Here is a 72089-nt window from a genome sequence, read left to right on the forward strand (position 1 = left end):
TTTGGTAGACTTCCCCAGGAAATCCGTCTGGCCTTGGGCTCTTGTTTTTTGGGAGGTTTCTGATCACTGCTTCAACCTTATTACTAGATATTGATCTATTCAGGCTGTCAATTTCTTCCTGTTTCAGTCTTGGAAGATTGTAGTTTTCTAGGAATGCATCCATTTCGTCTAGGTTGCTTAACTTATTGGCATATAACTGTTGATAATAATTTCTGATGATTGTTTTTATTTCCCTGGTGTTAGTTGTGATCTCTCCCTTTTCATTCACAATTTTTATTAATTTGGGTCTTCTCTCTTTTCTTTTGGATTAGTTGGCCAATGGTTTGTTGATCTTATTAATTCTTTCAAAAAACCAGCTTCTAGTTTCATTGATGCATTCTACTGTACCTCTAGTTTCTGTCTCATTGATCTCTACTCTAATCTTGATTATTTCCCTTCTTGTGTGTGGGGTTGGCTTAATTTGTTGTTGATTCTCCAGTTCTTTAAGGTGTAAAGACAGCTGGTGTATTCTGGATTTTTAATTTTTTTTTTTTTTTTTTTTTTTTTTGAGTGAGGCTTGGATGGCTATGTATTTCCCCCTTAAGACTGCCTTTGCTGTATCCCATAGGTTTTGGGCCAAAGTGTCTGCATTATCATTGGTTTCCATGAATTGTTTAAGTTCTTCTTTGATTTCCTGGTTGATCCAAGCATTCTTTAGCAAGATGTTCTTTAGCTTCCAGGTGTATGAACTCCTTCTGAACTTTTTCTTGTGGTTGAGCTTCAGTTTCAAAGCATTGTGATCTGAGAATATGCGTGGAAAAATCTCAATCTTTAGGTATCAACTGAGCCCTGATTTGTGACCCCGTATGTAATCTATTCTGGGGAAAGTTCCATGTGCACTCGAGAAGAATGAGTATTCTGTTGTTTTAGGGTGGAATGTTCTGTATATATCTATGAGGTCCAACTGGTCCTATGTGTCATTCAATGCTCTTGTTTCTTTATTGATTTTCTGCTTGAATGATCTGTCTATTACTGAGAGTGGCTTGTTAATATCCCCTACTATTAATGTATTCATATCAATATGATTCTTTATCTTGATTAATAGTTGTCTTTTATATAGTTGGCTGCTCCTGTATTGGTGGCATAAATATTTACAATTGTTAGATCTCCTTGGTGGATAGACCATTTAAGAAGATGTAGTGTCCTTCTGTATCTGTGACTACAGTCTTTAGTTTAAAATCTAATTTATCTGATATGAGAATCACTACCCCTGCCTTCTTTTGAGGCCCATTGGCATGAAAGATGGTTCTCCATCCCTTCACTTTCAGTCTGGATGTATCCTCAGGTTCTAAATGGGTCTTTTGTAGACCATATTGATGGGTCCTATTGTTATATCCAATGTGCAACCCTGTGCCGTTTTATGGGCGCATTTAGGCCATTCACATTGAGAGTGACTATTGAGAGATACGTTTTTATTGACATCGTGTTACCTATGAAGTCCTTGTTTCTATGGATTGTCTCCATAAATTTCTGTTCTATGATTTTCTTGGGTTTTTTCCTCTTGTATAGAACCCCCCTTAATATTTCTTGTAGTGCTGGCTTGGTGGTCCCATACTCTTTTAAACCTTGCCGGTCTATCTCTCCATCCATTTTGAATATCAGTCTTGCTGGATAAAGTATTCTTGGCTACATGTTCTTTTCATTTAGTGCCCCGAATATATCTTTCCAGCCCTTTCTGGCTTGCCAGTTTTCATGGACAGGTTGACATTATTCTGTTGGGCCTTCTTCTGTACATAAGGAATCTCTTCCCCCTGGCTGCTTTCAAGAGCTTCTGTCTAAAATTATGATTCATCATTTTCACAGTCAGGTGTCTCAAGGTCTTTCTAGATTCTATGATCTTGGGGAGAGGCCTTTCTGCCTCTAAAACATGAATGCTGGTTCCATTCCCCAGATTGGGAACATTTTCATTAAGGATTTGTTCGACTATATCCTCTAGTCTTCTTTCTTTCTCCTCCCCTTCAGGGATTCCAGTAATTCTGATGTTGGAATGTTTCATGGCATCATTTATTTCCCTAATTCTGTTTTCCTGGTTTCTAAGCTATTTTTTCCAGGCCTCCTCCTGATTCTTTTTCTCTATCAGTTTGTCCTCTAGATCACTAATTCTATCTTCTATCTTCCTAGCTTTTAGAGAATTTAGATTAGATTGGAATTCATTGATAGCATTGTTAACATCTTCCCTGGTGGCTTTCCCTCCTGTCCTAATCAATCATTTTGTCATTAATGGCTTTTTCCAACCTAGCCATTGCCTGGATAATTTTTAGCCTGAATTCCCTTTCCGACATACTGTTTATGTCCATATCCAATAGCTCTGAGGGAGAGGGCACAGTCTCTGAATTTTTCCTCTGTTGGGTATTCCTCCTCCTAGCCATTTTGGTGAGAGATGGCTGAGGGGATGTGTAGCCGAATGTATAAACTGTGATCCAGGCAAGGTGCACCCTGGAACGCTTCTGAACAATCAGGAGTCCCCACCAAAAAGAATAAAAAAAGAAAAAAAGAGGGAGAGAGAGAGACAGGAAAAAAAGAAAAAAAGAAAAGAGAAGACCCGGCCTGAATGGGCCCCAAAGGTAAGATTTATAAAGTATTCAAACAAAAACAGACAAATGAAAAGACCGACAAAAGTAAATGACAAGGAAAGAAAAAAAAAAAAAAAAAAAAAAAAAGAACCCAGCCATGATGGACCCCAAATATAAGATTTATATACTACCAGAACAAAAACAAATACACAGAAACACTGCAGAAGAAAAAGGTGGGAGGGTGGTTATAAATTCTCAGTGTGGGTGAGGAAGGTTATTTTGATTCTTTCTGGGTGTATCTTGATATCTTTGTTAAAGGACTCAACTTCCCCGAGATAAAGGGAGATTAAAACTGGTTTATATATAGGGGTAGTATTGATTAAAAAAAAGTGATTACCTTGAAGCTTATCTCCATATTAATATAAAAAAATAGGATAGTAAAAGAAAAACACAGGTATATATATATAAAAAGTTCAAGTTAAAAGGTTATTGTGGAATTGGTTGTACTGAACCTCTCATTGTGATGGTAAATAGGTTAAAAGTTATAAAAAAAATTTTAAAAGAATGAGAATAGTGGGAACGAATTAAAAATAAAAGTTGTATCTTTGAAGTTTACAGGCTTTAGGGCAATATCAGGAGATTAATAATATCTTCTTTTTCTCTGATATTGGGGTTTTACAGTTTTATGCGGACCCTGTGGTGTTTGTCCTCTTTTTTTTTTGTTTGTTTGGGGTTTTTTGGCTGGCTTTCTGGGGGAGGGGCCTGCCCCATGATTTTTCAGGCCGTCTTGCTAGATTTGAGTCCTTCTGCACTGTATGAAGGGTTTGGGCTCTGAGGAAACCGGTTTTTCAGGCTTTTGTTCTCTGGAGGGTTTGTTTTTTGTTTTTTTTTTTTGTTTTGTTTTTCTTTTTCCTCCCTTTGGGTGGCTGTTAGAAGTTCTTTGGAGGTTTAGAGGAAAACAAACTGCACCCAGATCTCCGTCTCAGAGAGAAGCCTCATTTTATTTTCCTATGTGTGCTCCAGAGCACATAAACTCCCCCCTGCCACCTCCCACTGGCAGAGCACGACCCTAGCCACAGTCTCAGGGGCGCAGGAGCTCCCACTTGTACCCTGGTGCTACCAAAACCATGAGAAGTACTAGTCCAGAGAGCTGGGTTTCAGTGGCTGCCTCCGCCGAGGCTGTCGGGAAGGTGCGGACTGCCAGAGATGTCCCAACCGGAGACTGCACACTGAGATTTTCATGCTGTCCTGGGGTCGAGCAGCGCACTTGCAGAGTGCAAAAGGCTGTGGTTCTAGAGAGCAACAGCTGGCATCCACACCAGACTCTCTCATGCCCACCACCACCCAGACGCTCTCACGCACACCTGACAGAGGCTCAGGGACTAAGGCCTGGCTTCTCTCCCCCCCCCCGCACTCTCTCTGGCACAGTGCCAGTGGTAATTGTCCTGGGTCCCTGGGCTTAAGCCCATGTCCCTAACCACCCAATTCCACTAATTTCCCCCTATGATCTTTTGCTCTTTTTGAGTGCCTTTAACCAGACTCCAAGTTAATGCTGGTTCCCAATCACAGAGCACTCTCATATTGGAGTAGTACTTTCCAATGGGTCACTTCTGGTGGCTCCCTCCCCCTTTTGTTTATCTTCTGATATTGTCTGATGTTCCCACTCTGCTTTACCTGTCCACTGGAGTCCTCTGCCCCAGTAGAGATCCAGAGTGTATAATTCTAATCTCAGCTGATTTCAGGGTGATCAGGGTGATTTGGTAGATAATCAGCTTACTTTTAGGGGATGGGTTGAAACAGCGCCTCCTACTTCTCTGCCATCTTGCCCCCCTCCCAGAAAGGGAAAGGTTTTAAAGGCAGAACAAGAAAGTCATAAACAGAAAAAAAGATTATTTCTGATGAGGTCCTCTTTCCTTGGGGGAAAAAAAAGTGTCTTATTAGGTAGATTACCTTATCTTGGCAGATGGATACATGACTGATTGCCTTATTATTGATGGTGACTAGAAAATTCTGGATTGACCACTTCAGACTACATTTCTGGGGAAGTTTGAAACTGCAATAAGGTAAGGTATTAAGCCCTGCTTTGGTGACTTGGTCAAGCATAAGTGGCTCCATTTTGGGCCTGTGGTTTTCTTTGTAAAAGCAGACAACCACAAAGGACCTGAAGATGTACCAGGGAAACATACCTAGCACCCAACAGCCCTACCCAGTATTGAGGAAAACTGAATTATCTATCCAGACAACTGTGTGTTTAAAAGCCAATTCATAAAATCTACAAATGTTTTATTGTATTTTTTTTTTGTTGTGTTGTTTTTGTTACTGCTGCCCACTTCATGTTTCTCCCACTAAGCTCTGACATAGGATTGTCACATGGATAATTCCATATTCACAGTAGCTATTGATGAATGTGTGTGTTATGGAAAGCAGTGAGTTATGGCAGAAAGAGTGTGGGGCTAGAATCCAAATCCTATATACCCCCCATGTCATAACTTTCTGCAAGTAATTATCCCTCCCAAATCATTTCCCATCTATAAAAAGGGGATGAAAATATCTACCTTATATGGTGGGTGAAGTGAAATAATATTTATAAGGTTAATCTCTGGACAGGCTATGTATTCAATAAATGGCAGCTACTATTAAGCATCTCTCTATTATTTCAAGAAATTTCTTGAAAGAAGGAGCCATACTTTCATTCATTTTTAAACCCATTCAACTAATTTTTGACATATGCATGCTATTAAATTTTTTTTCAAATTCACTTGTTTGTCTTCATCTACTTTTTTACCATTATTTTCTTTGATATGGGCTTTTAAAGAGTAAATTGTCTGGTAGAACTTGCCTGTTTCTCCTTGGTGTGATTTAACTATTCCTTATGACCCAGAAGTCAGATAGCATATGATTAGAATAAGCTTTTTTTTTTTTTTTTTGGACAAAAATACTTCATAGGTGATGCTGTGTACTTCCTTTTGCATGATAACAGGAGGCATGTATCAAATAGTCCAATTAGTAATGATGCTCAGTTTGATTAGTTTGTTGAAATTATCATAACTAGATCTTCCTTTGTAAAGATACTTTTCTCTTTTTGCAATTAGTAAGTAATCGGAGGTGTGATATTTTGCTACCTTTTGACTATCCTGGTTCCCAGTAAACAAATTCATTATTATAGAATCCCATTGATGATCCCTATCTCAATTAAGAATTTATTGGGTGTTGTGAAAGTGTCAATTCCCCAATTACACCATGTCTTCTGTATTTATTAGCTAGCATTTTTGTTTTTTTGTTTTTTTTAAGGAGATTTTCTATATTAACATAGGAAGAATTACATTTCCATCTAAAAAGACAAGTATATGTTTTCTTTTTTAAAATTTTATTTATTAGAGAGAGAGAGAGAGAAAGAGTGCATATGCAGGCAGGAGGAAGGACAGGGGGAGAGGAAGAGAGAGAATCTCAAGCAAACTCCTTATTGAGCATGGAGCTCAATGCAGGCTCCACATGGAGTTCAATTTCATGACCCTGAGATCATGACCTGAACTGAAACCAAGACTCGGATGCTCAACCAACTGAGCCACTCAGGCACCCTAGACAAGTATATGTTTATTTTTTTCCCCTTTAATTACCAATTTTCAGAGTAAGGAGTAAATAGTATCTAGTAACCTCTAATGGTAACGCATATTTTTTTCCCTTTCTCTCTCTCTTTTATATTTTATAAAATCAAGGCTTTTTATCAACATTACACAATTAAGTTATTCTCTTTGATGAGCAAAATATCACCAATTTGAGGGGTGCCTGGGTGGCTCAGTGGGTTAAGCCTCTGCTTTCGGCTTGGGTCATTGTTTTGGGGCCCTGGGATTGAGCCCTGCATCAGGCTCTCTGCTCAGTGGGGAACCTGCTTATCCCCCCCCTGCCTGCCTCTCTGCCTACTTGTGATTTCTCTCTCTATGTCAAATACATAAATAAAATCTGAAAAATAAATCACCAATTTGAACCATGACTATCCCTTCAAACTACTTTCTGTAGCCCCTTGATATGCTTGACCAGAGGTAGAATCAGCCATTTCTCTAACAACCTCTTGTCCATTTCAATGAACAATGGTATTTAGGAATTAAGGATTGAAAATTAAATATACTTGTTGCTATTGGGATAGAATTGTTCCAATACCCTCTCAGAGGAAAGTGAAAAAGTACATATAATTTTGATATATGTTTATTCATTTAACTATAATATACATAACTTTATTTTTACCCATGTGAGTATATACTTTATTATATATATTTAAAAATATATATTAAAAATAATTTCAAACTTGTTAGAAAGTGGCAAAAATACAAAGACCTTCTATATCTTTTTTCCAAATTCCCCAATACTTAACATGTCAAACACTTTCCTTACTTTTTCCTTCCTTCCTTCCTTCCTTCCTTCCTTCCTTCCTTCTTTTCCTCCTTCCTTCTTTCCTCATTTCCTTTCTTCTTTCCTTCTTCCCCCCTTCTTTCCTTCCTTTTAGTTTTTCCTAACCCATTTGAAAGTACATTGAATATAATGCTCATTATATTTAATACTTCTAAAAACAAGGACATTTTATTGAAAAATCAATATGCAACCATCAAAATTAGAAAATCATCATTGATAAAGTGCCATCATCCATTACATATGTTGATACACCAGATTGAGATTTAATATTTCTTTTTTTTAATTTTGATAATTGAGGCTTGCTTTATGAATCAATCTAAAAAATTTTTATTTTTAATAATTGAATTAACCTCATTGGTGCTTTTTTTCCCATGACATATCTTTGGTCTCACATCTCTCATATTATTTCTGGTTAATTTTATTTAGATATTATGTTCTATTTATTATGTGATTTACACTATGTGGTGTATTTTTTCTTTATTTTATTTTTAAAATTAATTAATTAATTTGACAGAGAGATAGAGCTAGAGAGCATAAGCAGCGGGGTCGGGGGAGGTGGAAGAATGGTAGAGGGAGAAGGAGAAGCAGGCTCCTCGCTGAGCAGGGAGCTCAATGGGGTGCTCAATGCCAGGACCAGAAATAAAGGCAGATGTTTAACTGACTGAGCTACCCAGGTGCCCCGTCCTTTTTTTTTTTTTTTAATTATTTTTAAATTCCGGTATAATTAACATATAATGTTACATTAGTTCAAGTGTACAATATAGTGATTCAACAATTATATACATTACTCAGTGCTCATTATACTAAATATACTCTTCTTAAACCCCTTCACTTATTTTACCCATCCCCCTACTCACCTCCTTTCTGCTAACCACCAGTTTGTTCCTTATATTTGAGTCTGGTTTTTTGGTTTGTCTCTTATTTACTTTGTTCACTTGTTTCTTCAATTCCATACATGATTGAAGTTATATGGTATTTCTTTCTCTGACTGACTTATTTCATCTGGCATTATACGCCTAGTATAATGTTAGTGCATATGTTATATGTTAGTATATGTTAGTATACTGTATATGTTAGTGCAAATAGATAGATTTCATTCTTCTTTATGGCTGAGTAATATGCCACTGAATGAATGTGTGTGTGTATATTTATATATACACACACGTATATATATGTATATATGTATATATATGTGTGTATATATACGTGTGTGTATGTGTGTATATCCCTTATCTTCTTTATGTCTTCTTTTATCTTCTTATATATATGAGATATATCCCATATATATATATCTATATGGATATATATGTATATGTATATATATTCCTTATCTTTATCTACTCATCTATTGATGGACATGTGGGTTACTTCTATATCTTCTATCTCTTGGCTATTATAAATAATGCTGCAATAAACATAGAGGTACATGTACCTTTTTGAATTAGTATGTTTGTATGTTTGTTACTATTTTTGAATTAGTATGTTTGTATTCTTTGGATAAATCCCAGTAGTGGGATTAATGGATTACACGGTATTTCTATTTTTAATTTTTTGAGGAACCTCCATAGTGTTTAATACACTGGCTGCACCAGTTTGCATTCCCACTAACTGTGGATGGGTGTTTCTTTTCCTCCACATTTGCCAATACTTGTTGGTTCTTGTGAGCCATTCTGAGAAGTGTATAGTGATATCTCATTTTGATTTTGCTTTACATTTGCCTGATGATAAGTGATGTTGAGCATCTTTTAATGTGTCTGTTGGTCATCTCTACATCTTTGGAGAAATGTCTGTTCTTGTCTTCCATCATTTTTAAACTGGATTATTTGGGGTTTTTTTGTTTGTTTGTTTTTGTTTTTTTGTTTGTTTTGTTTCTTTTTTTGTTTTGTTTTGTTTTTGTTTTTTGGTGTTGAGTTGTATACGTTCTCAATATATTTTGGGTATTAACCACTTACCAGATATATCATTTGCAAATATCTCTCCCATTCAGTAGGTTGTCTTTTAGTTATCTTGTTTCCTTTGCTGTGCAGAGGTTTTTATTTTGATGTAGTTCCATTAGTTTATTTTTGCTTTTGTTTCCCTTGCCTCAGGAGACAAATCTAGAAACAGTTGCTATAGTTGATGTCAGAGAAGTTACTGCCTGGCTTTCTTCTAGGATTTTTATGGTTTCGGGTCATATTTAAGTCATAATCCATTTTAAGTTTATTCTTTTGTGTATGGTGTAAGAAAGTGGTCCAGTTTCATTCTTTTTCATGTAACCGGTTTTCCTAACACCATTTGCTGAAGAGACTTTTGTTTTGTTTTGTTTAGTTTTTTGTTTTTTTTCCCATTGCATAATTTTTGTCTCCTTTCTTACACATTACTTGACCATAAAATTGAGGGTTTGTTTCTGGGCTTTCTGTCCTAGTCTGTTGATCTATGTGTCTATTTTTGTGCCAACACCATACTATTTTTATTATTACAGTTTTGTAGTATAACTTGAAATCTGGAATTGTGCTACTCTAGCTTTGCTTTTCTTTTTCAATTGTGCTTTGACTAGGAGTGCCTGGATGGCTCAGTTTTTAAGCATCTGACTTTGGCTCAGTTCATGATCCCACAGTCCTGGGATCAAGCTCCACATCAGGCTCATGCTCAGCGGGAAGACTTTTCCCTCTCCCACTCCTCCCTGTTTGTGTTTCCTCTCTCACTGTGTCTCTCTCTGACAAATAAACACAATTTGGGGGAAAAAAAAAAAAGATTGCTTTGGCTGTTCAGCATCTTTTATGGTTCCATACAAATTTTACAATTGTTTGTTCTCGGCCTGTGAAAAATGTTATTCATGTTTTGATAGGGATTACAATAAACATGTAGATTGCTTTGGGTAGTATGGACATTTAACAATATTTGTTCTTCTATTCCATGACATGAAATATCCTTCCACTGGTTTGTGTCATCTTCAATTTTTTTTAGCTGCATTTTATAGTTTTCAAAGTACAGGTCTTTAGTCCCTTTGGTTAAGTTTATTCCTAGGTATTTTATTATTTTTGGTGTAATTGTAAATGGGATTATTTTCTTAATTTCTCTTTATGCTACTTTGTTATTACAGAAATATAAATTATTTCTATATATTTATTTTGTGTCTTACCAGTTTATTAAATTCATTTATGAATTTGAGTAGTTTTTTTGGTGGAGTCTTTAGGTTTTTCTTTATATAGTATCATGTCATCTGCAAATAGTGACAGTTTTACTTCATTGTTACCAATTTGGATGCCTTTTACATCTTTGTGTTGTCTTACTGCCATGGCAAGGAATTCCAGTACTGTTGAATAGGGGGTGATGAGGATTGAACATTCTTATTTTGTTCCTGATGTTAGGGGAAAAGCTGTTTTTTCACCACTATGTATGAAGTTCCCTGTAGGTTTTTCATATATGGTATTCATTATATTGAGATATGTTCCCTCTAAACCTGCTATGTTGAGGGGTTTTATTGTGAATGGATGTTGTACATTATCATTTTTTGCATCTATTGAAGTGATCATTCGGTTTTTATCCTTTCTCTTGTTGATGACCTGTATCAAGTTGATTGATTTGCAAATATTGAACCACTCTTGCATTCCAGGAATAAATCCCAGTTGATTGTGGTAAATGATTTTTTTTTCATGTATTGTTGGATTCAGTTTGCTAATATTTTGTTGAATATTATTGCATCTACATTAATCAGAGATATTGGCCTGTAGTTTCTCTCTCTCTCTCTCTCTTTGTAATGTGTTTACCTGGTTTTGGTATCAAGGTAATGCTGGTCTCATGGAATGAATTTGGAAGCTTTCCTTCCTCTTCTATGTTTTGGAATTGTTTGAGAAGAATAGGTATTAACTTTTCTTTAAATGTTTGCTGAAATTCACCTGTGAAGCCATCTGGTCCTAGACTGCCATCGTGCACTGAAATAAAGTTATCAGACACCAATCTCAGTGGCCATGCAGGGCTGCCTCTGCAAAGGAGGGCAGCAGCAGCTGAATCCCACACATAACTTTTATTTCTTTGTTTGTTTGTTTGTTTTTAAATCAAAAAAGCAAGGACATATGACTTCAAGCATGGGAAATGAATACAAAGGGATGGCAAATATCTTGAAGAAGGTTTGCATTTTCCCCTTTGAGTAGGCATGTAGGGAGTCGGTCATGGGATAAGGGAGGAGCAGGATGTTTGGGCTGGCAATCACTACGTGCAGAAAGGGGGACTAAGGGTTCCATTTTTCACAGGTCCTAACTTATTTCTTGCTTCTGGGGATTGTGGGATCCTGCTCCTACCTGGCCATTGTGTTCAACAGCCCTGAGGACAGGAATGCAGCTGACATTTCAGCTGCTTCCATACATACTCCTTGGGGTTTACAATATATTTTCTAAGAATAATTCCACACTAGACTTGTTTGTTGGGAGTTTTTTGATTACTGATTTTATTTTATTGCTGGCAAGCACTGTGTTCAAATTTTCTGTTTCTTCTTGATTCAACTTTGGGAGGTTATATGTTTCTAGGAGTAGAACGTTGTATTTTTCTAGGAATAGAATGTTATATGTTTCTAGGAATGTTTCTCCTAGGTTGTCCAAATTGTTGACAAATAATTTTTATAATCTTCTTTTATAATCCTTTCTATTTCCATGATGTCAGCTGTTATTTTTCCTCTTTCATTTGTGATTTTGTTTATTTGAGTCCTCTCTCTTTTTAAATTTTTTTTTTTTTTTTTTGATGAGTTTGGCTAAAGGTCTATCAGTTTTGTTCATCTTTTCAAAAGAACAAGCTCCTGGTTTCATTGATCTGTTCTACTGAATTTTTTTTTTTTTTGCTTTGTTTTGCTTTTATTTCTATTTCATTTATTTCTGCTCTAATCTTTGTTATTTCCTTCTTTCTAGTTTTTTGTTTTATTCTTCTTTTTCTAGCTCCTTTAGGTATAAGTTTAGGATATTTACTTGAGATTTTTCTTGCTTCTTGAGGTAGGCCTGTATTACTATAACATTTTCCCTTAGACTAGCTTTTCCTGCATCCCCAAAATTTGGGACCATTGTGTTTTAATTTTTATTTTTCTATCTATCTATCTATCTATCTATACATATTTCATTTCCTCTTTGATCTCTTTGTTGAGTTGTTCATAGTTTAGTAGCATGTTATTTAATATACAGCTATTTGTTCTATGTTCTATCCATGTTTTTTCTTCTGGTTGATTTCTAGTGTTATAGCATTGTAGTTAAAAAAGGTGCAGGATACGACCTTAATCTTTTTGAATTTGTTGAGATTTGTTACATGGCCTAACATGTGATCTATTCTGGAGAATGTTCCATGTGCACTTCAAAAGAATGTGTATCCTCCTGCTTTAGGGTGGAATGTTCTGAATTCATCTTCTGGATCTATCTGGTCCAATGTATTATGCAAAGTCACTATTTCCTTACCAATTTTCTGTTAGGATGGTCTGTTCATTGATGGGAGTGGGTGTTAAAGTCCCCTACTATTGTTGTATCACTCTTGATTACTTTCTTTATGTTAGTTAATAGCTGTGTTATGCATTTTGGTGCCTTCATGTTGGGTGTATAAATATTGAAAATTGTTATATCTTCTTGATTGATTGTTCACTTTACTTCTATACGTGTTCTTTATCTTTTGCTACATTATTTGTTTTAAAACCCATTTATGGGAGGAGAAGCAAGATGGGGGAGAAGTAGACCCTATTTCAACTGATCCCTTGACTTGAGCTAAATATCTATCAGAACACTCTGAACACTCATGAAATCAGCATGAGATGTAAGATTATACACTTCTGATTCTCTATGAGGGCAGAAGACAATAGTGGATAGGTAAAGTGGAGTGAGAATGCTTGGACTGTCATTGGAGGATAAACAGAAGGTGGAGGGAGCCACCAGAAGTGACCCATTGTAAGGTAATATCCCAATATGAAAGTGCCGTATGCTTGGGGATGAGCATTAACTTGGAGTCTGGTTAAAAGCACTTAAAAAGAACAAAGGGTCTTAGGCAGTGAGTGGCAGAATTGCGCGGCCACAGCGATGGACCTAAGCCCACAGTCCCAGGGTGGTCACAGCAGGTGCCCATCTATGCCTGAGAGAGCCCAGCAGGGTCTCCTGTTAGTGGTCCCTGAGCCTGTGGCTTTCTGCTGCGTATGCCCCTGGGTGCACCTGAAAGGGCCTGGTGCAGGCTCCTGCCCAAGGTCCCTGGGTCTGCAGTATTCTGCAACCTGCATCACCGCCTTCCTTGACCTGTCCCAGGGCCAGGTCTGAACACATCCAACATGGGCATGATCTCCAGACAGCAGTCCCAGCAACTCTTCTGGACCAATATAACTTGAGGATTTTTTTGACACGGGAGTTGGGGGGATGCATAGAGACAAGCGGGGGCCCCGGGCTACCACTGAGACAGTGACTGGGAGTGTGCACCACCTGTGGGAGATTGCAGAGGGGGAGTCTGTGTGTTCTGGACCATCCAGCTGGGAGCAGACTGAGGCTTCTCTCTAAGGCGGAAGTCTGGATGCAGACAGTTTACTTTGCACTAACCCTCAGAAAAGCTGTAAAACCCACCAAAGAACAAAAACCTCCAGAGAACAAAAGCCTGAGAAACTGGTTTCCACAGAGCCCAGCCCCTTGATAGAGGGCAGGGTGACTCAGTCCAGGCAAGACTGACTGAAAAACAAGGTGGCAGGCCCATCTCCCAGAAGACAAGCCAAAAGAACAAGAGGACAATAACCACAAGGTCCCCGTAAAAATGTAAAACCCCAACATCAGGGGAAAACAATATATTAAGCTCCTGGTATTGCTCCAAAACCTGTATATTTCATAGATACAACTTTCAAAAAAATTCATTCTCATGATTCTTCTTTTTTTAACCTACTTACCATTACAAATAGATGTCTAATACAAAATATTCCCTATGACCCTGCAATTGTACTACTGGGTATTTACCCCAAAGATACTGATGTAGTGAAAAGAAGGGCCATCTGTACCCCAATGTTCAGAGCAGCAATGGCCACAGTCGCCAAATTGTGGGAAGAACCAAGATGCCCTTCAACAGACAAATGGACAAGGAAGATGTGGTCCATTTATACTATGGGGTATTATGCCTCCATCAGAAAGGATGAATACCCAACTTTTGTATCAATATGGATGGGACTGGAAGAGATTATGCTGAGTGAAATAAGTCAAGCAGAGAGAGTCAATTATCATATGGTTTCGCTTATTTGTGGAGCATAGGGAATAACATGGAGGACATGGGAAGCTGTAGAGGAGAAGGGAGTTTGGGGAAATTGGATGGGGAGATGAATCATGAGAGACTGGACTCTGAGGAATAAACTCAGGGTTTTGGAAGGGAGGTGTGGGGATGGGTGAGTCTGGTGGTGGGTGTTAAGGAGGGCACATATTACATGGAGCACTGGGAATGGTGCATAAACAATGAATCTTTGAACATTGAAAAAAAAAAGTCCATTTTGTCCAATATAAATATGGCTACTGCATCTTACTTTTCACTGTCATTTGTATAACAAATATTTCTCCATCCTTTCATTCTCAATATGTATGTGTCTTCAGTCTGAAATGACTCCTGTTGGCAGCATGTAGATGGATCTTGCATTTTCATCCATTCCACCATCCTATGTCTTTTGATTGGAGTTTTTAATTCCATTTACATTCAATGTAATTATTAGTGTATGTACTTACTGCCATTTTATTACTTGTTTCATGGTTGCTTTTGTAGTTCTTCTCTATTCCTTTCTTTTCTTGCTCTCTTCTGTTGTGGTTTGATGGCTTTCTTTGGTGATATAGTTGGGCTCCCTTCTCTCTATTTTTTTTTGTTTATCTGTTACCAGTTTTTGAGTTCTGGTCACCGTTAGGTTTGTATGTAATATCTTACGCATATAGCAGTTTATATATATCAGGTTGAAGGTCACTTGTGTTTTGAAACCATATAAAAGCACTCAAATTTTTACTCTTCTACCCACCATGTTTCATGCTTATGGCATTACACTTTTGTTTTGTGAATTCCTTGACTGATTTTTACTTGATTTTTACTGCTTTTGTGCTTTTTATTTTTCTTACTCTGCTCATGATCTTTCCTTTTCACTTAAAGAATCTCTTTTAACACTGCTTATAAGTCTGGTTTAGTGGTGGTGAATTCCTTTAACTTTTGTTTGGGAAAATCTTTATCTCATTTTCTATTCTGAATGATAATTTTGCAGGATAGAGTATTCTTGGTTACAGGTTTTTTCTTTTCAGATCTTGGAATATGTCATGCCACTCTCTTCTGTACTGCAATTTTTCTGAAAAATCAACTGCTAGACTTACGGGGTTTCCCTTGTATGTAATTATTTTCTCTTAATCACTACTTTTTGTCATTTTAATGATTATGTATTTGATATGGACCTCCTTTGGGTGATTTTGTTGGGATCTCTGTGATCCCTGGATCTGGATTTGTTTCCTTCCCTAGATTAGGGAAGTTTTCAGCTATTATTCTTCAAGTAAATTTTCTGTCTGTTTCTTCTCTTTTCTTGGGATCCCTAAATGAGAATGTTATTATGCTAGATGGTGTTGCTGAGTTCCCTTAACAGCAACAACTTATTCTCATTTTTTATAATTCTTTTTTATTTCTCCTTTTCAATTTGATGGCTTTCCATTACTCTGTCTTCTAGCTCAATGATCAGTTCTTCTGCTTCCTCTAGTTTATTATTTATTCCTTCTAGTGTATTTTTTATTTCAGTTATCAAGTTCTTCATCTCTTCTTCATTATTAGTCATTACTATTGATTGGTTCTTTTATGTTTTCTAGCTCTTTGTTAAGGGTCTAGCTGAAGCATGCCATTCTTTTCTCAAGTCCAAGGAGTATCTTTATGACCATTACCTTGAATATTCTATCAGGAATATCACTTTTCTCTGCTTTGTTTAGCTCTTTTGCCATAATTTTGTCCTGTTCTTTTATTTGGGACATGTTCCTCTGTCTCTTCATTTTATCTAACTCTCTTTTTCTATGCGTTAAGAAAGTCAGCTACATCTCCTGCTCTTGAAAGTAGGAGCCTTATGTTGAAGAGGTCCTGTGGTGCCCTGTAGTGCAATATCCCTTGTTCACCTGAACATGGAAAAGAGGTGTTACGTTTGTGTTTTGTGTGCACCCTACAGTTGTGATTGTTTTCAATCCAGTTATCTGCAAGAACTCTGTGTGAACATGGTTTGGTCCCTGTGTTGTTAATGGGCAAGTCTGGGGCCACCTTGGAATTAAGTTGGGTCAGATCAGGTCTTTACTAGAGGTGCAGTTGCATCAAACTACAGAACACTTTCTCTGTGTTGTTCCCTTAGAAGCTTTTATTGGGGGGCAGGTATTACGGTCAAGCCAGATGTTTTCCCCCATCCCCCACCCACTGCTGGGGTTGCAGTTGACCTAGTGTGTGTGATTGTTTCCCTTCTTCACAGGGCAAGAGTCACTCTGGAGTGGTGCTGGCCCCTGTTGAGGCAGTTTGCACAATGCCATGCTTGTGGTGTCACTTTGGATGGACTCCTGTCAAGAATGGGTTGGAGGAGGTGGCCTGTAGCAGAATGTAGGGGACAGGTGTGTAGATGTTAGCAAACTACCTGGAACCACTTTGAAGAACTTCTGAGGGTGGGTCTTCCTGCACTTGTTCTGAAATTAGTAAATGAATCTCCTTTCTGTATACTCCACGCATTTTTCAAACTGCTGCCTCTATGAGGTAGAGTTGGTTGTTATGCTCTCTCTCTAAGGGTGGGAATTCAGTTTCCTATTGCTCTCTAGCTCTCCCAGAGTAGAGCTGTTGATTTTGAAGTTACAGGTGTTAAGCCCCACTGATTGTAAAAACTTTCAAAGTTAAGCCCTTCTGGTTTTCAAAGCTGATTGTTATGGGGATTTTTCTTCCCACTGCAGATCCCCCATGCCTGCAGTGCTTATTGTAGAGTCTGATCCTCTTCTTTCTCTGTGCTTGTGGAGTCTTTCCGGCCCATGGTTAGTCTTTTGGGTTGGTTTGGTTCCAGCTGCATCTTCATCTTACCCTTTTTGATGTTGCTTCTTCCCTATGATTAACTGTGGACAGTCTGTTCTGAGAGCCTTTGGATTATTTTATGGGTTATTTACACTGATGTGAGTGTCATCTAGGTGTATCCATGGCACAAAGTGAGCTTGGGATCCTCTTACTTGGTCATCCTCCCTGGAAGTTGTTTTATTTTTCTTTTTTCTTCTTTTAAAGATTTTATTTATTTTGACAGAGAGAGACACAGCGAGAGAGGGAACACAAGCAGGGGGAGTGGGGGAGGAAGAAGCAGTGTTCCCACTAAGCAGGGAGCCTGATGCAGGGCTTGATCCCAGGACCCTGGGATCATGACCCAAGCCGAAGGCAGACACTTAATGACTGAGACACCTAGGCACCCCTTTCTTTTTTGAAAATTAATGTACTTACTTTTTTTTCCTATTATTTAGGAACACTTATATTTTAATCCTAATGGTTATTTTTTGGCTAATAACTTTTGTACTCCATTCTCTGTCTCCCTTTTCTTTTGATTATTTAATTTGATGAGTTTTAATGCTATGCTTTGACTTCCACCTATTCCCTAGGTAACAATCAAAAACATTCTCTTTGGGGCACCTGGGTGGCTCAGTGGGTTAAAGCCTCTGCCTTCAGCTCAGGTCATGATCCCAGGGTCCTGGGATCGAGCCCCGCATCAGGCTCTCTGCTTAGCGGGGAGCCTGCTTCCTCCTCTCTCTCTGCCTGCCTCTCTGCCTACTTGTGATCTCTGTCTGTCAAATAAATAAATAAAATCTTTAAAAAAAATTCTCATTCCCCTTTTCTCTTGTATTTTTTTTTTTTTTTAGCTTTATTATTTCTGCTTTGTTAGGGCATTTAACATTTACACAGTTTTTGTTTCTTTACCCAACCTTTGTTAACTCTTAGATCTATTTTTGCTCAAGTTTCTAATTATCTTGGATAGAAGAAAATTGATACTCTATACATATCTCAGGAAGGATTCATACTCTATACATATCTCAGGAAGGGTTCATGTGTACAATAGTCCCTGAGTTCTTGAGTTCTTACATGCTAAACACTGGTTTTCTATTGCCTTGATAGTTGATGGAGAGCTTGGTTGGATATAAGATCCCTGGTTCATACTTTCTATTTTAGTTTCTTAAAAATACTGTTGTGATATTGCTATGTTTGTTCCTGTCTAGAAGTCTGTTGTCAATATAAATTTTTTTTCTTCTTGTTAGTTAGTCTTTTGGATTAGAACAGAGAACCCCCCCTTTTTTTATTTTAAAAGTATTATAGTTGTATTATGCAATGTCTCAGAATTACTTGACACATTTTCCCAGGTACATGATTTTCCCATCTTTCAGGATATATATTTAAGCTTTTTTCTCTCAGGGAGATTTTCTTGAATTATATTTTAAAATATTAGTTTCATTTCAGTTTTGCTTTTTTTTCTTTGACAACTCACATTAGGTAAATATTTGGACACCTTATCACTGCTCTGATTGGAAATATTAGTATTTTTTAATCAGTCACCAATTTCATTAATTTTAAATGTGTTACTCCACTTTGAAAGATCATATACCAACTGATATATTTTTTCCACCAACTTCATGAAATACGTTCCTGTTATTACTTCATTTTATTGATGCTAACATATCTCATTTATTCTTAAGGTTTTGCTAAGTGAAGCCACAAAAATGTTATTTTTGGTGGCAACTGTATGGAAATATATTGATCTTAGATTAATACAGAAAGTTGTTTTAAAAGCAGCAATACAAAATAAATGTCATGTTATAAAGTTGCAAGATAGAAAATATAATATGTATTTTTTTCACATTTCTGGAACTCCATTCTAAGCCATAGGCTATTCAGACCAATTTTAAAAATTGTCTGTTAAAATTGGCTGAATGTTGAGTGACTGTTCAAGAAGCCAGATGTCACATTTGTGTTGGCCACAAACCTCAAAAGACATTAGCTCATTTTGTATCTTAATACTGCAGGTTTTTTGCTGTTTCCAAACAACACACAATGTTCAGATAAAGGGTGCTGAATTTATACAGTCATTCACATGTTTTGTCTGCATACTATCAAACATCCAGATACCTGTAAGCAAACAAATGTCTCAAGGGATTACTCTGTTTTTATCTGAATATTTGGTGTCATGCAGTCTCAAGTTTTCAGTTTTTCTAAAAGTCATACCTTCTTTGAGAATTTTATACTCTACGTATTTGTCACCTTATAACAGCAGTTAATAAGACACATCAGTCTCTCCCCTGTTCTGGAATTACAGTGAACTGGAAGTGACAATGATCTGATGTAATATAAGATTCCCAGATATCTCAAGAGGCCAATGATAACTAACACAATTCAGTTTATAGTTCTGTCATGTCATTTTTAACGAAAAAAGGCTTAAAGAATATTCTCCACCATACTTTGTAAAGAAAATCAAAATAGATAAATGCATCTTTTCCCATAAGTGTTATGGTCACATTAGTAAGTGAAATGATATTAGCTCTGCAGTACCTTAGATAAGATTAACCAATTTTAAAGATAGTAATATTTTCTAACTGTGGTGTGAGAAGAGGGAAATCGGTATAGCTACGGTTTCTTATTTTTGTCAAAAAGGTCTTTTGAAAATTGTCAATGCATGTAAATGGGCATTATATTCTTGTTGGTGCTACTTACATATCAAGGAGTCTCAATGTGGTGGGATATAAACATAAAGTGCTTTTTATCTAAAACCTGTATCCCAAATGGGTAAAATTAAACCTATAAATCCACCATTCCCACTTGGAAAGTGGCTTCTTTAATGCTACCTTGGTCATATTAGCATTCAGTGTCAGATATTGGAATACTCATTCTACTAAGAAAGATTAAATCCTCTGGTTTCTCTCTCTCCCTCTGTCTCTGTCTTTCTCCTAACTTCAAAGCCCTCCTTCCCTCCTCCAGGCAGACTAGAACCATAGGTGATTTAATTCCTTTTGTTACCTTAGGAAAGTAGAAAAGGGAGAGAAAAATGTTTAAAGAGAGCAGGTTGTGGCCCTCAGTTTGGTTGGTGGTAACTGCTGTTGAAATTCATTATCTGTGGAAGTAGTTAGGTTGTGTGATGTACCAACGTGTCCCTATCATGACAGGCCAGTCCCTGCAATTCTTCTGGGCTTTGCAGACCTGGAACAGCTTTGTTCTGATCTCCTAGGGACATCATGCTGAGTTCTTTGATGTACCAGGTGGTCTTGACAAGCCTATGGTTGCAAAATGTCTACTTTTCTGTGGCCACCTTTTAGAACTCCAGACACTTGGGGATCCATTCCATGTCTCTTCAGAACTAAGAAGTGGGTGGCTGGCATTTCTCCACCACCTTGTCTCTCAATTTTCTTTTACATTGCTACAGTAGCCTAGGGGAAATTTTCCAAGTCTATGGTAAGCAGACATCCAACCAGAGAACAAAATGCTGGTATCCTCTTTTTGTACAAGCCTTCAGTTTTTACAACTGACTTGCTGAAGCCGTCCTTCCTCATCTAAAGGGAGGGAAGGACCCTTGGAAAAGAACAAGAACAGCACATTTTCAGCAACAATGTGGTCCCTAATTTGGATCTCCCTGTAGACCAAGGATGGTAGGAGGAGATTATTTGAGAGGGTGACTGGCAGTGCAACCTATTATTTCACCATCTCAGTAATCAACGTGAGATAAAGACTAGCCTAGACAATGGTCTGAACTTAGAATGTAGGACCTTAGCAGCAATTTCATAGCAATGCCAACACAAATTCCTGTTACATTAGGTAGCTTTACTGAGGCTACTTGTTATGGATCTGGGTTGCTCAAGCCCACATGTGCACAATATAAAGAATGTGCTTGTGCATCTGGTGTAATGTATCAAATCTTGTTAAGCACAAGATAGTACATAAATGATTCATGATTTAGCAACACTTTATTTCCACTACATACTCTTACCTTGATGGAAAAATGACAAAAACTATTATGACTAATAATAGCACTATTCTACCCATTAGCAGTAAGTGATTACATAGAAACCAAGGCACAAATAAACACACATACTCCTGCAGAGGTACAGTCATTTTCTTGACCTTTTAACCTTGTTTACACCATATACATAATCCTTCTAAAAATATAATTTTCTTTTGTGTCTGCAGAGCTGAAATTCTGTTCTCCGAAGGACCTGTGTGTCATGCTACTGCTGGCAACTTGGAAAAGCTTTCATAGCCTCAGGTCTGTTCTCTGCATCCATGTCTTACCCTTGAATAGACTTGGCATTAAGGTTGTTGGAATTCAAGAGTTCTGCACTTCCTCAGCTGTGTAGAGAGAGCTGACAAGGTGTCAGACATCAGAAAATAATTTGTCAAGTGAGAAAATGCTTTCTTCTATCCTAACTTCTTAATTCATTGTCTATGTCAGTGATATGTGTGAATTGACCCAGTCAGAAAATAGAACTTTGCATATAAATGATTAACCTTTTTAAGGCCACTTTTATTAAGAAGTATAAAAACCAAATTGTTTGAAAGTAACTTTTGCTTACTAGAAAGTTTTGTCTCTCAAAATCTCAGGCTTTGTCTTGTTTTACTTTTTAGTAAACTTTTAGTTTTAGAATATATTTATAGAAAATTTCTTAAAAAAATGTGAAGGAGAACTCTGAGATATACCCGCAAACCAGTTTCCCTTATTATTAACAGTTTATGTTGTGTGGTATGGTACATTTGTTACGGTAAATTAACTAATAGTGAGACCTGAATTTTAACTAAACTCCATATGTTAATCAGATTTCCTTAGTTTTTGCCTAATAGACTTTTTCTCTTCCAGGATGTGACATTACATTTAGTCATCATGTTTCCTCAGGCTGTTCTTTATTGTGACGGTTTCTCAGGCTTTCTTTGTTTTTCATGACATTGGCAATTTAAAAAATTTTTTTTAAGATTTTATTTATTCATTTTACTGAGAGAGAGAGGGAGAGAGATCACAAGTAGGAAGAGAGGCAGGCAGAGAGAGAGGGGGAAGCAGGTTCCCCGCTGAGCACAGAGCCCGATGTAGGGCTGGATTCCAGGACTCTGAGACCATGACCTGATCTGAAGGCAGAGACTTAACCTACTTAGCCACCCGGGCACCCCGATATTGGCAATATTAAGGAGTACTGGTCAGTTATTTTGTAGAGTATCCCTCAGTTGGATTTGTCTGATGTTTTTCTCTTGGTTAGAATGGAGTTCTGTTTGGGGGAGAAGACTACCAGGGTAAAGTGTCATTTGTATGATACACATCGAGGGTATATACCATCAATTTGTATATGATACAAATGGCACTTTACCCTGGTATCATGATATCTCAATTGGTTGAGACAGTATTTAGCAGGTTTCTCCACTGTAAAGTTACTCTATTCCTCCCTACCCCCTATGACTCTATGAAAGATTCATAAATATAGTTTTTATTTTATTTTATTTTATTTTATTTTTTAAATTTTATTTTATTTTTTTCAGTATTCCAAAATACATTGTTTATGCACCACAGCCAGTGCTCCATGTAATAGGTGCCCTCCATAATACCCGCCACCAGGCTCACCCAACCCCCCACCATTTCCCCTCAAAAACTCTCAGTTTATTTCTCAGAGTCCACAGTCCCTTATGGTTTGTCTCCCCCTCCAGTTAAGTCACTAGCCACATCCACACTTAAAGAATGGAGAGTTATGCTTTACACCTTGATATTTACAGAAATTATTTAGAATTCTGCACAAGAGATTCATTTATTCTCTCCCTTTAAAAAATTCAGTCATTTATTTATATCAATATGAACACATGGATATTTATTTTTTTACCTTAGGTTATGATCCAACACTACTTGTGTATTTGTTGTACAAATTGTTCTAGCTTTGGCCATTAAGAGGTCTTTCAAGGTGACTCTTGTGTCAACTCTACCAGGCAAACTTACTTAAAGATCATGAGCACAAAACCTGTAGGCAAAATTAAAATGCTAGAGGGACAGGCTTATTTGAAGAATTTGAAACACAGTAAGAAACAAGGGGAAGAAGAGGAAGAAGAACTTTAACACATTTAAGGGAGTGTGCCTGTGGGGTGGAAAGACATACCACCTGAATCTAGTGCACATGTGTTCATGTCTCTTGTCTGTCCCAATACTTCATCAGCCTTCCCCACTGGGTATATAGTCATGAGGACCATAGATGGGGTTCAAGCAAGAGGCTTATGGACAAAAGGTACTCAGGGCCAATGACATACACTTACTTTAGCAGAAAGAGTGACAAGTACTTCTCGGTACATCTGTGGCTCTCCTGTTAGCCTGATGAATAGCCACATGTTCTCCCTGTGTTTCTTTGGTAGAGGACACATGGGTTGAAAGGTGTTACAACTAACTGACTGACTTAAGAACTCCTAAATATTGAGTTTTTTCCATCCTTTCCTATCTATGTTCACACACAAATGCTCTACTTAACTTACCTGTTTGATATATACCTTGGGTTACTGATGTATTTACTATCTATGCTTAACTCATCTCATGAGTTTCATTTATCTATCCTCTTTTTGTATCTTTTATAGTAGAAATAAATATTTTCCAAAATACAATATTACATAGACATTTTACACATTATGTAGACAAAAAAAATGCAGGTAGATTAGAAAACACAATTGCAACCAAGGCCCCTTTCAGGAAACGGAAGCTCAAGTGATATCGAATAGATAGATTTATCATGAAGTTGGAAATATTGAAACTATTGGGGATGTCTGGGTCGCTCAGTTGGTTAAACATCTGCCTTTGGCTCATGACATATCTCAGGGTCCTGGGATCGAGCCCCATTCAAGGTCCCTGCTCAACAGGGAGTCTGCTTCTCCCTCTCCTTCTGCCTGCCACTCCCCTTGCTTGTATTTTTCTCTCTTTCTCTCTGTCAAATAAATAAACACAATCTTAAAAAAAAAGAAAGGAAAATATTAAAAATATCAGATGTGCTTCCAAAGGAGGATATGGTATTTGATTTAAAGGCCATATTTAATGAATCTGAATCAAATACCATATTTATTTATTTATTTATTTATCAAATTTTATTTATCAAATACCATATTTATTTGATTTAAAGGCCAATTTACTCTGAAGAGCTAAGTTTTTCCAAGATAATCTCCTATTTTTCTTTCAAAAAAATTTGCAGAAGGCTTCTCTCCCAGAAGTCCTGTAGATGGGTGGAGCTGAGTACTTTCTGGGGGGTTGCTGGCTTCCTGTTGTTAAGGAATCTGAGATATTTTGCCATCTTTCTTTTTATTTTATTTTATTATTTATTTATTTGAGAGAGAGAGAGAAAGCAAGCATTAGTTGGGGGAGGGGCAAAGGGAGAAGCAGACTCCCCATTGAATACAGACCCGACACAGGGCTTGATCTCAGCACCCTTAGATCAAATGGTTAACTGACTGAGCCACCCAGGCACCTCTCCATCCCTCTTTTAAGAGAAATAATCTGACAAAGGTACAAACATCTCCATCTTAAATTTGTTCTTGTTAATTTTTACAACCCCATTTAACATCTTAATATTCATGATATAAAAAATGCTGAATTCTTGTAGGGTCAAAGTTACATGGAGCCTTAATAAGAATTTGTCGATCTGTGCCATGGAAGTGGGGCAAACAGAGCTGGCTTCATGGAAAAGTCATGTTAAAACCAGGCCCTGAAAAATTCAATAGAATTTTAAAAAACAGAGAAGATGGAGAATGGTATCCTTGAAAAGGAAACAGACTGAACACAAGAGGAAGACTTCTACATGAAATAGTCTGGCTTTAACAAAAGATCCTGTAATGGAGGGAATGGAGTCCAAGCTCAGCCTGTAATGCCCAGTCAGACCAGAGGTTCAGAAATCATTTTCTAGGAGTTGTTTATTACCCAGACTTTGTAATAGTAAAAAGTCACCTTGTTACTCATGGGTGTGAGGGTAGAATGTGCATATTACCCTTTAAGGTGTGTTGCAAACACTGTTGGGGAACAGAAGCTCTAGAGTTGGATGTGGTTGGGCAATGCTGCAAATCCAGAACAAAAAGTGGCAGGGACAGTTCTGGGAGCATATCCCATTCTGCCAATCATCTATTTCAAACAACAACCTTTATCTTATGTATATACTATTATTCTCTCCATTTTATAGATGGCAAAACTGAAACTTGTAGAAGATGACTTATCTGCCCAAGGTCAAAAAGCCACTAGGTCATGGGATTCCTTTGGATTTAAGGCACACATCTTTAACTACTATTATATTCTTGCAACCTAATTTTAAACTTTTATCAAAATGTTCTAGAAATATTCACAGTGTGAAAACTGAAAATGGCCTCAATTACAGTATGGCACCTAAGGCCTAGTGGCTACCAATTATATGTTGAGTAAGCGAATGACTGACTGACTGAATGAATGAATGAGTGCAAGGCAATCTAATTGGAAAGGAAAATCCTCTTGGCTCTGAAAGGCTGAGAACATTAGAGGACATAGGAGAGAAAAGGAGAAAGAAAATCTCATTATTTCACATTCCCAGGAAGCTATAGAGAAAGGATAATTAAGAGGGAAGAGGAGTGGCAGACGGATTAGCCAGTTATGGGTATTAAGAAGAGCACATACTTGCATGGAGCACTGGGTATTACACCCAAACAATAAATCATAGAATACTACACCAAAAACTAATAGTGCACTGTATAGTGATTAACATAATAAAAAAATTAAAAATAAAAGAAATCTGAATAAAATCCAGTGAAAGATCAGTCATCACAGGCTTATTGATTTTTTGGTTCCTGGTACAAAAAGAAATGTAAATTGGTGTGGTCAGACGCTTCTGGTGAATCAGCTTCAAAGGCTATTTGGCCGTTATTTTAGAGTTTTCTTTTCCAGATTTGGGCTTTCTCTGGAAATTTATTTCTAGTAATCTACAGAGTTCGAAATTACTAATGCTGTTTTCTGTTCTGTAGTCTTGAGCTTTTGAGAACATGTTTTTTGATGAGGAAGAGCTAGTTACAAGTTTGTGCCTCAACATAGTACTCAGTGACTTTCATGACAGAATTTTTAACTAGGATGCAAAGGGAAGTTACTTAAATCAGAGGGTTGAGAGCTATCAGAAAGGGGGGAAGGGAGGGGTAAGGACACAACTGGGAAGGAATGTGTTTTCTTTTGCAGAACCAACAGTCCTAGCCAAGGAGATGCCCTGCTAAGCGTTTCCCATGAGACCCCCTTGCAAGGTGTGTCTCACCTGATATCCTATTACATGAGCCAGGTTTAGCCAGATTGCAGCTGAGAACTTGCTCAAAAGCTGCCCAAATTGTCCCGAAGTTACCTTTCACTCATCATAATATTAGGATATCCTCCTAGTAGGTGGAGTTTTCTGCCATGTTTGGAACACAGGGTGTATGAACTAGCATGTTGATAGGCTAGGCATACACAGTTGAATCAAAGTGCCTACATGATAGAATATGTGTAAGTTCCTTAATGTATATTCATGTTCCCTGTCCCCATCCCCAAATGCACTGAGTAAAAACTTCTTGTACGAACACTACAGGAAACAGCACTTTGAGAGCTGTCTCCCTTTCTCCTTAACTAGCAATAAAAATTCTTTGCTTTCAACACATCCTTGGGGTGTGTTCAATTCAATACATCCCCAAAAGTGAACCTCTTGAGTTCAGTTATAGAATTACCATGAAAACACAGATCATATTGATTGTATAAAGACCATTGGGAAAGATGATCACACTTAAATCATGTGAACTCATCTCAGAAACGGTGGGAATAGAAAGAAAGACTAGCTTTATAATCTTTGTCCTTCTTTTAACCTTTTTCAATATTTGGCAAATATTTGTATAGCAACAACTCTTTTTCTCATTTCACTAAACCTATAAGCCCATTAAGTTTAACATGAAATTGTAATAATTATGTTTTAAAAGTTTTTTGTATGTTATGATGTCATCATAAAAATCTTTCAGGAATTGCAGAGACTGCCCCTCCTAGGGCTAACCATTTCTTAGAGACAACAAAAGAGGTGCCCTAGAGACCCTTTCATATGCAAACCAATCTATCCCCAGTCTATGCTCCTAACCATTTCCCAAAGCCAATATTTTCTCTAAATCCTCCCAGGCCAATGTACCAGACTACTGGAGAATTCCCCACAGCCCAAAGCCTGCCAGAATTATTCATATAAGCCAATCCTAATCTGTTCACTCTGCTCTATCTTGCATTTCCCGCACAAACCCCAGGAAAATGTCTGGCCTCGGCTTTCCCCTCCCTCTTGCTCCTGACCAGAACTCCTGAAAGGAACCTGTTACTGTGCCTGTGGCCCTGTGTAACATGGCAGACTCCCTTCTTTCAGGAAATGTTGATAATAAATTCTTCTTTCAATGGTATTGACCTCTTCATATTGACAGTCACTTCCATAATTTAAAATCACATGGGTATGATTGAGATAGGAATGTGAGAAAGCTGTGTTACGCTAGCATATAGACCTTATTTTGCATAAAAAATTAATACACACATAAATGTGTGTGTTTGTGTGTGTGTGTATAAACTATAAAGCTGAGCTTACCCATATTTTATTTTAAAGTTTGGAAGAATTTAGCTACATTGTCAAAGAAGGAAAAGGAGCAGAAAATACAAATAAATTTGATCTATAAAATTGGTATTTCTGAATAACATAATAGGAGTAGCAAAGATTATTAAAACATAGTTACACAGACCTTTAATGCTTTCCAAGATACTGTCAAAAGACAAAAGAAACTAAAAAATCTTGTGGGTAAAGGTTAAACCTAGAATTTGTATTTGTATTTGTGTTTTATTTTAGAAATATTTTCATCAAAGAACCTCAAACCAATAGTAATCATATCTTTGATATGAATTTGTGAAACCCCCTAACTATAGGATAAGAGGTTACTGGGATTTAGTTCCCAGCTGGAAATATCAGAGGGTGTCTGCTATGAGATTATTACAGAATGCTTTTGCATGAGACTTATAAATTGGACTAACATCATCCTAAGGCCATGTTTATTCACACAAAATTTATAAATGTTTTGAAATTCACCAGTCACATTATACCTAGACTCAGGTGACCATATATCTAAGCATATTATTATTATTTTTTAAGATTTTTTGTTTATTTATTTGACAGACAGAGATCACAATTAGGCAGAGAGGCAGACAGAGAGAGATAAAGAGGAGGAAGCAGGCTTCCTGCTGAGCAGAGAGCCCAATGTGGGGCTCGATCCCAGGACCCTGGGATCATGACCTGAGCCGAAGGCAGAGCTTTTAACCACTGAGCCACCCAGGCGCCCCTATCTACGCATAATATTAATACACACCCCTCAATCTCAAAAGTGTGCCAGTTGGCACAAAAAACTACAAGTTGCACATTTACCTTTCTCACCTCTCTTATCCTTGAGCAGAACTTTTTAGCACATGATCAGTGATAAACGTATTTAAAATGTTATATTTACCCTAAAAGACACATAGTAGGTTCTCTAAATCACCACTTAAGGTAAACAGTTTTTTAATTAGTAAAAAATTCTGGAATATTATGTTTTTAGTTTGTATTAATACTATAAATAAATATATATATATATATATATATATATATATATATATATATTCCAAAACATACTTTATTCACTTGAAATTATGTTTTCTAAAACTCATTATAATACATGAAGTTACATTTGCTTTTTTAAAATAAAAATTTTTTTTTAAATTTCTTCAGCGTAACGGTATTCATTATTTTTGCGCAACACCCAGTGCTGCATGCAATCGGTGCCCTCTCCAATACCCACCACCTGGATCCCCCAACCTCCCACCCCCCACCCCTTCAAAACCCTCAGATTGTTTTTCAGAGTCCATAGTCTCTCATGGTTCACCTCCCCTTCCAATTTCCCTCAATTCCCTTCTCCTCTCCATCTCCCCTTGTCCTCCATGCTATTTGTTATGCTCCACAAATAAGTGAAACCATATGATAATTAACTTTCTCTGCTTGACTTATTTCACTAAGCGTAATCTCTTCCAGTCCCATCCACGTTGCTACAAAAGTTGGGTATTCATCCTTTCTGATGGAGGCATAATACTCCATAGTGTATATGGACCACATCTTCCTTATCCATTCGTCCGTTGAAGGGCATCTTGTTTCTTTCCACAGTTTGGCGACCATGGCCATTGCTGCTATAAACATTGGGGTACAGATGGCCCTTCTTTTCACTACATCTGTATCTTTGGGGTAAATACCCAGTAGTGCAATGGCAGGGTCGTAGGGAAGCTCTATTTTTAATTTCTTGAGGAATCTCCACACTGTTCTCCAAAGTGGCTTCACCAACTTGCATTCCCACCAAAAGTGTAAGAGGATTCCCCTTCCTCCACATCCCCTCCAACACATGTTGTTTCCTGTCTTGCTAATTTTGGCCATTCTAACTGGTGTAAGGTGGTGACTCAATGTGGTTTTAATTTGAATCTCCCTGATGGCTAGTGATGATGAACATTTTTTCATGTGTCTGATAGCCATTTGTATGTCTTCATTGGAGAAGTGTCTGTTCATATCTTCTGCCCATTTTTTAATATATTGGCTGTTTTATGTGTGTTGAGTTTCAGGAGTTCTTTATAGATCCTGGATATCAACCTTTTGTCTGTACTGTCATTTGTAAATATCTTCTCCCATTCTGTGGGTTGTCTCTTTGTTCTGCTGACTGTTTCCTTTGCTGTGCAGAATCTTTTCATCTTGATGAAGTCCCAAAAGTTCATCTTCGCTTTTGTTTCCTTTGCCTTTGGAGACATATCTTGAAATAAGTTGCAGTGGCTGATATTGAAGAGGTCACTGCCTATGTTCTCCTCTAGGATTCTGATGGATTCCTGTCTCACGTTGAGATCTTTTATCCATTTTGAGTTTATCTTTGTGTATGGTGTAAGAGAATGGTCGAGTTTCATTCTGCATATAGCTGTCCAGTTTTCCCAGCACCATTTATTGAAGAGACTGTCTTTTTTCCACTGTATATTTTTTCCTGTTTTGTCGAAGATTAATTGACCATAGAGTTGAGGGTCCATATCTGGGCTCTCTACTCTGTTCCACTGGTCTATGTGTCTGTTTTTATGCCAGTACCATGCTGTCTTGGTGATCACGGCTTTGCAGTAAAGCTTGAAATCAGGTAACATGATGCCCCAGTTTTATTTTTGTTTTTCAACATTTCCTTAGCGATTCGGTGTCTCTTCTGATTCCATACAAATTTTTGGATTATTTGATCCAGCTCTTTGAAAAATACTGGTGGAATTTTGATAGGAATGGCATTAAAAGTATAGATTGCTCTAGGCAGTATAGACATCTTAACAATGTTTATTCTTCCGATCCAAGAGCATGGAATGGTCTTCCATATTTTTGTGTCTTCTTCAATTTCTTTCATGAGTGTTCTATAGTTCCTCAAGTACAGATCCTTTACCTCTTTGCTTAGGTTTATTCCCAGGTATCTTATGGTTCTTGGTGCTATAGTAAATGGAATCGAGTCTCTAATTTCCCTTTCTGTATTTTCATTGTTAGTGTATAAGAAAGCCACTGATTTCTGTACATTGACTTTGTATCCTGCCACATTGCTGAATTGTTGTATGAGTTCTAGCAGTTTGGGGATGGAGTCTTTTGGGTTTTCCATATAAAGAATCATGTCATCTGCGAAGAGAGAGAGTTTGACTTCTTCCTTGCCAATTTGGATACCTTTTATTTCTCTTTGTTGTCTGATTGCTGTTGCTAGGACTTCTAATACTATGTTGAACAAGAGTGGTGAGAGTGGGCATCCTTGTCGTGTTCCTGATCTCAAAGGAAGGCTGCAAGCTTTTTCCCATTGAGGATGATATTTGCTGTGGGTCTTTCATAGATAGGTTTTATGAAGTTCAGGAATGGTCCCTCTATCCCTATACTTTGAAGCATTTTAATCAGGAACTGATGCTGGATTTTATCAAATGCTTTTTCTGCATCAATTGAGAGGACCATGTCATTCTTCTCTCTTCTCTTATTGATTTGTTCTATCACATTGATTGCTTTGCGAATGTTGAACCATCCTTGTGGCCCAGGAATGAATCCCACCTGGTCATGGTGGATAATCTTTTTAATGTGCTGTTGGATCCTGTTTGCTAGGGTCTTATTGAGAATCTTAGCATCCATATTCATCAGTGATATTGGTCTGAAATTCTCCTTTCTCGTAGGGTCTTTGCCTGGTTTGGGGATCAAGGTAATGCTGGTTTCATAGAAAGAGTCTGGAAGTTTTCCTTCTGCTTCAATTTTTTGAAACAGCTTCAGGAGAATAGGTGTTATTTCTTCTTTGAAAGTTTGGTAGAATTCCCCAGGGAACCCGTCAGGTCCTGGGCTCTTGTTTTTTGGGAGGTTTTTGATCACTGCTTCAATCTTGTTACTAGATGTCGGTCTATTCAGGTTGTCAATTTCTTCCTGGTTCAATTTTGGGAGTTTATAGTTTTCCAGGAATGCATCCATTTCATCTAGGTTGCTTAGTTTATTGGCATATAACTGTTGATAATAACTTCTGATGATTGTTTCCACTTCCTCGGTGTTAGTTGTGATCTCTCCCTTTTCATTCATAATTTTATGAATTTGGGCTTTCTCTCTTTTCTTTTGTATTAGTGTGGCCAATGGTATTGATCTTATTGATTCTTTCAAAAAACCAGCTTCTAGTTTCATTGATGCGTTCTACTGTATCTCTGGTTTCTACCTCATTGATATCTGCTCTAATCTTGATGATTTCCTTTCTTATGTGTGGAGTTGGTTTGATTTGTTGTTGATTCTCCAGTTCTTTAAGGTGTAGAGACAGCTGGTGTGTTCTGGATTTTTCAATTTTTTTTTTTTGAGGGAGGCTTGGATGGCTATGTATTTCCCCCTTAGGACCGCCTTTGCTGTATCCCGTAGGTTTTGGACCAAAGTGTCTTCGTTCTCATTGGTTTCCATGAATTGTTTCAGTTCTTCTTCGAGCTCCTGGTTGATCCAAGCATTCTTAAGCAAGGTGACCTTTAGCTTCCAGGTGTTTGAGTTCCTTCTGAACTTTTCCTTGTGATTGAGCTCCAGTTTCAAAGCATTGTGATCTGAGAATATGTAGGGAATAATCTCAGTCTTTTGGTATCGGTTGAGTCCTGATTTGTGATCCAGTATGTGGTCTATTCTTGAGAAGGTTCCATGTGCACTTGAGAAGAATGAGTATTCTATTGTTTTAGGGTGGAATGTTCTGTATATATCTATGAGGTCCATCTGGTCCAGTGTGTCATTCAATGCTCTTGTTTCTTTATTGATTTTCTGCTTTGATAATCTGTCTATTTCTGAGAGAGGCATGTTAAGATCTCCTACTATTAATGTATTCATGTCAATATGACTCTTTATCTTGATTAACAGTTTTTTTATGTAATTGGCTGCTCCCATATTGGGGGCATAGATATTTACAATTGTTAGATCATCTTGGTGGATAGTCCCTTGTAGAATGATGTAGTGTCCTTCTGTTCTGTGACTACAGTCTTTAGTTTAAAATCTAATTTGTCTGATATGAGAATCGCTACCCCGGCCTTCTTTTGAGGCCCATTGGCATGAAAGATGGTTCTCCATCCCTTCACTTTCAGTCTGGGTGTATCTTTAGGTTCAAAATGGCTCTCTTGTAGACAACATATGGATGGGTCCTCTCGTTTTATCCAATCTGCAGCCCTGTGTCGTTTTATGGGTGCATTTAGGCCATTCACACTGAGAGTGATTATTGATAGATACATTTTTACTGACATCATGTTACCTTTGAAGTCTTTCTTTCTGTAGATTGTCTGTATATTTCTGTTCAATGCTATTCTTGGGATTTTTCCTCCTTTATAGAACTCCCTTTAATATTTCCTGCAGTGTCTGCTTGGTGGTTGCATAGTCTTTTAAGCCTTGCCCGTCTTGGAAACTCTTTATCTCTCCATCCATTTTGAATGTCAGTCTTGCTGGATAAAGTATTCTTGGGTGCATGTTTTTCTCATTTAGTGTCCTGAATATATCTTGCCAGCCCTTTCTGGCTTGCCAGGTCTCTGTGGACAGGTCTGATGTTATTCTGATGGGCTTTCCTCTGTAAGTAAGGAGCCTCTTTGTCCTAGCGGCTTTCAAGAGATTATATCTACAATTATGATTCCTCAATTTGACTATCAGGTGCCTTGATGTTTTTCTGGAATCTATAATCTTGGGTGGAGACCGTTCGGCCTCTAGTACATGAACGCTGGTTCCATTGGTGAGATTGGGAAAATTTTCATGAAGAACTTGTTCCACTATATCTTCTAGACTTCTTTCTTTCTCCTCCCCTTCAGGGATTCCAATAATTCTGACATTGGAAAGTTTCATATCATCATTTATTTCCCTGATTCTGTTTTCGTGGCTTCTAAGCTGTTTATTCCAGGCTTCCTCCTGATCCTTTCTATCTGTTTGTCCTTCAGATCACTAATTCTATCTTCTCAGTTACCCTCGCTTTGAAAGATTATAGATTAGATTGGAACTCTTTGAGAGCATTGTGAACCTCATCCCTGCTAGCTTTCAGCTCAGCCCTAACATTGTGAACATCAACTCTGGTTGCTTTCAGTTCGGCCCTAATCAATTCCGTTTGGTCATCCATGGCTTTCTCCAACCTAGCTATTGCCTGGATAATTGTTAGCCTGAATTCTCTTTCTGACATATTGTCTATGTTGATAGCTGTTAGCTCTGTTGCAGAAGGCCTATCCTCTGTATCTTTCTTCTGTTGGGCATCCCTCCTCCTAGTCATTTTGGTGAGAGATGATTGAACGGATGCAGCTGGATGTATCGACCGTGGTGTAGTCAAGGTGCACCCTGGAACGCTTCTGAGCAATCAGGATTCCCCACCCAAATGAGAGAAAAAAGAAAAGAAAAAGAAAAAAAGAGAGTGAGAGAGAAAGACAGGAAAAAAAGGGAAGATAAAAGAGAAGGTTCAGCCCATATGGGCCCCAAGGTAAGATTTATGAAGTATACAAACAAAAACAGACAAACAAAAAGACTGATAAATGTATATGACAAGAGAGGAAAAAAAATATGTATATATTTATAAGCAAATAAAGAAAGAACCTCATCAAAAAGAACCCCACGTATAAGATTTATATACTATCAGGACAAACACAAAAACACAGAAACATTGGCGGAAGAAATAGATGGGAGAGTGGTAATAAATTCTCTGTGTGGGCGAGGAAGATTGTTTTGATTCTTCCTGGATGTATCTTGAGATCTTTGTTAAAGGACTCATCTTTCCTAAGATAAAGGGGGGTTAAAAATTGGTTTACCTATAGGGGTAGCATTGATTGGGGAAAGGGGATTACCTTGAAGTTTAACTCTATATGAATATTAGAAATTAAAAATAAAAAAGGAATAAACTAGATTAAACTAAACTAAAAAAAATAATAAAAAAATAGAAATGCCAAAGAAAAACACTGGCGTATGTATCAAAAAGTTCAGATTAGAAGGTTATTATGGAGTTTGATGTACTGGACATCTCACTGTGATGGTAAATAGGTTAAAAAATTATGTATATATAATAGAACTACCCTATGAGCCAGCAATTGCACTGCTGGGTATTTACCCTCCCATCCAAGTACTAACCAGGCCCGACCCTGCTTAGCTTCCGAGATCAGACGAGATCGGGCGCGTTCAGGGTGGTATGGCTGTAGACCTGGGTATTTACCCTAAAGATACAAACGTAGTGATCCGAAGGGGCACGTGCACCCAAATGTTTATAGCAGCAATATCTACAATAGCCAAACTATGGAAAGAACCTAGATGTCCATCAACAGACGAATGGATAAAGAAGATGTAGTATATATACACAATGGAATGCTATGCAGCCATCAAAAGAAATGAAATCTTGCCATTTGCGATGACGTGGATGGAACTAGAGGGTATCATGCTTAGCGAAATAAGTCAATCGGAGAAAGACAACTATCATATGATCTCCCTGATATGAGGGAGAGGAGATGCAACATGGGGGGGTTAATGGAGTAGGAGAAGAGTAAATGAAACAAGATGGGATTGGGAGGGAGACAAACCATAAGTGACTCTTAATCTCACAAAACAAACTGAGGGTTGCTGGGGGGGATGGGGGTTGGGAGAGGGGGGGTGGGGTTATGGACATTGGGGAGGGTATGTGCTATGGTGAGTGCTGTGAAGTGTGTAAACCTGGCGATTCACAGACCTGTACCCCTGGGGATAAAAATATATTATATGTTTATAAAAAATAAAATTTAAAAAAAGAATATGAGTTAAAAAAATTATGTATATAAAAAAATATGAACCAGAATAGTGGGAACGAGTTAAAAATTAAAGTTGTCCTATGAAGTAGTGGTGGTTGTTCTCTTGTCGTCTTTTTTTTTTTTTTTTTTCTTTCCTGTTTGGTTTTCTGGGGGAGGGGCCTGCCACGTGGGTTTTCAGTCAATGATGTTCCCTGAATTAAGTCCTCCTGCCCCCCTCAAGGGGGTGGGCTCTGAGGAAACCGTTTTTTTCAGGCTTTTGTTCTCTGGAGGTTTTTATGTTCGTTCGTTCACTTTTTTTTTTCCTTGCCTTGACCGCTTTTGATGTTTTTGTAGGTTTAGAGGAAAGCAAACTGCACCCTGACCTCTCTCTCAGAGAGAGAAGCCTCAGTCTGGCTGCAGAGCCCAAATAAATTCCCCCTCGGCTGCTGGCAGAGCAGGATTTTCTGTTTGTACCCAAAATCACAGCAGCAGTGGCTGTCTGGGCAGCTCCAGACTGCCACAGAGGTTCCAAGCAGGGATCGCAAGCTGAGATTTTCCCGCTGGCACGGGCTGGGAGTGCCTGGTCTTTCTGGTTCTAAGAGCACCGGGCTTGGGCGCACCTCTCTTAGGGGAGTGTGTGGGGCGCGCGCTCACGCGCGTCTCAGGCTCTGATGGAATGGAGCGGGTCTAAGAGCGTAGGGGGTGGGGTGGGGGGCGTGTCTCAGGCTCTGTAGCACCTTCCCTCCAGCTCTGGAGCCTCTGCTTTCTGGCGAGGCTCCCAGCCCCTCACAGGAGCCAGACCCCATGCTTCTCTGGTGCGCTGGCGGCTCAGGACCAAGACCTGGTTTCTCCACTGCCCTCTCTGGCTCAGTGCCACGGGAGCTGTCCTGGGTCCGGGGACTTAAGCCCCTGTCCCTAGCCGCCCCGATTCCCACAATTTCCCCCCCGGATCCTTTGCTCTCTTTGAGTGCTTTCAACCAGACTCCAAGTTAATGCTGGTCCCCAGACACAGGGCACTCTCGGATTGGGGTATTACTTTCCAGTCGGTTGTCTCTGGTGGCTCCCTCCTCCTTTTGTTTATCTTCCGATATCATTCCGAAGTTCCCAATCCGCTTTACCTGCCCACTAGTGTCTTCTGCCCCTGTAGAGATCCAGACGTGTATAATTCTGGTCTCAGGCTGTTTTCATGGGTGATTGGAATTCTTAGGTAGGTAATCCGCTCACTTTAGGGTACAGGTTGAAAAGTCACCTCCTCCTACTTCCCTGCCATCTTCGCCATATTCTAGAAGCTCTTTATATATTTTTTAAAGATTTTATTTATTTATTTGAGAGAGAGAGAGAGAGATCATAAGCAGGGGAGCGATAGAGGGATAAGCAGACTCCCTGCTGATCAGGGAGCCTGATGCAGGACTCCATCCCAGGACCCTGGGTTCCAGACTTGTGCTGAAGGCAGTTAACGGACTGAGCCACCTAGTGTAAGTTTATATATCACCCATGGTCACTGAACATTATTACCACCATCAAACCTGTTTTCTTAATTTTGTTGTAGATTGACTTCAGTGCCTTTGAGCTGCAATCAGATTTCATAATCTGGAAGATACCTTTGAGATATCTGTGAGCCTACAGACTCCAATGGGGAACACTCGTTTTCCAAAGCAGACACTAGAAGGCTTTTATATTCAGATATGTGCAGAAGACTTTTCATAAAACATTGTTTCCCCCACACCTCATGGGTACGGAAAAAAATTGATTTTAGGAATATCTGGGTGGCTCAGTCAGTTAAGTGTCCCATTCTTGATCTCAGCTCATGTATTGATCTCAGGGTTATGAGGTCAAGGCCTGTGTTGGGCTCCAAGCTGGGTGTGGAGCCTACTTAAAAAAGAAAAAAAAAATAACTGATTTTGATTTTATTCAAAATATGTCTGATTTTTAGTTTCATATTTGTTCTGAACATTCCCTACTTCAACTTCAAAATATCTCCCTAAAATCCATCAGATCATGACATCTTTAGCAGGTCTCCAGGGAATACAGAATAAACCCAAACTCCCTGGCATGGCATAGTCACCTTCAGGTTCTGTCTGTCCTTCCTCAGCTGCCTCTCCTCCACTCCCAGTTCTTCTTCTTTTTTTTTTAATGGCATAAATGATGAGATTTTATTCTGCAAGTCAAATATTTCAACAAAAGTTTCTTCTTTTCCACTCCCAGTTCTTTCTGCACCAGACAACCGACCTGGAGTAGTTGCCCAACACAGAAAGCTTCAATCTTCAGGATTTTGAGTCTTTACCAGCATCTCTGAAACTCCAAAGTCATATAAGAATTTATTTTTCTGGTAATTATTTGATTTAAAATTTTATTTGTTAATTTTCCTAACAAAGTGAAAAAAAATCACTTCCTTTACTAGGAAGGAAGACTAGAGGTAATTCATTGTTATCCCATTTTCAATGTTGAGTCAAGCAATGAAATTCACTTTGTGGCTGTCCTTTGATGAATGAGTCTATCCCATTAATACCCAGAAAGCAGACCCTGAATGTTGGCATTAGCATCACCTGGAAGCTTAGTAGAAATGTACATTCCCAGGTTTTACTCCAGACCTGCTGAATCCAAATCTTTGGGGGCAAGGGCCAGGAATTTGCATTTGGCCAAGCTCTTCAGTTGATTCTAATACACATTAAGATTGAAGAAGCATCAGTTGGTCTAAAGCTCTAGATCTGCTACTCAGTTGGCTTTAGTTTCTATTTATTGGTCATCTACAAAGGATTATCTACACAGGTGTAATGTATGGATAGAGGTTTCTGAGATTGTCTTATATAACCAACCATCTTGACCTGCATGGATGCAGGCAGGTTAAAGAATGTTGCTTGTGAGACTCATGCTGCATAAGTGACCTCGGGAGCTTGGTTAGTTGATGTTAGTTGGCCTCCAGGTCAGAACTTGCTCTTCCAGTCTGGATGCCAACGGCTATAAAATTTGCCTTGCATCCCCTCTAGCTCTGGGCTGGGCTGCCCCCCTGAATGAAATCTGGAAGGGGAAGCAAGCACATATGGCCCAGGCTCCTTGAAGATGTGAAGATGTAATAACATAGAAATGCAGCTCATGCCAAACTGCATGTAGGCAATCGAATTTTTAACTTCATACCCCATCATTTGCCTATAAATATGGCCCTCATGGGGATGGTCAGTTGGAAGTTTCACCTGAGGGGAGGACACTTCTGCTAGGCCTCTCAATTGGGACACTAGTCCAGCTGTCTCCACTGGGCTTCCCCAGCTAATGAGCTTGGATGTTGTAAGTAGCTGATTTGATGTAACTCTGTCTTATTCTTATTTACTGCTTACTGTTGCCCTTCATTTATGTATAGATTTCCCTTTACTTCTTTCCATTTCTCTTAGATTTTTATATTATCAATAAGGTGTTTTTTTTTTCCTTTGAAATAAAAAAATACGGCTGTTGTGAATCTTTTTTTTTTTTTTTAGAACAAAATGTCAACTATAGGTCAGGTAGAAATAACTACTTTTATTATTATTACTGTTATTATTGTCACTTCAAATTGAGAGAGTGAGAAAGGCGAGTCTAAGAAAGTAATGATTCTTGCCTCATAATTAAGGTTTTAAATAAATCAGAGTGTCATGTCTGATTCAGAGGTGGCCAAAGTCTAAGTCTGATTTGTTAAAGTGTGGTCCTTGGATCAAATGCATGAGCATTGTCTGAGAGCTTGTTATAAAAATGCTGTATCTCACACTTCTCCACAGGCTACTGGATCAGAATCTGCACTTTGACAAGCTCCTTGAGTGGCTAGTCTTCAATTAAGGTTTGAGAGAATAGCCAATTAGCCTACCAGAGTCTCTTCATGATGCAATAAGGAAACCTATTTCATGAAAGTTGTAGCTGTTTACAGACAGTATAAGAACTGTTTCAGCTAAAGAGAGAGAGAAAATGTTAATAAAAGGGAGGGTATATATTTTAATAGTCTGATATATTCCTCTGGAATATATTTAAAAATTCACATAGAGCCTGAAGTACTCATTTTAAGTAATATTTCACTGTTTCATATTGAGGGAATTTTAGTCTTTATTGGTGTTAAGGATGTGGAGGACTTGAGACAAGGTCTTTAGGTGTGTTCATGGTGTCCTATGTATGCATCATGCATGTTCATGTGGCCATGCTGTTCCTCATCCCTAAAGGAGATTTTTCTTTTTCTTGCCATTATCTGTGCTTGCCTTGGTAGAATTTCTTTCTCCTTCTACTCTAATTCTTGCAAAGACAGACAACTACAAGCTGCATGCCTGGACTTCAAGGCTTGGGCCCCTCATAGAATTGCTTTTTCTGAATTGTTTTGGATTTATGCTCTTGACATACTTTCAGGGACATTAAAAGAAAAAAAAAAGAAAGAAAGAAAAAGCCCCACAATGTTTGCTATTGTAAAGATGTAGTTGTAAGAGTTGGTCACTATTTTGCTAATACCCTCTCCACTGGTAGGACCCCAATGCCTAGAGTGGCACATGGTACAGAGCAGGTCTCAGTACCAGCTGCAGGTGAGGAATAAGGGGGAACCTTTTGCCATCCCTCTGTCGAACACACACCAAATGAAGACTCTCCTAATCAGCGAACAGTTGGACTTGGTTTAAACAACAGTGCATGGACTCATGGACTCATTGATCCAGGGAGTGACTTTGGTCCTTAATTTGTGTAGATATAATGACCTATCCATTGTGGGTATGGTACTTAACTCCCCTCAGTTCTCACCTCCACTTCCACACTGACTTCTTCCCCTGAGGGAACTAACTACTCAGTGATTTCTTCCTTGATGTATCTCCCTCTACAAGGCAAGTGCATTAAAAAAAAAAAAAATCAGTGCTTGCTCTATTGGTCAAATGGTGGTCTTTATCTCTCCTTTATCATGGAAGTAGTTTGTAGCAGAAACCACAGCTTTAATCTATATGCTTTGTGTACCAACCTCAATGTTCCACAAACCTGTGTAGGAAGGGAATCCTGCAGTTCTTCCTGAGCATTGTTCAGGGAAATCTTTCTGCTCTCTTTTGAGGAAATGATTTTAATTTCCAATGATATGTTAATATAATCAGTATTATAAGGAAGATGAATGGGAACTTGTTATATGCCATCCCTGTGCTGTAATTCACATAAATTAGTTAATTCCTGGCATTCCATTGTATTACTGAATTATTTTTGTTTTGTTTTGTTTTCTTCTCAATTACAGTCTTAAATATAGAATTACCCTGTCTTCCTCATTTGACTTTGGGATCCAGGGGTTCAAATGGGACAGGTTACAAGATCTGCTTTGAAGGTCAGGGGGTTCTCCATAGTAGAAAACTGTTTTTGGACCTCAAACTACTCTTCAGAGTAAAGTGAATGTATAGCCCTTCCTGTAGATGTATGGGTTTAGAAGGTATCTTCCACTGTATTTTTCAGAACAGCTCAACATGGATGAAACGGCAAGAAACTGCATTTGCAAAGCTGGTAGTTCAGATGGAACCTCAGTTTTGTAAACTGCCAGATTGTTGGAAGGTAACCATAGGTAGTCTGTGGCTTCAAAGCAGTAGGCCTAAGTAGGCCTCTGCAGGTCAATAGGAATGGTTAGTCTGAGTGTCATATCTCGGAGAACTCCCAAGGCTTTAGCATGTACAAAGCAGATAGCCAAGTGGTGGCACTGTGAACAAGTAGGATCCTCAGCAGGGTGCAATCATGATTGTAATTGCAGAGTCTACCTTTAAGAGAGCATCTGAGTTCTGTTCTCCTTGTGTACAAGGAAGTAAGCTACCTAGAGGACCAACCTATGGACAAATACTGGTAATATTTGTGGTAGCGAGGATTGAGAAATAAGGAGGATTCTTAGAAAAGGGAAAGCACTTTGAGTATTGGAGGATATGTGATCTTAGCTTTAATCACAGACAGGTGAGGCTGGGACATTTTGGTTACATGGGACATTTTCGTTAAAGACCATGACCTGAGCAATAATCACAATACACCTGCCTTAAGGATGTAATGTCCTTCAGGAACAGACATAAAATTTCCTGGAAGCTAAAAGTACCAATGCCATCGAATCATCCTCACTTGAAAATTACTAGAATGATCTCCTTTAAGAAAAAGATTTACACTTTAAGTAGAGGAGAAAAATTTCTATTCTCTACAAAGCTGAAAAAAAGATCAGTCAAAATACAGTATATTTTTGAGGGTAGGGCAGTGTTCCAAAGCTCCTCTTGCAAAGCCATGTGCAATGCCCTGTCATCATGCACCTGTTCCTAGAAGGTTGTGATATGTAATGATTTATTATCATAATAAATCAGTCTGTCCCAAAGTTTGCTTTGTAAAACCCTCAGAACCAAGTAATTTGGAAAGCTTTGCCAGCTATGTCTTCTTAAATATTCATAATGCATATGAACATACTTAATGGATCTGAGAAATTGAAAGATATGCCTCTCAATCTTATTTAATCAATAATTTCCTAATATGATTTGATATTGACATGCTTCTTTCACATGACGCCTGTGAAGAGTTTTGTTAGCTCTGCTCCATATGACATATAGAAGTGCTTCTCTCTCTCTCTCTTTCTCTCAGGATTTGTCAGATCTTTTAATGCTGACATGAGAGAGGCCTTTAGCAATGTTCTTAGTCAAAATATTGAACACAATATTGCAAGATGTTTAGAAAACACAAAAAGAAGCTGCGGATGTGAATCGTTAGATCACTAGACTATGAAATTCTGTGTTGCCATCTGGACTGTAGACTAAACAACGGATCATCTGGTAAGGAGGAAGCAGATGGAACTGTGTATCCTAATGGGCATACGAAAGAAGGGCTGAAACACTGGTGATCAAGAAGAAGGTAAACAAGGTAAAACATAAGGTGTGAGGTGTGAGGGAACAGAAAAGGCCAAAGAATGCATGACTTTAAACAAAGAAGAAAACCTCAGAGTTAAAGATCTTGGAGGGGGAGGAAGTCTAAGTGACAAGTTTTGCTGTATATTTATGGGTTGCTGAAGCAGAGTTGAGATAAAAATGATTGGAAGTGAGGCAGCTGTGAAATGTGCTAGAAGAGTGTTGAAGAATCAACAGAAAGGGGGGTGACAGAATATAGGGTGAGAAGGTACCCATAATTCAAATGTTGAGATTATTAAGGAATAACAATCATGATTTATTTTGAAAAGTGTCTGAGCATGTTCTTAATGCCCTGCTCATATTCCTTAGCACTTCCCACTTCACTGTTGAGAAGCTGCACACAGGGGCTCTACCCAGGTGTAGGGCAGACCAGAATTGCTGGTAAATAAGCACCAGGAAATATTCCTCAACCAGCTTAGCTTCCTTGCATCTTCAGTACGATAACTTTGAGACATAGGTTTTGTACTTTCCCTCACAATGAAGGATCAAACTCCAGGGAAATACACAAAGGTTATTTGCTGCCTTCCCTTTCTAGTGTCACCTCTTCCCTTCCTGATATTATTTTTCCCTTTCCCTAATAGTGTTTCCAGAACCTTCCATCCAAGTACTAACCAGGCCCGACCCTGATTAGCTTCTAGGATCAGACGAGATTGGGTGCGTTCAAGGTGTTATGACCGTAGCCTTCCAGAACCTTCCAAATAAAGGTTTGAGTCTTTGTCTCTGTCTGCATGGGGCAGGGGGCAACCCAAATTCTCTAACATTTTGTCATTTGGCCATTAAAATAGTCCTAAAAGGATGATAAAAGAATATCATTTCCTTTTAAAAAAGGAAAGAGGCTATGCACTTTTCAAAACCACCATGTAGTAAGAAGCTAAACTCGTCTTTGGATGAACTAGTCTTGTGATTTCAGGCTCTGTGTTCTTTCCTTATGTCTTGAATCCCTATACTAAATCACTATACTCAAGATTTGTTCTTGTCCGCAAGTTTGGTGGATCACAGAAAGGGGAGGATGGAGATAGGAACATATAAATGGATGTGTGCATACCAATAGATAAAGTCATGGGACTATGACAGAGAAACAGTGGCCTAAGTTTAAAAATGGACAGAGAATTATAAGGCAGTAAATTATAATGTAAAGAATTACCCAAAATAAGGGATGGCCCAGCAGCACAGGATTGTGGAAAATCATGTTTCAACTAGGTGATAAGTCAAGAGGAAAATGACCAAAGATAGAGAGGTAAGTTCATTCACTCTAGAAAGTAGATATGATAGGAAAGAAAAAAGAAAAGAAAGATTGACAGGTGGTTCATGGGCTCTAAAGGGAAGATACAAACTGGGTCAAAATGCTAGGTGTTGTTATTCTAGTTGCTGTAGCCTGATTGGAATCTCCCTGGGCGCTGGTAATGATGGTGGGCCTGCCGCCAGAGAAGGCTTCCTCCACAGTCTCACAGAATTTCTGAATTTACATTAAAAAGTAAATTTGAAAGACCAGATTGGGGAGAATTTCTGGAATCTTTTGAGACATGTTCATGGTCATTTAATAAGATGAGATTTTAACATTATAGAATTATAGAAAATGACATTACAGAATTGAAGAGATTACAATAGAGGTTTAATCTTCATTTTTACTATTCTATTCCCTTTCTCTTTCTTATCTCTCTCTCCCCATCCATATCTATTCACTTAAGAATCCTGATAGCACTTGGCTCTTGGCATTCAGACTATCTATTTAGTTCTTTTTAATGATTGCCTTCATGGGTGGGTGGACACCCAGCCTTCTAACCACACAGAAATCCTACTATCCTTTATAAGATGAGGAACCAGTGTGTTCTTATAAAACATTATTTCCACAAATAACCATTTAAATAACATCTCTATTGTCTGAATTAATTACAGAGCAAAATTTCCCCTTATTTGAACCCCCTTTTTAAAAAAAATGAGATTAAAGTAACTGAGATCAATGGGGATTAACTCAAAGGGCATTTGTGAGATCAAGCCTGAATTTCTCTCTTCATTTTTCCTCTGACTAATTGTGATACCATAAGCAAGCCATATAATAGTCTCATTAGAAGACCCTGTTGAGAAAAGCAGGAATAGGGAACCATCTGGCGAGTAAAGTACCTGCTGGTTGAAAAAGTTATAGAGCTAAAACTAATCTCAATATGATGGTTGTTTTGAAATTAGGCATCTGGGCAAACAAGCTGGTTATTGACCAACTAAGGAGATTGCTCTTTTTCCTGTAGAGAGTTTAGACATGATAAATAGCCCCCAAAAAACCACTGCTCTGGTTGTGGTTGGTGGAGGATTGATAAGTGTATGCTTTCAAAGTGACCATAAAGATGGAGACATGATCAAAAATCATCATGCTGCTTCCTAACATATTTGAATAGAGTGTAAAGCACATGGGGAAAAATGAACTGGAAACATAGAGAGGGGTGCCTGGCTGAGAACATGATTGACGATTCCAAATATGGCCTAGGATTTGCAAGGTGTAGGCAATCCCAGATGAATGTTAATAATAATAATATAATGCTACATTAATCCTAAACTTATAAGGAGTACAAAAAATCTTTTAGGTTCATATTTTTCTTCATTTTGTTATGGAAATGTACAGAAAATTTTAACTTTACGTTATAAACCTATATACCCATAACCTAGATTTTCCCCTTAACATCTAATTATACTGGCTTTATTGCCTATCAGTCTGTTCACCCCTCTGTCATCCATCAACCCATTTTATTATTTAATGCGTTTCAAATAAGTGTGGATAGTAGTATAATTCCCCTGAACTCAATATTGTTTACAGTTATTTTTTTAAGGTAAAATTGATACACAATGAAATGGGCAAGTCTTTCAGTTTACTTTTCTATGAATTTTGACAAATGCATATATGTATATATCCCAAACTTCTATCAAGATATAGAACATCTCTGGGATGCCTAGGGGTCTCAGTCAGTTGAGCAATGACTATCTGCCTTCGGCTCAGGTCATGATCCCAGAGTCCTAGGACTGAGTCCCGCATCTGGCTCCTTGCTCAGCGGGGAGTTGCTTCTGTCTCTGCTTGCTGCTCTTCCTGCTTGTGCTCTCTCTCTGACAAATAAATAAACAAAATCTTAAAAAAAAAAAAAAAAGATAAGGAACATCTCTTTCTCCTAAGAAAGTTCCCTCACTCTTGTGCTCCATCAGTCTTTGTCTATTTACCCAGAGGCCATCACTATGCTCATTTCTACCACCAGGTTAGTATTTCCTGTTTCAGAACTTCATACAAATGGAATCACACAATTTGTACTCTTTTGTGTTAGCCTTTTACTCAACATAATGCTTTTTTAAAAAATATTTTATTTATTTATTTGACAGAGATCATAAGTAGGCAGAGAGGCAGGCAGAGAGAGAGGAGGAAGCAGGCTCCCCACGGAGCAGAGAGCCCGATGTGGGGCTCAATCCCAGGACCCTGGGATCATGACCTGAGCCAAAGGCAGAGGCTTTAACCCACTGAGCCACACAGGCGCCCCAACATAATGCTTTTGAGATTGCCTTCAAGTTGATGCATATGTTAATAATTTGATCCTTATTTATTGTTGATTAGTGTTCCATTTTTCAATATACCACAGCTTGGTTATCCATTATTGTATTAATGAATACTTGGCTGTTTCCAGTTTTTGGTTATCATAAATAAAGCTACTATGAACATTCTCATATTTTGCCAATATGTATTTTAATTTTTCTTGGGTAATAGGTAGGAGTAGAATTGCTAGGGTGGCTGTACATTTACTTTTCAAAGAAACTGTAAAGTTGTTTTGCAAAATGGTTGTCCCATTTCATACTTTCATCAATAATGTGTGAGCTCCAGTTACTCTACTCCTTGCTAGCGCTTGGTACTGTGGTATGTAATGATATCTTACTGTGACTGTAATTTGCATATTGCTAATAACTAATGATGCTAGGTAGTTTTTAATAAAATTATTGACAATTGATATATCTTCTTGAAAAAAATATCTGTTCCACTCCTTTCTCCATTTTTTCATCAGATTGGGTGTTTTTAATTATTAAGTTGTAGGCAGTCTTTACTTATCCTAAATGCTAGTCTCCTGGCAGTTTTTGTTTCTCCAAGTTTGTGGCTTGCTTATTCATTTTCTTAAGGGTATCTTTTAATAAGAAATTTTAAATTATTATTAAGTCCAATTTCTCAATTTTCATTCTATTGTTTCTTTTGTTTTTAATGATTTTTTTCTGTTGTGTTATTGTTTTGTATATATTTTTTCTAAGAAACTTTACCTTACCTCGAAATCACAAAGATAGTCTCTTACGTTTACTTCTGAAAGTTTTATGGCTTGAATTTTTACATTTAGGTATATGATCCATCTCAAGTTAATTTTTGTCTATGGCATGAGGTAGGACCCAAGCCTTTTTTTCCCTCCACATGGATATCCAATTGTTCTGGCACCATTTGATGAAAAGACTGTCTTTTCCCAATTTCATTTCTTTGTCTTCATTGCTGAAAATCAAGTAACCCTATAAGGTTGGGTCTATTTTTCTTCTCTGTATGATCCCTGTGAGTATCATACTGTTTTGAAAACTGCAGATTTTTGTTATGTCTTGAAGTCAGGTGGTGTAAGTTCTCCAACTTTAGTCTTCTTAAGATTGTTTTGCATATTCTAGGTCCTTTGCATTTCTGTATGATTTAGGGTCTTCTACAAAGAAGACTTTGGGATTACAATTGGACTTGCAATGAATCTCATTTATTTTTGAATGCAGAACAAATGGGTGGAATTGTTGAGTATTTGATTTTATTCTGACCACACTTTTAACAGAAACAAAGAGAAAATAGAATATAAAATAAAGATCAAAGTGATTAAATAATTGTAAACTAGGAACAAGTAAAGAATGTAGGAATGCTTTGAGTTGTATCTATAAGAGGCATATTTTCTCCCAAATTTTGCCAGGTATTTCTATTTATTGTTTGATGATTCTTATATGAATGTTATATAAGGCACTAAACAACCACATAGCTCAGTCTGACTTGCTTCCAAAATTATTTACTCATTCTACTATGGTTTTTAAACTAGGAATGATAATAGAATGTAGGCCCACCTGATTCAAGCATAAATAGAAATTCTGCTCCAGGATGGGGTTTAACCTCAAGATTCCTGTACTATCCCTATTTTTCAACTTCCCTTGATAAGCCATTTTCTCTATCATTCTGTGTCTTTCTTTTCTCTCTTGGTTCTTGCCCCTTTGATACCAGGAATGCATGACATTGTCTTCATCACTCAAACTTAGAATGGAAATGGGAAGAAATAATAAGCCAGGAGGGAGAACTAATTTAGTTCTTCTATTCCACTTCAATCTGGCTTTTTTTTTTCTTTAATAATACTTATTTCCAAATTAGGCAGAATTTATATTCAAATCATGCAAATTATAAGGATACACTAAAGACAGAATTGTGTTCTAGGCTAGTAAACTAACTATAATTCTAAAGAGATCAATTTTCTACTGTGCTGAAAAGATTGCTTTAATGTGTCCAAACATCATACTAGTATGTATATTAAACTTTTTGTGAGAGCCAATAGTATGGATTTGATACCATCTCTTCTATTTATCTGCCTTATTGGTTAGGACCAAAACTTTGAAATAAGTTAAAAGTCTGTCTTTTATTATCTCCAGCATTGCCATTAGAGAGGTCATTACTGGGCTTTTTTGACTTTGGGAACAGAGTAAGGGGTCAGGGACAGTTTGGCCGAGGATTATTAATGGAAAAGCCATTTCCTATTGGATCTTTAGAATCTTCCTGCCTTTGTGTACACTCATCTTTGTAGTCTAACTGTTTAGCTTGGTATCTAAAATGTAATACATGCATTATCAAATATTTGTTAAATTGAATGTCCTTAATCTTTGGGGTCTTCTCTATTTTGGCCAAAAGACAAAGAAATTAGCAGGATGAACTTTTCAGATTCTTGTGTAGCTCGCCATTCTAATTTTAGCATCCAATACAATTTCACAGTCATTTGATCTTCTAAAAAGTTTAGAATGTTTTTGTGAGCCTGCCTGGAGGGCCCTCTTCTGCTGTGCAGTTGACAGAACATCTGTGCCAAAGTGCTCTGTGCATATGGAATTGACTACTACTGCTTCAGGGCTGGGACAGGATTGAGTGCAATAGCCATCATTTTAACAAACTGCTACATGTTCTGCTACATAAAACAGCCCTAGAAGAGAAGTACTGGTAGGATCTTCTCTCCATCTCCCCCAGAACTGATCAAAATTGAGTGTTTCTGTTGACTTTTTAACTGTTCTCTTCTCCCCCTCCACCCCGGCACCTTATTTTAATACTGAAAAAAAATTTCAGTGTACTCCCATTCAAGAGAAGGAGTGGGGAGGAGAGGAAAGCAGGAGGGAGAGGAAAGATGACTAATCGAATTAAGCACTGATTAGGTACCAGGAATTTTCATATATTCCATATTTCATATATTAAATATTTATTTAATGCTCATTATGTGCCAGAGATTTTCACATCTTATATATTTGCTTCATTTGCTTTTCAGAAGAACATGTGGGGTCAGTCTGATTACATATTTTCCATATAAATAGGAAGCTGAGGTTCATATATATTTCCATTTTAATGAAACTCTTATCATGCAAATGAATTGATTTACCCCTGGTATTAGACTCTAAGCCCATTTGACTTTGAAGCCCAAATAGTCTCTATTCCATCACCTGATACAAAGAACAAAAGGCACCCACTATTAAAAGAACTGTATTTCACAATATTATAGGAAGGGTTCTCAGGGTTCTTTCAAGTTTGCAGAACTTCAAATTTACTTTAAGGGCCCTAAGCACTGAGGAAATATTCAGCTTCTTTCAGAGATTTTAGAAGCAGAGTTAAGTAATAATTTTTCCTCATTCTCACTATTCTATCTTCTTTCTTTCTTAGCTGCCTCCTACCTCTTTTGGGTATGGGGAGATTTGGGTTAGTGACAAAAGATACAAAATAAAAATGGCAACCTTGGTGTAGCAGAAATGCCATTTTTAGTAGGAAGTTTCTATGTCTTCAGTGCAGCGATTGCTGTTGGCCAGCATTACCCAGCATAAATTGGCCGTGTATTTCTGCCTCCTGCCCAGAAGGCACCTTTTGTGTTCGTGCTGGTCCTTGGCACCCTGGTGCATCCCCCATCCTTGCACTGTGGTATTCCAATTAGTCTTACTCAGTGTGGCTGGCACCCATCATCCAAAATTATTTCTTTCTGCTCAGCTACAGAATTATCATTTCTATTTCCAACTGGCAACAGCTTGTCACCCTTCCCAGATAGATTTCCATCTTAATGAAACTCTTATCATGCCAGCCCTTTGCATAAACATTTTCAGTGTTTTCCCATTGTAGTTAGAACAAAATCCACCTCCTTGCCATAGCCTATAAGGCCTCATGTGATCTGGCCCAGCTCCCTCATTTCATATCCCATGACTTCTTTCTTGACTCAGGGGACTCTGCTCAGCGTTTCTCAAACACTCTAAACTCATTTTTTATTTCATTAGCTGTAACCTGGTTCCTTCACATCATATAGGGCTTTTAGCTTATTTAAAATCTCAGAGGGGTCTGGTTGCCTTTCACCCTTACACAGTTCCTCTCCACCCAACATTGGTTTTACTTTTATCACATCATCTTTCCATTTTTTCCAAAGAAAGTTTCACAGTCAAAAATCATATCTTATATGTTTTTGTTAATTTAGTTTTCTGACTCTCTCCAGTGGAATGTAAGCTCCATTTGTAAGGGGCCATCTTTACTATATTTCTCACTATATTCCTTGTGCATAGAAAGGTAAATACTCAGTAAGTATTGATCAAATGAGGACAGTGTATTAGCACCAAGGGGTGGCTAATCATCAGTGGAATTCTAACTGCTATGGCAAGCAGGTAAAGGAAAGATTTTTTACAGGAATGGGAATGAGGAGGTAGGGATTAGGTCCTATTCAATCACTAAAATTTCTCCGAATTTTTGTCATATTCAAGTCAAAACCAAATACAGACGGTTCTTATTTTGCATGATTCTAATATGCATGAATGTTGAGTTACTCCATTTTAGCTGAATAAACCAATCCCCCAACAACACAGTTCAACTTTTAATTACCATGATATATATTAACTGTGAGTTGCCCGATAGAGTACAAATTTAACTTCTAGCTCTTTAGTGCACACATCATTTCATAAACAACAGATGTGCATCACTACCCATGATATACATCTTTCAAAGTCTGTTGGTGATGGGTCACTGCACATCCATTTTTCCGTTCACACACAGACAGTAAAGCATGTAGTTGTGTTGCCTCCTTGTCTCCCAGTGATAACCCATGTGTCATTTTGAGCAAATAGACACTCAAAAAAGGGATTTGGCCAACAAAGTTGAAAGTGCAACAAAGAAAGAGAAATTGATAAAGTTGGAAGTGAAATTTGAATCCATAAATGTAATTATAGAATAAACACCTGACTGTGGGTATATTAACTCTGTCACCATTGAAAAGAGCCTAGATGTGCAGCCAAGGAATTTAGTGAAGGGAACTTATCAACATAAATGAGGAAAGTGATGTGGGAAAATGATGATGGTTGCCAGAGCAAGTGATGCTGCTGAAAATGTCACATTAAGGAATTCTTGATGATATTCATGACAGTAAAAGAACAAAGGATAAAGCATCAGAAGCTGATCCACTTAGGAAGGAGAATGACAACTGAAAAAGACATGAAAAAGATGTTTACTTTGTATTTTAAGTCATATGAGAAAAAGAAGGCAAGCAGTGTTCCAAATTTTTTTTTAAGAAGTAAACCATTTTGATTCTCAATCTTCCTAATGTTTCCAGTTACAGTAAATAAATATCTATTTTTCTATTTTTTATTTTCCTTTACATTTATAAGTAACAGTAAGATAGTTTTTAATATTTTGACAGAAACTATTAAAAGTCAAAGACCAGTCTTACTTTTCCTCTTTGATGGTTAATGTTGCTTTGTATGGTTTCAGTGTGCCTGGTCATTTTGCAGCTCCACACCATGTGGAAAGTGAAAACTTCCTGTTGACTCAGGTGCTCACTAGCACCTCCTTGCACCTGAATCCCCAGGGAGAACTAGCAAAGAGTGTTTTCCATCAAAGAAAAGAATTCCTTTCAATGGAAACCTGATCACTAAGTATTTTTCCAAATAGTGTGCATTTCTTTTTATATAGTATAGCTTCATAATGATGAACGGTTAAAAATTTGGGAAGTATAAAATTGTGAAGGCTGCCACTATCTAAAAATAATCATTATTAATATTTTGGAGGACGTTTTTCCATACTTTTCCTTATGCACATATTTTGACGAGATATGGAGCATTCTGTACATATTTCTTCATTTAAAAATTGTTTTTAGCCAAAATGTTATATATATGTTTAGGATATATTAAAAATGATAAGTAAATGATTTGAGAACTGCGATGTGTGTTATGTGTGCATGAGAGAGAGAGAGAGGTCAGAGAAATCACAGATGTCATTATCACAATGTGGGAGTTTGTTTTATTTTATTTAGCTTCAGAAATGGTTATACGGGCTATCTCGTATACTGTTGGAGACATTGAAAACTGGTACAAACTTTCCAGAGAACAGCTTGGCAATATGCATCAAAATCTTAAAGTAAACATCATTTGACCCAGGATAAATTCAATTCAAGAAATTTAACCATGAAAAATAATGGGAAAATGCATATGGGAATTAAGGGGACCTAGAATAGCCAATAAACCTTGGGAAAAATAATGGGAAAAACACAAGGATGTTTATTACATCTTGATTTATGAGAGTAAAGGTTGAAAACAATTTATGTCCATCTTAGTAGATGGCTGAGCATATAAATTTTGATCCATGTACACGATGCAATGTTATGTAGATATCCAATTATGAAATAAGTCTATATTTATTGACATGAAAAATTGTTTAAGATATTTTAAGTTAAAAAAGAACATTATAAGGGGCACCTGGGTGGCTCAGTCGGTTAGGCCTCTGCCTTCGGCTCAGGTCACGATCCCAGGGTTCTGGGATTGAGCCCCGCATTGGGCTCTCTCTCTGCCTGCCTCTCTGCCTACTTGTGGTCTCTGTCTGTCAAATAAATAAATAAAACCTTCAAAAAAAAAAAGAACATTATAAGATGGTATGTAGAGAATGGTTCAATTCTTTTAAAACAAGGAAAACAAAAGAAAAAGGTATATATTAAAAATATATAAGTTCATTCATGCATATGGAGAACAACAAATATAAAGAGTATAAGCACTTATTACTGTGTCTAGTAAGTACTTCTCCACTGGGCAGTGAAACCAGGCTTGAAGATTTCTCTGTGTCAACTCAGACCAATCCCTGGAGTTCCAGCCTCTTGAAGGGTGTCAAAACTCTCTATTTTTCTTAAATTCCACAACTTGAATCAACGCAGTGTATTTTTATAGGTACTTCTTTCTCTGTCCCTCCTACACACTCATCAGGTTGGTTCCCCAAGTCAGGCTCCTAGGCTGGTTCTGCCTTGGGGCTGGCCTCCCTCCTTGTACCCCGGCTCTGCTTCGCTCTCAGGCCTCCCCAGCTGCAAGTCTCCTGTCCCCAGAACTTTGGTTCCCCTCCCTTGTCCTCTTCTTCTTTGGCTCCTCTTAATTCCTCAGGTGGCCTCCATTCACCCCTCATATGAACTCTCACTAACATGTATGTCTCTCAGGACACAGTCCTCCTTGCCTAAAGTGATTTGTGCCAGTCATCTCTGTTGTGTTCTAGAATTCACTTTTATTCATCTTAGCATCCTTTAGACAACACAGAGCAGAGGTATGTTGAGTGCTCATTGCATGGTTGATAAATGAAAGAATACAATGGATTGAATTAAAAAATTAGTTTCTTCCTATTCTTTTTGACTATTTATATAGTACGATGTTTTTAGGGGAGAAAGATATTCTGTATTCAAATCTAGGGAATATTTGCTTTTTAGGCTGTGCTCTTATAGGACAAAATATTTGCTTTCCAAAAAAATTGCTGTACCATTCATAATTTACCTTGCAAACTTCCTGACTGTCCCACTAGTCTAGGACTCAATATGGTTAAGGACGCATTTTTTTTTCCAGTCCTTTAACACCCTCTGCCTGCCCCCCTACCACTGACTCTCTGTTCCATTTCCAATCTATATTTTTAAAATATTATTTTTGTTTTTCTGTTTTTTTTTCACTGAGATACAATTGATATATAACATATTAGTTTAATGATTTGATATATGTACATATTGTGAAAAGATCATCACAATAACTCTAGTTAACACCCATCACTACACATAGTTATGATTTTTTGTGTGTGATGTGAAATTTTAAGATTTATTCTCTTAGCAACTTTCAAATATGTAATACAGTATTACTAACTGCACTTTATATGACATCCCAGGACTGGAATCACCTCTGCCCATGTCAACTGCCAATCTGTTCAGTCTGTTCTCTGTATCCATGAACTTGTGGATTTTTTTTGTTTGGTTGTTTTTTTGTTTGTTTGTTTTGTTTTGTTTTACTCTGTTTTAGATTTCACATATAAGTGAGGTCATACAGTATTTTTCTTCCTCTTACTTATTTCACTTATCCTCATGGCCTCTAGGTCCATGCATGTTGTCAGAAAATGGCAGAATTTTCTTCTTTTTATGGCTGAGTAATACTTCACTGTATATATACAACACATCTTCTTTATCCATTCATCTATGAATGGACACTTAGGTTGTCTCCATGTCTTGGGCTATTATAAATACTGCTGCAATAAACTTGGGGTATAGATATATTTTTGAATTAGTGTTTTCATTTCATTTGGATAAATACCCAGAATTGGAATTGGTGGATCATACAGTAATTTTATGTTTAACTTTTTGAGGAAACTCCATACTGTTTCCAGTATAATGATTGCACCAATTTACATTTCTACCAACAGTACACAAGGGTTCCCTTTTCTCTACATCTTCACCACACTTATCATTTCTTGTCTTTCTGATAATATCCTAACAGGTATGAAGTGATCTCTCATTGCAGTTTTGATTTGAATTTCCCTGATGAGTAGTGATGTTGAGCACCTTCTCTGTTGGTAACCAGTATGTCTTCCTTGGAAAAATACCTATTCAGATCCTCTGCCCAATTTTTTTTTAAATTTATTATTTTATTATTTTTTTATAAACATATAACATATTTTTATCCCCAGGGGTACAGGTCTGTGAATCGCCAGGTTTACACACTTCACAGCACTCACCATAGCACATACCCTCCCCAATGTCCATAACCCCACCCCCCTTCTCCCAACGCCCCTCCCCCCAGCTGCCCTCAGTTTGTTTTGTGAGATTAAGAGTCACTTATGGTTTGTCTCCCTCCCAATCCCATCTTGTTGCATTTATTCTTCTCCTATCCCCTTAACCCCCTATGTTGCATCTCCACTTCCTCATATCAGGGAGATCATATGATAGTTGTCTTTCTCCGATTGACTTATTTCGCTAAGCATGATACCCTCTAGTTCCATCCACGTCGTCACAAATGGCAAGATTTCATTTCTTTTGATGGCTGCATAGTATTCCATTGTGTATATATACCACATCTTCTTTATCCATTCGTCTGTTGATGGACATCTAGGTTCTTTCCATAGTTTGGCTATTGTAGACATTGCTGCTATAAACATTCGGGTGCACGTGCCCCTTTGGACCACTACATTTGTATCTTTAGGGTAAATACCGAGTAGTGCAATTGCTGGGTCATAGGGTAGTTCTATTTTCAATATTTTGAGGAACCTCCATGCTGCTTTCCAGAGTGGTTGCACCAGCTTGCATTCCCACCAACAGTATAGGAGGGGTCCCCTTTCTCCACAACCTCACCAGCATCTGTCATTTCCTGACTTATTAATTTTAGCCATTCTGACTGGTGTGAGGTGATATCTCATTGTGGTTTTGATTTGTATTTCCCTGATGCCGAGTGATATGGAGCACTTTTTCATGTGTCTGTTGGCCATCTGGATGTCTTCTTTGCAGAAATGTCTGTTCATGTCTTCTGCCCATTTCTTGATTGGATTATTTGTTCTTTGGGTGTTGAGTTTGCTAAGTTCTTTATAGACTTTGGACACTAGCCCTTTATCTGATATGTCATTTGCAAATATCTTCTCCCATTCTGTCAGTTGTCTTTTGGTTTTGTTAACTGTTTCCTTTGCTGTGCAAAAGCTTTTGATCTTGATAAAATCCCAGTAGTTCATTTTTGCCCTTGCTTCCCTTGCCTTTGGCGATATTCCTAGGAAGATGTTGCTGCTGCTGAGGTCGAAAGGTTGCTGCCTGTGCTCTCCTCAAGGATTTTGATGGACTCCTTTCTCACATTGAGGTCCTTCATCCATTTTGAGTCTATTTTCATGTGTGGTGTAAGGAAATGGTCCAATTTCATTTTTCTGCATGTGGCTGTCCAATTTTCCCAACACCGTTTATTGGAGAGGCTGTCTTTTTTCCATTGGACGTTCTTTCCTGCTTTGTCAAAGATTAGTTGACCATAGAGTTGAGGGTCTATTTCTGGGCTCTCTATTCTGTTCCATTGATCGATGTGTCTGTTTTTGTGCCAGTACCATGCTGTCTTGATGATGACAGCTTTGTAATAGAGCTTGAAGTCCAGAATTGTGATGCCACCGACTTTGGCTTTCTTTTTCAATATTCCTTTGGCTATTCGAGGTCTTTTCTGGTTCCATATAAATTTTAGGATTATTTGTTCCATTTCTTTGAAAAAAATGGATGGTACTTTGATAGGAATTGCATTAAATGTGTAGATTGCTTTAGGTAGCATAGACATTTTCACAATATTTATTCTTCCAATTCAGGAGCATGGAACATTTTTCCATTTCTTTGTGTCTTCCTCAATTTCTTTCATGAGTACTTTATAGTTTTCTGAGTATAGATTCTTAGCCTCTTTGGTTAGGTTTATTCCTAGGTTTCTGATGGTTTTGGGTGCAATTGTAAATGGGGTTGACTCCTTAATTTTTCTTTCTTCTGTCTTGTTGTTGGTGTAGAGAAATGCAACTGATTTCTGTGCATTGATTTTATATCCTGACACTTTACTGAATTCCTGTACAAGTTCAAGCAGTTTTGGAGTGGAGTCTTTTGGGTTTTCCACATATAGTATCATATCATCTGCGAAGACTGATAGTTTGACTTCTTTGCCGATTTGGATGCCTTTAATTTCTTTTTGTTGTCTGATTGCTGAGGCTAGGACTTCTAGTACTATGTTGAATAACAGTGGTGATAACGGACATCCCTGCCGTGTTCCTGACCTTAGCGGAAAAGCTTTCAGTTTTTCTCCATTGAGAATGATATTTGCGGTGGGTTTTTCATAGATGGCTTTGATAATATTGAGGTATATGCCCTCTACCCCTACACTTTGAAGAGTTTTGATCAGGAAGGGATGCCATACTTTGTCAAATGCTTTTTCAGTATGTATTGAGAGTATCATATGGTTCTTGTTCTTTCTTTTATTAATGTGTTGTATCACATTGATTGATTTGCAGATGTTGAACCAACCTTGCAGCCTTGGAATAAATCTCACTTGCTCGTGGTGAATAATCCTTTTAATGTACTGTTGAATCCTATTGGCTAGTATTTTGGTGAGAATTTTCACATCTGTGTTCATCAAGGATATTGGTCTGTAGTTCTCTTTTTTGATGGGATCCTTGTCTGGTTTTGGAATGAAGGTGATGCTGGCCTCATAAAATGAGTTTGGAAGTTTTCCTTCCATTTCCTTTTTTTTGGGAACAGTTTCAGGAGAATAGGAATTAGTTCTTCTTTAAATGTTTGGTTGAATTCCCCCAGGAAGCCGTCTGGCCCTGGGCTTTTGTTAGTTTGGAGATTTTTGATGACTGTTTCAATCTCCTTACTGGTTATGGGTCTGTTCAGGTTTTCTATTTCTTCCTGGTTCAGTTGTGGTAGTTTATATGTCTCTAGGAATGCATCCATTTCTTCCAGATTGTCAAATTTGTTGGCGTAGAGTTGCTCATAGTATGTTCTTATAATTGTCTGTATTTCTTTGGTGTTCGTTGTGATCTCTCCTCTTTCATTCATGATTTTATTTATTTGGGTGCTTTCTCTTTTCTTTTAGATAAGTCTGGCCAGGGGTTTATCAATCTTATTAATTCTTTCAAAGAACCAGCTCCTAGTTTCGTTGATTTGCTCTATTTTTTTTGTTTTTGGTTTCTATTTCATTGATTTCTGCTCTGATCTTTATGATTTCTCTTCTCCTGCTGGGTTCAGGGTTTCTTTCTTGTTCTTTCTCCAGCTCTTTTAGATGTAGGCTTAGGTTGTGTACCTGAGACCTTTCTTGTTTCTTGAGAAAGGCTTGTATTGCTATATATTTTGCTCTCAGGACTGCCTTTGCTGTGTCCCACAGATTTTGAACCATTGTGTTTTCATTATCATTTGTTTCCATGAATTTTTTCAATTCTTCTTTAATTTCCTGATTGACCCATTCATTCTTTAGAAGGATGCTGTTTAGTCTCCATGTATTTGGGTTCTTTCCAAATTTCCTCTTGTGATTGAGTTCTAGCTTCAGAGCATTTTGGTCTGAAAATATGCAGGGAATGATCCCAATCTTTTGATACCAGTTGAGACCTGATTTAGGACCCAGGATGTGATCTATTCAGGAGAATGTTCCATGTGCACTAGAGAAGAATGTGTATTCTGTTGCTTTGGGATGAAATGTTCTGAATATATCTGTGATGTCCATCTGGTCCAGTGTGTCATTTAAGGCCTTTATTTCCTTGTTGATCTTTTGCTTGGATGATGTGTCCATTTCAGCAAGGGGAGTGTTAAAGTCCCCTACTATTATTGTATTATTGTTGATGTGTTTCTTTGATTTTGTTATTAATTGGTTTATATAGTTGGCTGCTCCCACGTTAGGGGCATAGATCTTTAAAATTGTTAGATCTTCTTGTTGGACAGACCCTTTGAGTATGATATAGTGTCCTTCCTCATCTCTTATTATAATCTTTGGCTTAAAATCTAATTGATCTGATATAAAGATTGCCACTCCTGCTTTCTTCTGATGTCCATTAGCGTGGTAAATTGTTTTCCACCCCCTCACTTTAAATCTGGATGTGTCTTCAGGTTTAAAATGAGTTACTTGTAGGCAACATATAGACGGGTTTTGTTTTTTTTATCCATTCTGATACCCTGTGTCTTTTGATTGGGGCATTTAGCCCATTAACATTCAGGGTAACTATTGAGAGATATGAACTTAGTGCCATTGTATTGCCTGTAAGGTGACTGTTACTGTATAGTGTCTCTGTTCCCTTCTGATCTACTGCTTTTAGGCTCTCTCTTTGCTTAGATGAACCCTTTCAATATTTCCTGTAGAGCTGGTTTGGTGTTTGCAAATTCTTTCAGTTTTTGTTTGTCCTGGAAGCTTTTAATCTCTCCTTCTATTTTCTTTTTTTTTTTTTTTTTTTTAAAGATTTTTTGTTTATTTATTTGACAGACAGATCACAAGTAGTCAGAGAGGCAGGCAGAGAGAGAGGAGGAGGAGGCAGGCTCCCTGCTGAGCAGAGAGCCCGATGCGGGACTCGATCCCAGGACCCTGAGATCATGACCTGAGCCGAAGGCAGAGGCTTTAACCACTGAGCCACCCAGGCGCCCCTCTCCTTCTATTTTCAATGATAGCCTAGCTGGATAGAGTATTCTTGGCTGCATGTTTTTCTCGTTTAGTGCTCTGAATATATCATGCTAGCTCTTTCTGGCCTGCCAGGTCTCTGTGGATAAGTCTGCTGCCAATCTAATATTTTTACCATTGTATGTTACAGACTTCTTTTCCCCAGGCTGCTTCAGGATTTTCTCTTTGTCACTAAGACTTGAAAATTTTACTCTTAGGTGATGGGGTGTGGACCTATTCTTATTGATTTTGATGGGGGGGGGTTCTCTGAACATCCTGGATTTTGATGCTTGTTCCCTTTGCCATATTGGGGAAATTCTCTCCAATAATTCTCTCCAATATACCTTCTGCTCCCCTCTCTCTTTCTTCTTCTTCTGGAATCCCAATTATTCTAATATTGTTTCATCTTATGGTGTCACTTATCTGTCAAATTCTGCCCTCATGGTCCAGTAGCTGTTTGTCCCTCTTTTGCTCAGCTTCTTTATTCTCTGTCATTTGGTCTTCTATATCGATAATTCTTTCTTCTGCCTCATTTATCCTAGCAGTGATAGCCTCCATTTTTGATTGCAACTCATTAATGGCTTTTTTGATTTCAAAGTTTGTTAGATTTTAGTTCTTTTATTTCTCCAGAAAGGGCTTTTATATCTCCCAAGAGGGTTTCTCTAATGTCTTCCATGCCTTTTTCGAGCCCAGCTAGAACCTTGAGAATCGTCATTCTGAACTCTAGATCTGACATATTACCAATGTTTGTATTGATTAGGTCCCTAGCCTTTGGTACTGCCTCTTGTTCTTTTTTTTTTATGGTGAATTTTTCCGCCTTGTCATTTTGTCCAGATAAGAATATATGAAGGAGCAAGTAAAATACTAAAAGGGTGGCAAAGACCCCAGGAAAATATGCTTTAACCAAATCAGAAGGCCTCCAAATCGTGAGGGGGGAGAAAGGGGATAAAAAGAGGTTTCAGAAAGGGAAAAAAAAAAATTACAAAAAGAAAACAAATAAGGAAAAAATATAAAAAAGAATATATATATATATATTAGATAAACTAGTTAAAAAACGTTAAAAAAAAGAAAAGGGTAAAAGTTAAAAAATATTTAGCAGAAGAAGAGAGAAAAAAAAATTGAAAAAGAAAAAAAAATAAATTAACTCCAAGGCTAAAGAATCATGGGCAGAAAGCCATGAGTTCCATGCTTTGCTTTCTTGTCCTCTGGAATTCCGCTGCTCTCCTTGGTATTGAAACTGCGCTCCTTTGTAGGTGAACTTGGTCCTGGCGGGATTTCTTGTCGATCTTCTCGGTAGGGGCCTGTTGTAGTGATTCTCAAGTGTTTTGCCCCAGGTGGAATTGCACCGCCCTTACCAGGGTCCTGTCTGAGTAATCTGCTCGGGTTTGCTTTTGGGAGCTTTTGTTCCCTGAGCGCTTTCTGTAGAGTTCCGGAGGACGGGAATGAGAATGGCGGCCTCCTGGTCTCTGGCCCGGAGGAGCCGAGAGCTTGGGGCCCCACTCCTCAGTGCGCCCTCAGAGAACAACACCCATTTACTCCCGTCTCCCTGGCCTCCGGCCGTGCTCCGAGCTGACCGAGCCTGTGACCGGTTCAAGGTAACCCCCAGCTATGAGCTCACTCCTTGGCTCTGTCTCTGTAGCAGGCTTCCCCGTTCTCTTACCTGCAAGCTCTGCAATACTCAGACACCCCCAATCCTTCTGTGGCCCTTTGTGACCTGAGGCCATGCTGACCCCAGATGGGCTTCACTCCAGTTTAGCCTCTGGAGCAATGTCCCTCAGCGGAACAGACTTTTAAAAGTCCTGATTTTGTGCTCGTTGCTCTGCCGCTTGTCGGGAGACGGCCCCTCTCCCCGTAGTCTATCTTCCTGTTGCTTTGGATTCACTTCTCCGCCAGTCCTACCTTTCAGAAGGTGGTTGATTTTCAGTTTCTAGAATTGCTGTTCTTCTTCTCTTCGATCTCCCGTTGGATTTGTAGGTGTTTGCAATCTTTAAATAAGCTATCTAGCTGATCTCCTGCTACCTGAAGTAGTCTCAGCCTGCTACTTCTCCGCCATCTTGACTCTTCCCCTTCTGCCCAATTTTTAATTGGATTTTTTGGGGTTTTTGCTATTGAGTTGTAAGAGTTCTTTATACATTTTTGATACTAACCCCTTATCAGATGTATGATTTGCAAATATTTTCTCCCACTTCATAAGGTTGTCTTTTCATTTTGTTCATGGTTTCTTTTGCTGTGCAGAATCTTTCTAGTTTGATGTAGTCTCACTTGTGGATTTTTGCTTTTGTTGCTTTTGTAATCTTCATGTTAATGATTATACACATATAACATAAATCTTAAATCTGAAACATATATCTTTATATCTATGCAGTTCTATCAGGATGCACAACATACTGACCTATGTCAAACCATGAGTTAGGGATTTATGTACAAGATTGCATCATGTTCTAAGCACACTGCTAAAAGTTTTACATTATTATTTAATTTAGCCCTTATTACACTTTCATGAAGCACAAACTAGTATTGTCCCCTTCTATAGATGAGGTAACTGAAGCCTAATGACGTTAAATAATTTGCCTAAGGCTCATGATGTTTCCGTGATATTACATATACAAGTATTTATTTCTTCATAAAAATTGGGAAAACAACTTCAGTAAGGTTATTATGTCCTTTGAAACATGTTACTTTTTATCCGAGTCATCTTTTTACTTAAAAACCAATAAGAAAAGTGAAGAGTATTACCAAATGCTTTCCAAAGGTTTTATAGATATAGATACAGATATAGATATAGATATAAATGCAGATCTCTGACAATAGTTACATTAAGTCATTTGCCACTCTTTGGTCACAATAAGCTGGCCACTAAAACTAATGCTTGATAAAATTGTGACAAAGGCATTTTTTTCCTCCAGAGGTCCTTCTACTCTCTTCCAATGGTGGTTAATTTCCTATGTCAACTTGACTGGCCATGGGGTGTCCATATTAAACATTATTTTTAGATGTGTCTGTTAGAATGTTTCCAGATAAGATTAGCATTTAAATTCTTGGACTCAGTAGATTGCCCTTTTCAATGTGGGTGGATCTCATACTATCTCTTGAAAGACTAAAGAACAAAAAATGGATGAAGAAGAAATTCACCCCTTGCTAAGTGATCCAGGACATCTCATTTCATCACAGTTGGACTGGAATATTTACGCCATTGGCTTTCCTGGGTTTCTGTCTTGCAGATAACACAAGGTAGGACTTCTCAATCTCCGTAATCAAATGAGCTAATTCTTCATAATAAATCTTTTTACATACTATTGGTTTTGTTTCTCCAGAGAACCCCAACTACCTAATTCATTACCCACCCCAACCACAATAGTTACATTATTTTATCCACCCCTCTTCCTCCTGTTCTATGAGAGTCTTATATCTGAAGAGGATCCGTGCTCATTCTTACTTGTATGTAGATGACTGATAACAGCTAAAGAGTTTTGCTTGATGAACTAGATAAGTACAATTTCAGATGAGAAGTTATAGTCCTTGGAGAATCTCAGTCATATTACACAGTCATATTACTCTATTTTTGTGTCAGGAAATTCCACCATAAACAGTTGGCTATTGTTTGTTACATTAATTCTCTATTGATGTGTGACAAACCACAACTTTGGTGGTTCAAGGCAAAACAAATTTATTTCACCCTTCTGTAGACCAGAGATTTAATGCTAAGCTAAAATCAAGGTGTCTTTAGAGCTGCATTCCTTACTGGGACTCTTATAAACTTTAAAAGATGAAGCTCTATGGATTTTTTTTTTTTTTACAAGTAAAATTTTTTTTTCAATGAATATATACATTTGGTATATTTAGTTCCCTTTCATTCTGAGTCTTTTGTGAAATTATACAAAAATGTTTAATTCACAATAACATAAGCCAGCATGGCTTTATTGGCTCTAAAATAGATAAATCCTATGCTGAGTGAATTTAGGAACCAGGAAACACCTCTGTGCTCCCAAATATTTCCCCCTCTCATAAATATGTTTGTTAATGATATTGTTAAGGAATTGAGTATAAGTTTAAAAATGGTGAAGTTTGGCTGAATGCAAAGCCTTTTTTTTTTAATTGGTTACTAGAAATGGAAATAACTATTTGTCATTTTAGCTAATCAGCCACCTGGGACTGGCAAGTGGGGAGGTAGAGGTCTGGGAAGTTGGTGCTAACTAGATCCAGAGGGCTGGAGTCTCAAAGCAGGGGCTACACTTCACTTAGGCTTGTGCTTTCAGCAGAGGGTGAAGGAACCACCTTGCATTCTTTCAAGATTTGGTCATTGTGTGCCTGAGGGAAGAGGTTCTGCATTGGGCCCCCATTTCTGATGCTGGGCCCAGCAGGGAGGCAGCCTGGCTGAGTAAGTTGTATCAATCTTGTGTTTAGGAATGAGCCAAAGTTCACCTACAGTCTTCTTCTTCTTTTTTTTTTTAACTGCCCTTTTTTTTTTTTTTTTTTTTTTTTTTTTTACTGTGGTCAGCTTCATGGGCCTTCATTCCTCAGACCCTCTGTGCCTCCCCGTCTTACAACCCCTCTTGACTTGACTTAGTTGTTTTGGACCTTGTACTCCTGCTTTGTTAGGATTAACCTGATTGAGCTGAAGACTCTATAATTGAGAGAAAGCTGAATTCTCCATCTTTTGCAACATCCCATTGTGCTAAAATTTGCACTAATGGTTCCAACTGTAATTACCACTGTGCTTCCATCCACATGAAACATCACATTTTTACTCTGTTATATCCCTAGCTACATATCAAGGGTGTACAATTCTCATATATTTTGCTCTTTGGTAGAGCAAATACTTTTTAAAGAATTAATAGCTTTTCAGTTTGAGGATAGTCTAATAATACATGACATTTTTATAGTGGGCAGTTTTTATGATGCTAATAATTTTTTTATTTACTTGAGAGAGAGAGCATGAGAGGGGGAAGGTCAGAGGGAGAAGCAGACTGCCTGCTGAGCAGGGAGCTCCATGCAGGACTCGATCCCAGAACTCCAGGATCATGACCTGAGTCGAAGGCAGTCTCTTAACTAACTGAGCCACCCAGGCACCTTATGATGCTAATAATTTTCATCTGACTTATTTTCCAGCATGATACAATTCCCATTTTTCAATATTAATGCACCTAGAAGTTAATTTTTTTAAATTAAAATTTATATATAATGTTATATTAGTTTCAGGTACACAAAATAATTTGATATTTACATACACTACAAAGTAATCACTATAGTAAGTCTACTTACAGTCTGTCACCATACAATTGACCATCTTTACCCATATCACCCACCTCCCATCTCTCTTCCTTTGTAATAATCTGTTGGCTATCTCCATCAGTTTTCTTTTATTTGTTGTGGTTTTTAGATTCCACATTTAAGTGAGATCATATGGTATTTGTCTTTCTCTGTTCTCATTCATGTTGTTCCAAATGGCAAGATTTTCTTCTTTTTATGGCTGAGTATTATTCCACTGTGTATATACCTCACTTCTTTATCCATTCATCTATCAATGGGCACTTAGTTGTTTCCATATTATGGCTACTGTGAATAATGCCACCATAAAGACAGGGGGTGTTCATATCTTTTCAAATTAGTGTTTTCATTTTATTCAAATAAATATCCATAAGTGGAATAGTTGGATCATATGGCAGTTCTGTTTTTGATTTTTTGAGGACCTCCATTCTGTTTTCTATAGTGGCTGTACCAGTTTACACTCCCATAAACAATGCATTTGGGTTCCCTTTTCTCCACAAGTTCTTTAACACTTGCTATTTCTTGCCTTTTAATAGACATTCTGACAAATGTGAAATAAAATCCCATTGAAGTTTTGATTTGCATTTCCTTGATGATTAATAATATTGAATATCTGTTCAAGTGCCTATTGCCCATCTTTGTCTTCTCTGGAACTATCTATTCAGATCGTATGTCCCTTTTTAAAATTAAACTTTTTTATTTTGGAATATATTCAGATTTACAGAAAAGTTGCAAAGATAGTACAGAGAATTCCCATATACCCTTCCCCAGTTTCCCCTAAAGTGAATACCTTACCTCATGTCTTTTTTATTCATCAGTGTGTACTGGGAGCCTCAACTCAGACTTTGCTATAGATGAGGTATAGTCATTAAAATCACACTGCAGATCTATCATGGCTGTCATTGGTCATGCTGTTTCAGCCTCTGTTTCAGCCTCTGACCCATCTTTTAAATCAAGTAGAATCGAGTATATGTTGTTTTGTCATTGGAATAGAAGGCCTGAATTTAGGTCTAAATTCTGCTGCTTAGCAATTTCTTCCCCTGCAAACCACAGACAAAAATACTCTGCCAATTCAGAAAACTGATTTGAGAATTTGTCAATGGTCATCTCTGTAAGGATTATGGCTTTGCTTATCTCATTCATTACCAATCACCTGGTGTCTTGTAAGGGGCCAGAACATGGCAAGCATTCATACAAACATGATTGTAATGAATGAATGATCAAACAAGGTAATGTCCATAATGTTTATTATAAATTAAAAAGTGTTTGGAGTTTTAACGACTTATCTCTAAACAGAGGATATGTGTGTTATTTTTGCTGTTGGTCATGTTCTACGACATGACTGAAACCCATCCATCACTTCCTATTTTGTTCACAATGAAGCCAAACCCTTTATGAGTACCTGGCAAAGGGTGGGCATGGTGAAGTGCCTTCAGTCTTGCTAAGGTATTTTTAAAAACGCTAGGCAAAGTAGCAGTTTTTTTTTATTTTTGCTAATAAATCTTTTCTGACAACGAATGAGAACTTGAAAACAAATATTGTTCTTTCATCAGATCTTTATTGTTTTAGAGTGCTGATTTGCATTTTTGTTATCTATTGTTTTCTCAATTCTATTTCATGAGAAAAGTAAATGTTATAAACCATGCATCTGCATTTTGTTACTTATTTCTGAAAGACAAAAATACCTTCATCTAACCCTTGCCTTCACCTGTAATGAATTTTGTGTTTCATTTTGATTTGATTTTCTTTCCAATCTGCTATATCAATAAACAAAACTTGAGATATTATATTTAAGATCTCTTTGCTGGAAGGGCAAACTAAACATTTTATTTATGTTATAGTCCCTTGAGGTCCCTTGGGGACAATGTCACTATTTCCATTCTCATGACGGTTCTGTGAAATTGCTCCTTGTTATTACTAAATCTTCTGAAATTACTGATTCTGGGGAGGAAGAAAAAGGTGTAAATATTTGAGCATTCCCTGCACATAGGAATTCAACAGTGTCACATCAGTCCAATACATCCATGAGTCAGTCCATTTGCATAGAGAATACGGTACTGGGAAATAAAGCTGTCAATAGTGTCAAGTTGGAATATAAAAATGTTTCCCTGAGTTTAAAATATATACACAAAAATGGAGTTCACTCATGTGTAAACTCAAAGATTGCTCTGAATGGCAATAATCCTGGTATATGATAATGGAGTTTTAGAACTAGATGTTCTGTTTTTACTCCCTCATTTTATACATGAAGAAATGGAGGCCTAGAAAGTCTAGTAGCCTGTCAGTGTTCAGACAGCTAGCCAGTGGCAAAGTCAACAAAGAAATGTGGGCCTTGGAGAGATTGTCTCTTCAATAAACGGTGCTAGGAAAATTGCACAACTATATACAGAAGAATGAAACTGGACCATTCTCTTACATCATACACAAAGATAAACTCTAAATGGAGGAAAGACCTCAAAGTGAGACAGGAATCCATCAAAATCCTAGAGGAGAACATAAGCAGTAACCACTTTGACATTGGCCACAGCAACTTCTTTCAAGACATGTCTCCAAAGGCAAGGGAAACAGAAGCAAAAATGAACTTCTGGGATTTCATCAAGATAAAAATCTTTTGCACAGCAAAGGAAACAGTCAACAAATCTAAGAGGCAAACCACGGAATGGGAGAAGATATTTGGAAATGACATTACAGATAAAGGGCTAGTATCCAAGATCTATAAAGAACTTCTCAAACTCAACACCCAAAACCCAAATAATCAAGTCAAAAAATGGACAGAAGACATGAACAGACAATTCTTCAAAGAAGACATATGAATGACTAACAGACACATGAAAAAATGTTCAACATCATTAGCCATCAGGGAAATAAAAATTAAAACCACATTTAGATGCCACCTTACACCAGATAGAATGGCAAAAATTAACAAGGCAGGAAACAACAAATGTTGGAGAGGATGTGGAGAAAGGGGAACCCTCTTACACTGTTGGTGGAAATGCAAGTCGGTACAGCCACTTTGGAAAACAGTGAGGTTCCTCAAAAAGTTAAATATGGTGCTACCCTATAATCCAGCAATTGCACTACTGGGTATTTACCCCAAAGATACAGATGTAGTGAAAAGGAAGGCACATGAACCCCAATGTTCATAGCATCAAGGTCCACAATAGACAAACTGTGGAAAGAGCTGAGATGCCCTTCAATAGATGAATGGAAAAGAAGATGTGCGGGGGGGGGGGGACAAGATGGCAGGGAAGTAGGAGGAGGCGCCTTACACCCTGTACCCTAAAGTGAGCTGATTACCTACCAAAGAACTCCGATCACCCATGAAATCAGCCTGAGATCAGAATTATACACGTCTGGATCTCTACAGGGGCAGAAGACACCAGTGGGCAGGTAAAGTGGAGTGGGAATCTCGGACTGGTATGGGAAGATAAAGAAAAGGGGGAGGGAGCCACCAGAGACGACCAATTGGAAAGTAATACCCCTAATACGAGAGTGCCCTGCATCTGGGGACCAGCATTACTTGAAACTGGTGGAAAGCACTCCAAAAGAGAAAAGGATCATGGGGGGGAAATTGTGGGAATCGGGGTGGCTAGGGACAGGGGCTTAAGTCCCGGGACCAAGGATAGCCTCCCCTGGCACAGAGCCAGAGAGAGTGCGGTGGAGAAACCAGGTCTTGGTCCCTGAGCCACCAGCGCACCCGAGATTACATGGGGTCTGGCTCCTGTGAGGGGCTGGGAGCCACGCCAGACGTCAGAACACCAAGCCCTGCTACAGAGCCTAAGACACGCGTGCCCGTCACCCTCCCCTGAGAGAGGTGTACAAAGGCCCACCTGGCGCTCTTAGACCCACGCCATTGTTTCAGAGCCCGAGACTCATTCTCAAACTCTCTCTGAGAGAGGTGTGTGAAGACCCAGCCTGGTGTTTTTGTACCTGCGCCCCGCTCTCAGAGCCTGAGATGCACGCGCGTGACCCACAGCCTCCCCTGAGAGAGGTGCGTGCAAGTCGGACGCTCTTAGACCCAGAAAGACCAGGCACTCCCAGCCCGGCCAGTGGAAAAATCTCAGTGTGCAATCGCTGCTTGGAACCTCTGTGGCAGTCTGGAGCTACCCAGACAGCCACCGCTGCCGTGGTTTTGGGTACAAGCAGAAGATCCTGCATCCCCAGGGACCGCGACTCGGAACCTGCTCTGCCCACAGCCAAGGGGGAGTTTATATGGGCTCTGCAGCCAGACTGAGGCTTCTCTCTGAGAGGGAGGTCAGGGTGCAATTTGCTTTCCTCTAAACCTACAAAAACATCAAAAGCGGTCAAGGCAAGAGAAAAAAAAAAGAAAAAGTGAACAAACATAAAAACCTCCAGAGAACAAAAGCCTGAAAAAACTGGTTTCCTCAGAGCCCACCCCCTTGAGGGGGCAGGAAGACTTAACTCAGGGAACATCATTGACTGAAAACCCACGTGGCAGGCCCCTCCCCCAGAAAACCAGCCAGGAAAGGAAAAAAAAAAAAAAAAAAAAAAAAAAAGCGACAAGAGAACAACCACCACTACTTCATAGGACAACTTTTATTTTTAATTTGTCCCCACTATTTTGGCTCATTTTTTTTATATAGATAATTTTTTAACCTATTTACCATCACAGTGAGATGTCCAGTACATCAAATTCCATAATAACCTTCTAACCTGAACTTTTTGATACATACACCTGTGTTTTTCTTTTGCATTTCTATTTTTTAAATTTCTTTTTAATTTTAGTTTAGTCTAGTTTATTCCTTTTTTATTTTTATTTTCTAATATTCATATAGAGTTAAACTTCAAAGTAATCCCCTCTCCCCAATCAATAATACCCCTATAGGTAAACCAATTTTTAATACCCCTTTATCTTAGGAAAGTTGAGTCCTTTAACAAAGATATCAAGAAACATCCAGGAAGAATCAAAACAACCTTCCTCACCCACACTGAGAATTTATAACCACTCTCCCATCTTTTTCTTCCACCAGTGTTTCTGTGTTTTTGTGTTTGTCCTGATAGTATATAAATCTTACACTTGGGGTTCTTTTTGACGAGGTTCTTCCTTTATTTGCTTATATATATATATTTTTTTCTCTTGTCATATACTTTTATCAGTCTTTTTGTTTGTTTCTGTTTGTATACTTCATAAACCTTACCTTGGGGCCCATTTGGGCGGAACCTTCTCTTTTATCTTCCTTTCTTTCCTGTCTCTCTCTCTCTCTCTCTCTCTCTTTTTCTTTTTCTTTTCTTTTTTCTCTCATTTGGGTGAGGAATCCTGATTGCTCAGAAGCCTTCCAGGGTGCACCTTGACTGCACTACGGTCGATACATCCAGCTACATCCGTTCAGCCATCTTTCCCCAAAATGACTATGAGGAGAAATGCCCAACAGAAGAAAAATACAGAGGATGGGCCTTCTGCAACAAAGCTAACGGCTATCAACATAAACAATATGTCGGAAAGAGAATTCAGGCTAACAACTATCCAGGCAACAGCTAGGTTGGAGAAAGCCATGGATGACCAAATGGAATTGATTAGGGACGAACTGAAAGCAACGAAAGTTGATGTTCACAATGCTCTCAATGAGTTCCAATCTAATCTAAATTCTCTCAAAGCTAGGGTAACTGAGACAGAAGATAGAATTAGTGATCTGGAGGACAAACAGATAGAGAGAAAGGATCAGGAGGAAGCCTGGAACAAACAGCTTAGAAGCCACGAAAACAGAATCAGGAAAATAAATGATGCCATGAAACGTTCCAATGTCAGAATTATTCAAATCCCTGAAGGGGAGGAGAAAGAAAGAAGTCTAGAAGATATAGTGGAACAAGTTCTTCATGAAAATTTTCCCAATCTCGCCAATGGAACCAGCATTCATGTACTAGAGGCCGAACGGTCTCCACCCAAGATTATAGATTCCAGAAAAACATCAAGGCACCTGATAGTCAAATTGAGGAATCATAATTGTAGATATAATCTCTTGAAAGCCGCTAGGACAAAGAGGCTCCTTACTTACAGAGGAAAGCCCATCAGAATAACATCAGACCTGTCCACAGAGACCTGGCAAGCTGGAAAGGGCTGGCAAGATATATTCAGGGCATAAATGAGAAGAACATGCAGCCAAGAATACTTTATCCAGCAAGACTGACATTCAAAATGGATGGAGAGAAAAAGAGTTTCCAAGACTGGCAAGGCTTAAAAGACTATGCAACCACCAAGCCGACACTGCAGGAAATATTAAAGAGGGGTTCTATAAAGGAGGAAAAATCCTAAGAATAGCATTGAACAGAAATATAGAGACAATCTACAGAAAGAAAGACTTCAAAGGTAACACGATGTCAATAAAAACATATCTATCAATAATCACTCTCAATGTGAATGGCCTAAATGCACCCATAAAAAGGCACAGGGTTGCAGATTGGATAAAACGAGAGGACCCATCCATATGTTGTCTACAAGAGAGCCATTTTGAACCTAAAGATACACCCAGACTGAAAGTGAAGGGATGGAGAACCATCTTTCATGCCAATGGGCCTCAAAAGAAGGCCGGGGTAGCAATTCTCTTATCAGACAAATTAGATTTTAAACTAAAGACTGTAGTCAGAGATACAGAAGGACACTACATCATTCTTAAAGGGACTATCCACCAAGATGATCTAACAATTGTAAATATCTATGCCCCCAATATGGGAGCAGCCAATTACATAAGAAAACTGTTAATCAAGATAGAGAGTCATATTGACATGAATACATTAATAGTAGGAGATCTTAACATGCCTCTCTCAGAAATAGACAGATCATCGAAGCAGAAAATCAATAAAGAAACAAGAGCATTGAATGACACACTGGACCAGATGGACCTCATAGATATATACAGAACATTCCACCCTAAAATAACAGAATACTCATTATTCTCCAGTGCACAAGGAACTTTCTCAAGATGAGACCACATACTGGATCACAAATTAGGACTCAACCGATACCAAAAGACTGAGATTATTCCCTGCATATTCTCAGACACAATGCTTTGAAACTGGAGCTTAATCACAAGGAAAAGTTCAGAAGGAACTCAAAAACCTAGAAGCTAAAGACCACCTTGCTTAAGAATGCTTGGATCAACCAGGAGATCAAAGAAGAACTGAAACAATTCATGGAAACCAATGAGAACGAAGACACTTCGGTCCAAAACCTACGGGATACAGCAAAGGCGGTCCTAAGGGGGAAATACATAGCCATCCAAGCCTCCCTCAAAAAAATTGAAAAATCCAGAACACACCAGCTGTCTCTACACCTTAAAGAACTGGAGAATCAACAACAAATCAAACCAACTCCACACATAAGAAGGGAAATCATTAAGATTGGAGCAGAGATCAATGAGGTAGAAACCAGAGATACAGTAGAACGCATCAATGAAACTAGAAGCTGGTTTTTTGAAAGAATCAATAAGATCGATACCATTGGCCACACTAATACAAAAGAAAAGAGAGAAAGCCCAAATTCATAAAATTATGAATGAAAAGGGAGAGATCACAACTAACACCGAGGAAGTGGAAACAATCATCAGAAGTTATTATCAACAGTTATATGCCAATAAACTAAGCAACCTAGATGAAATGGATGCATTCCTGGAAAACTATAAACTCCCAAAATTGAACCAGGAAGAAATTGACAACCTGAATAGACCGACATCTAGTAACAAGATTGAAGCAGTGATCAAAAACCTCCCAAAAAACAAGAGCCCAGGACCTGACGGGTTCCCTGGGGAATTCTACCAAACTTTCAAAGAAGAAATAACACCTATTCTCCTGAAGCTGTTTCAAAAAATTGAAGCAGAAGGAAAACTTCCAGACTCTTTCTATGAAACCAGCATTACCTTGATCCCCAAACCAGGCAAAGACCCTACGAGAAAGGAGAATTTCAGACCAATATCACTGATGAATATGGATGCTAAGATTCTCAACAAGATCCTAGCAAACAGGATCCAACAGCACATTAAAAAGATTATCCACCATGACCAGGTGGGATTCATCCCTGGGCTACCAGGATGGTTCAACATTCACAAATCAATCAATGTGATAGAACAAATCAATAAGAGAAGAGAGAAG

The sequence above is a fragment of the Lontra canadensis genome, unplaced genomic scaffold (assembly GCF_010015895.1).
Source record: "Lontra canadensis isolate GAN:19392208 unplaced genomic scaffold, GSC_riverotter_1.0 scaffold177, whole genome shotgun sequence".
Taxonomy (NCBI): Eukaryota; Metazoa; Chordata; class Mammalia; order Carnivora; family Mustelidae; genus Lontra; species Lontra canadensis.